The sequence below is a fragment of the Sorghum bicolor genome, chromosome 6, assembly GCF_000003195.3.
Source record: "Sorghum bicolor cultivar BTx623 chromosome 6, Sorghum_bicolor_NCBIv3, whole genome shotgun sequence".
Taxonomy (NCBI): Eukaryota; Viridiplantae; Streptophyta; class Magnoliopsida; order Poales; family Poaceae; genus Sorghum; species Sorghum bicolor.
This window is the reverse complement of record NC_012875.2, coordinates 15,083,067-15,155,155: the sequence shown is the minus strand read 5'-3', so window position 1 is coordinate 15,155,155 and position 72,089 is coordinate 15,083,067. Positions and strand designations below refer to the sequence as shown.

Here is a 72,089-nt window from a genome sequence, read left to right as displayed (position 1 = left end):
CGACGTTAAAAGGGGATGCCGACCATGACCAATCATAGTCCGCACCCCCTCGGGGGCTACCAGGGGGACGACCCCCCCCCCAAGTGTCGAAAAGGCCAAGAAATTTTCTTTTCTTACTTAGTAAACCTTGCACGGTTCGAGTAGCTAAGGCGCCTCGAGCCCCTCAAAGGCCGAGGGATAACGAGCCGGAGAACTCCCACGCCCCCGGGCTACGGAAACTCTACTCACTTCCTCACCTTTGAGGTAATCGAGGTTGTTTTTGACGAAAGATCGAGCAAGGGATACAAACGTAGGAACAAAGAGAAACAAAAGAACCTCGAACGGAAAGACAAATAAGCATTTAACAATCACAAAAAGATACTGTATCACCTAACAGCAGAATTAATAAAGTATCATACAAGGGGCCCCAGGCGCCCTGAGCAGGCTCGCAGGCCTCAGTCCGCGGTACGATCCTCACCGCCCTCGCCTCCGCCCGAGCTAGCCTCGGGAGGGAGCACCTCAGGCTCGAAGAGCTTGGCCAACCTTTCCCCAGGAGCCTCCGCGTCGTCGATCAAGGCATGAAGCCTCTCCTCGTTCTCCGCGTCGGTCTTGGAGATGTCGGTGACGAAGCCATGGGACACCACCTCCATGTCGTAGGAGAAGCCCGAGCAGACAACCGCCATCGCCCGCTTCACCCCGATGTGGAGGGCGTCCCGCACCCGATCTCGCAGCGTCGCGCCTATGTAGCACAACTGATCGATCAGGGCGTCGCCTCGAGCGTCCTCCCTCAACTCATCCATAGGCTCGATCTCCCAAGAGGTCGAGAGATCGCTTATCGCCGTCCGCACTCGACGGTTCAAAGCAACCTCAGCCTCGAGCTGAGCCTTGGCGTTGCGAGCCTCGGCTTGGGCGGCCAGGAGTTCGTCCTTGAGCCCTGTAAATGCCAATACAAAGAAGCTTTAGGAAAAACTCAAGCACACCTCGAAAAGGAAATTCGACAAAGGAAACGTACCTTTGATGCTCTCCTCTAGGGCCGTGTTCTCGCCGACCAATCTGGTGTTGGCACGCTCGATCTCTCTGTTGGAGCGCGCCAGCTCAGTATTGGCGACGCGGAGATCTTCGATCACCCTGCCAGCCTGAGCGACGGCTCCACTCTTCTCCAGCAATTCTCCCTTCAGACGCTCGACGTCGTCAGAGAGACTGCGGGATCGAGCTCGCTCCATCTCGAGGTCTTCAAGGGCCTTCTTCTTTGCGTCCTCGGCGGCACCCCTGGCGACCTCATTGTCCACGCACGCCACTTTCATCTTCTGGAAGGAATCGCGGAGGGAATCCAGGTCGGTTTGGAGAAGGCCCTTCTCCTTGTCCAGGTCCGCAATGACGCTCTTGTAGGACAGGGCCTCCTCCCGGGCTCTGGACGCGGCCTCCTCGACCGTAAGAGCCCGCTCCCGTAGCTGCATCGCCTCCTCCTCCGCCTTCTTCGAGACCTCTCGGGCCTCGGCCAAAGCAGCCTCCCTCGCCTTCTTCTCCTCCTCGAGTGCTATGAGATCTTTGTAAGCTTTAAGCAGCTTTTCCTGCGACTCGAGGAGTTGATCCTTGAGGAGGGGAAGCTGCTCCCATCCGCCCCTCGTGGCATGTATGAAGCTGGACTTGATGCGAGAGGTCTCTTTCATATCCTGCGAATCAGGGGTCGGATGGATTAGAATACAGAAATCAGAAAGCACCATAAAGATTGGAGTTCAAGAAACACTTACAAAATAAGCTGGCCCGAGCCCGTTGTTGATGACGTCCGATAGGAGCCCCACCACGTGTTTCATCCAAAGGCGGAGCTCCTCGACATGCTCCCACTTCTCGACCTCCTTCTTGTCGTCGAGGAAGATATTGGGCTCGGACGGGTCGGTGGAAGCTCGGATACGAATCCGATCGGGACACCAGTTCTCCATCTCCCGATCAGCCCGCGCCTTGACGCCGCGGATAAAGTTCTCGACGGTCTCGAGAGAACCCCCGTGGCGCAAGAACAGGTCGGCGAGGCAAGGGAACCGCCCGTCGTCGTCCACCGTCTTCCACGTGCCGTCCTTGCTCCCTGACGACCCAATCTCGTCCTCCTCAGAGGGAAAGTGGTCCTCCCATGCTCGACGCTCCCGGAGGAACCCCGAGGCGATCCCGTCCATGCCGTAGATCGTCCTCTTAATCTCGGACTCGGGGTCGGTGGGGGTGCGCATCATACAGGCGAGCGCCACCACTCCGTCCGCTCGCCCCGACTCTGCCCGGATCGCGGCAGGCGCCCCCGGGAGGAGCCACGCTGGGGTGGGAGGTCCGTACACCGGCAAATTCTCCTCCTGATCGCCGGGCTCTTGCGACGCCAGTGGCGCCGGTTCGGCCAAATCTTGAGGCGGGGGCTCGAGTGGCTCGTCCTCTTGACCCCCAAGCTGCTGCTGCTGTTGCTGCCCCAGCTGCTGCTGCTGCTCCTCCTGCTGATGCTGCAGCTGCTCCTCCGGCTGGGGTGGCTGCTGCTGCTGCTCCAGTGACGGTGGCGTCGCCTCGCGCTCCCGCTCCTCCTCCCCCTCCATCTTCCTTTGCGCCTCGAGAGCTCGAAGGCCTGCAGGCCAGGGAGTCCGTCCCGCGACGTTGGGGGTCGACGCTTCTTCCTCCATAGGGCGAGCGCCCCCAGACGTTTCGTTGCCATCAGACGTATCGCTGATGGTGATGGGTTCCCCCTCGACCCCCAATCGAGGGGGCTCGGGGGCTCCCTCTGACGCTCGCGTCTGGGGGGCCGCATCATGAGTCGGCGGCGACGGAGTAGGCGCGGGACGAGATGAAGCCCTCTCGACGCCGGCTGGAGGTTGAGGGCTGGATGAGCCTACAAAACAAAGGGTAAGGGTCAGACGTTATGATAACCAACACAAGAACATCGCGACGCCCGGGAATTAACTACGAACCTGGTTCCTTGGAGGCGGCACCCGTTCTGAGCCTCTTGGCCATAGACGGTTGGGCCTGCTCAAGGGTCCGCTTCAGCCTGAGAAAAGGTCGGCATATGAGGAAAGGTGGAAGAATGGGAAGACAGAAACCGCAACATCAAAAAGGCTTACCCCACAGGGAGAACGGCTCGCCTTACGCCACCCCGACCAGCGGGCCTCGAGCCACCCCGCGTCGGGGCTCCAGGCCCCTCGAGGGCACGAACCGGCTTAGGTACGTCGGTCCCCGCCTGGCGGACGCCGGGACCCGCGCTCCTACGGCCGGCGTCTCCTTTCTCAGAGGCCGCGGCGCGACCACGAGTTAGCGGCCCCGACGCCTGGGACCTAGCCGGACCGCTCTCCCTGGGCACCGGGGGAGGGCGCGGTGCGTCTTGGCCCGCCTTGGGCGCGGGAGGGGTGTCGGCCCGGGGACGACGAGATCCGCTCGGACCCTCCTCTGGCGCCTCCGTCCGGGGGGCGTCGACGTCACCTCGAGGCGGGCCCTCGAGAATCCGATCGAGGCGCGACGCCATCCCCTCGGAGTCGTCGCTGTCCTCGTCGTCATCGTCATCATCGTTGGGGGATTCTTCCTCAGGCTCCCCCCTCTGCCTGGATTTGGCTCGACGCGCCTCTAATGCTTGGCGGTCGAGGTTCTTCTTCTTCTCCCCCTTCTTCGCAGAGTCCTTGGCAGACTTCAGCTTTTCGGCGGATTGGCGCCGTTTGTCGCGATCGACCTCGTCCTCCTTTACCGGAGGCCTCGAGGACCGGACATCAATCCGACCCTGCCAAAACTACAGTAGACTTGGAAAAAAGAGAGGGGAGAAAGGAAACCCAGAGTCGGGGATGCGTGCAAGAAGAAAGCGTACCAGATCGATCGAGCCTGCGTCAGGTCTCATGGGGAAGCCGTTGACATGCTCCGGCTGAAAATCACCGGCAATGGCAGCTCTGACTCGGGCCGCGACTTCGTCGTCCGCCGGAGCCTCGTTGGACATCCGACACGCCTCGAGGTCCCGAGATGAGGCGCCAGGGCCCATCTCATCCATCCTCAACGGTCGTGACATCAGAGGGAGAACTCTCCGGTGATGGACGGCCGAGAGGACGAGGGCGGCGGTCAAACCTTCCTGGCGAAGCTTCTTCAGGGCGTCGAGGAGGGGGTCGAGCCGAGACTGATGAGCTTGGACGACGCCGTACGTCCAGTCCGCTGGACGCTCCAAGATCAGACGGCCCGAGTAGGAAGGCAGGAGGTTGTCGTCATTCCGCAGGTAGAACCACTGGGAGTCCCAGCCGGCGTGGTTGGTCGATAACCCTACCGGGATGTACTCCCGCGGCCGGTCCGTCTTCCCCGTCTTCTGCACCAGATTGAGGCAACCCGCCCGCACGGGCTTCCTCACGCCCGTAGTTCCGGTGGGGGCGTGAAACAGCTCGCCCCTGTAGAGGTGGAGCCACAGCTCCCAGTGCGGCATCATCCCCAGGAAGCCCTCACACACGGCGGCGAAGACCGCCGCTACGGTGATGGCGTTCGGAGAGAAGTGCTGGAGCTCCACCCCATAATGGAAGCAGAGGGCCCGCATGAAGCGGCTTGGGGGCGCGCCCAGACCGTGGCGGTGGAACTTGGCGAACGACACCACGTAGCCCTCGGGCGGCTGAGGCCCCCTGTGACTTGCCGGCGGCGCGATCCACTCTGGCGACGACAGCGAGGTGCGGCGGCGCAGCAGTCCCTCCCTCTCAAGCTCTAACAGCCGGCGCTCCGTCATCGACGACGGGCGCCAGTCGTCGGCGGCGACGAGTCTTACAGGCATCTCGGCTGAAGGGACGGTGGGTTTACTACAGCTCGAGGGGGCTTGTGCGCGTGAGACGGCGAAGGAATAAGAGCGAGAAGGCGGAAGGGAGAGGAACGGCGGCGACGCCACGACGTACTTATAGGCAGCAGTCCGCCAACGGACAAATCCGAAAAATAAGGTAACTCCCTCCCTTAAATGCGCCACCTAATCGTCCTCTCACTCCTCACAGGTCGGACTCTCCGAATTCCCCGCCGATACAGTGTCGTAACGTCATCCGCCTAAAAAGGCACGCCCAACGGGCAGAAAGGCGAACCGCCACGGCCGCTTCCTTCCCTCGTAAGCCAAGGGACGTAACCACAAAAGTCTCGAGAGGTCGATGGCTGGCCCGCCGAAAGGGTTCGACAGCCGATCTCGAGCGCCAGAGTCAGGGATCCCCAGCGAGCGGTCGAAGATCGAGGCCCGCCTCGAGGTCTCGCTGGCGATGTTCAAGGTAGGGTCGAGACAGTCGAGAGGAATCCCCCCGACGGGAGGCATCGAGCCGCCAGTCTCTATCGAATGAGACTGGTATCCCCGACCACGTCGACCCTGCTTTATGAGGACGCCTCCGGGCTACAGCTGACCCCCTCGAAAGGGGCACGGGTTCTCACTTGGACTACCCGCTAGGAACTCAATTTGGGGTGGAAGACGCTCGCTCTATCGAGAGTACGTCGAAACCCCCGGGCAAAAACGAGCCAGTCAGAACCTTCCACCACTGGTGTCGAAAGCGTTTCTGCGAATTAGACAACGTAACCCTCGAAGGAGTCAAAAACTCCTCCGAGGGCTCGGGGGCTACCCCCGCGGGGTCGCTCGCGCGCCCCCACGGAAATTTGACCGCAAAACAAAGCCTCCACTCGAGCGCCTACGCTCGAATGAAGACTCGGGGGCTACTGTCGAGGATACCAACAAGGGGTACCCTCACCAATGCGTATAAGGACACCATCCGTGCGCACGGGCGACCATCGACGGCCGTAGCCTCGAAGACGGAAATACCGTCGAGCGAATCGGCCAGGGCTCGAGCAGCAACTGCCGTCGAATACGGAAGCGGGCTCGAGCGAACCGAGGGGCGTCGAGCGCAAGGACACTGTCCGCCGCCTGACGCGCGCACGCGGGTCGGAGCATTTAATGCACCTGACGCTTCCCCACCTAACACATGGGCCACGGGAGGCTTCCGTCCCATCGTTCTTTTTGCAGCCTTCCCACCGAACGGCCCCGGGCGTGCCAGGGCACGGGAAACAAGGATGGAACGTCTAATCGGGACCCCCTCGAGGCCACCAAGGTCAGCGCTCCAGATATCAGCGTATTAAATGGCGTCCGACCCTCGACCGAACAGTGTCCCTTCCTAGGGACAAGTTGGGCGTCGACCGACAACACCACAACTACCCCGCCGAATCTGCCGCCATACCGTACAAGCGTGCGACCTCAGAACTAGCGCAAGGCGGCGGGCAAGGTAGGACGCAGAAGCACGCGTAATCATCACCGGGCTATCAAGATGGGACGGCTCGAGGCCGTGACGTACGGAAGCCTCGAGTAGGTCGGCGCTCCATGCGGCTATCGACCCCTACTCTAACATCTACGCATGTACCCTAGGTCTCTCCTTGGAGCTATAAAAGGAGAGACTCAGGAATAGAAAGGGGAGGACAACACAAGACCACGCTCATACGCAGTAGAGTTCCACACTTCATACCACGCTTGTATTCGCCCCTGTACAAGCACTTAGGTGCAAGATAATACAAACTCTCTCCCCCCGCTGGACGTAGGACCTTCTCTTGCCCGAACCAGGATAAATCTTTGTGTCTTCTTGCATCACCATCCGGAAAAGGGAGCACGCACACAAATTTACTCGTTGGTGTGACCCCCCGGGGGAAAAACACCGACAGATACCATAACTTACACCGTCGTGCAAGCACAGATCCATCAAAGTCATTACCCTCCATAGCTAAGTAATGGCGCTCACCACGGGAACACTAAGGCCACATCTCATGATACCACAATAATTCACAAAGCTCTTTTCATATATTTCCACAATTTCACATACATCACTTAGTGTCCCGTTGCACACCTGCCTCCAGGTGATTGCCATACTAACTAGAGGGATTCAGACTAAGCCTTTTCCAGGCAAGGCGAGTGGTTGTACGATAAATGAGTTAGGCAAGATGAATCATCAACTCAGTCCTTAATCGAGACAAGGCGGATATCTTCACGCTTAACCCCGCAAGGTATAAGCCACAACACCAGGGCATCCCCAAAAGAGATCCCATCCGCCCCATCTCCATAGTAATCACATCTATAACTTGTTCATTAACCCTTTCATAATACCCATAATTTATTTTCACCACTCACACCTTTTACTTTTAAAATCATTATATTTGAAAAATATAGCGATGAGTATCCAGGATGAGTAACAAGTTCTAAACATACTAAATAATAATATTTCTGTCATAGCATATTATTTGTTTCTAGGTTTGAACAAGACAATTACCGGGTAATATCAATTCAAGGATGGCTATTCAACAGGTTTTAACTAGGCAGCGGAAATACTTCGTACATATATCGTACATGCAATATTTAAAACGGCTTCTACGGGTTGTGTTTAAAAATAGGATCAATATGCATCAAAGTGGATCGGTTGGACTTGCCTCCGTCGGCGTCCTCAGCAAACTCTTGCTGACAGTCCGGGTCTTCGGCGTCAAACTCGCGGTACTCGTTTCCAACGTTCTCGTTTTCCGGCTCGTTCACTCCGTCAACTAAAATACGCGACGAACGACACAGACAACAGACACAGATAAATAATCATATAAATTCAAATGAGCTCCAAAAATCATGAAATTAATATGAAAGGTAGATCATGATTTTAGATGAATTTAGAAAAAAGAATTATTGAAATCAGAGTTAGCATGTGGCATTTGTGAAATGGCCGGAATTTAATCATGCGAAAAAGGCTAACGATGATTAAGAAATACATGCTTCACGAGATGAATTTTGGCTGGTAGTGCATGTTGCATGCATGCATGTACTATTTGAAGTTAATGCTTATGGCCCACACATACATGGTTAGAGAGAAATTAGCAGGGGTCATTAGAGCTCTTCTGTATGTCATGGTTCTATTCGTGGAGTTCTTAGCAGTGAATCGGTACAGATAAATACAAGAAAAAAAATACAGGAAAAATACTACAGAAAGACAGAGAAGAGCAAGGAGATGCTCATGAGCTGCTCACCTCGTCTTGCGACGACAGTCGAGCTCGGCTTGTGCGTATGGCCGTATACGGTATACGCGAAGTGAGAGTGAGTGAGCGAGTGAGTGAACGTGCTTCTCGGGTGGTGAGAGTGAGCACCCGAGAGTGCCTTTTTATAGGCCAGAGTGCTCAGGTCGTTGCCATTAAAAATGCTACTGTAGCGCATGGACGGTGCCTAATCACCGTGTCCTTGCATGCAGGTGTATGCAAATGGATGGTGGCATGTCCTGCATGCATGCATAAGATATATATTCGTGTAGGTGCACTGCTATGTTTTCTTGCATGTAAGCTTGCTGGTACTCGCTGTTATTTATGCACGAAAAAAATATGGATAGATTAGATGGAGATACTATAGAGCTCAAATTATTTTATAGTTTTTGAAATATATTTTGAAAATAATTTTTAATGCGAGTGATTTTTGAATGTGAATTTTTGGGATGTTACAGGGGGCCTATAGGAGGTCCTATCTCACTATATGGGTGATAATAGATTTCTTACTTATTTTTCTAAAATATGCAACTTTTTGATAAATGATCCTATGAATGAGAATGGATATGACAAATGGATAGGAATGCATTTCATTTGATTTATTATATGCTTGTTGAGTACTTTGTACTCACTCTTGCTATAACCCTCCCCCTTCAGATGAGAAGAGATAATATATGATGATGAGATAGGCCAAGAATTTGATCAAAAGGGAGCCACTGGAGGAATACATGATACAAATATTTTTCAAATATAATGTGAAGGTTTGCTATTATTTTGTTTAGATAATGTTTATTAATTGTTTTTAGTTAAATGTGACAATTTTTTTTGTAAGGTCCTAACTATCGTCCTGTTGCATCACTTTGATTAGGGTCATTATTCGAGAAGACATCACTCTGTCGGGTAATAATCCTTAAACTAGCATTTTTACCTTGGTAGTGAAAATGCGGGGCGTTACAATCAACTACATATTTTGGTATAAAAAGAGCTGAAATCTACAATGCACATACTTCTCCATCTGCAATCTGTCTACCAAGAACAAAAGATAGGCATGTGCTAAACTGAAATTTGAACTCTAAACAGTCAGATTGTAAATCAATGGACTAAGAATTGATATTGTTGCTTATCACCATTGCAGCGATGTATTCATATGGTCCTTCAACAATCCCGAGCTACTGAGCAGGGATGCTCCCTCTTTTCTGACCTGCTCTGAGAAGGAACCACATGGACTGAATATTATTCATCGGAGCCATCTTAGGAAATGGACGTAGAGGGCCTGGACCGGGAAATGTTGTGAGCACATTGTATACCAACTTTTTTATTATCTGACTTGAATTTAGTCTGTCTGATCAAGATTTTCTATGGATGTTCTTCTGTCGTCAGAACTTCTTGTAATCCTATGGATGTTTAGTATTTTGAACCATCATAGCAAGCAGTGTTAATTGGATGTGCCATCTAATTCTTATATGTTGTTGCTAATTGATCGTTTTTTCTGAGAACCTAAACAGTAATGGAACCATAATATTATACAGATTTTGTTGTCTGCAAATTCAAAGACCATAATGTTAATTTATTCTTGCCATTTGCTATGTCAATGGTTTGTTGCTAGCAGTTTTTGTGGCAGCGTAATGGTGCAGGTGCAGCTTAAAACAACTGCTACAGAACGGCTGCTTGGCACACAACATGCTGTTGGTGGCTGCAGCTCCTATAGCTGCTTCTGCAATGCTACACCCATAGCCAGCACTATATAGCTTCCTTTTTTAATTGTCTCCAGTCTTCAGGTATACGAATGTTGTGTTATCTGTTATAGATTGTATACGCTTAAAAATACAAATAGTTTTGTTCTTTTTTGAAGCGAGAAAATCTTTGTTATAATTTTGGCCATATGGTTTAATAGTTATAAGTTTGTCAAATAATCATGGTAGGACGTCCGAAGGGCACCTGATGTTCTAGTAGGAAACAAGACCTAGCAAAGTGCTCTCTAGAGATTAGACTCAGGGTAAGACCAAAATAAGGTCTAGCCGGAGTGAAGGCCATCCTTGAAGGGAATGCCTCCAGAGTAAGTTTAAAGTTTAATAAGGAAGACTCACATCATAATAATACATGTCTTTTTTCTCTTAATCGTCAAGGTCGTGGATTTATATCAATTTCGGTTTTATGGGCTTCATACATTGTGAAGAAAAGTACTCAACAAGGTTTACCGACCGCAAGGACATACAGCTCGGCATGTCACCCAGTGATAGTTCAGTGTACATTCACTATGGGTGTGTTTGGTTCGTTTCTTAGATAAGCCTGGCTAGCAAAACTAAGACAGGCTAGCTCTGGCCAGCTTTAACTAATGCAAGTAGCACATGTTTGGTTGCATATACTAGCTAAGCTTGGCTAAGAATCGGTGTGTTTGGTTGCCTGGTTTAGTTTGAATAGACTCACCTCTTCCTTCACCTGGTAATTTTACCTCATTTCAGAACTTTAGTCGAACATGTTGTCAGCACGAAAACGCCTGGGGCTAGGGCTGGGGAGGCGGCGCCTGCAGACCAGCGTGGCAGTGGTGGAGGCGGAGTGCGTCCACATAGTCGATGGAGGCCCGCATCCCCGAGCAGGGCACGGAGCTGGTCGACGGTTCCCTGGTGGAGGACGGAGCCGGCGGCTAGCAGGAGGACAGAGTCGAACATCTTGACGATGCGCGCTCTTGGCTGGTGGATGCTGAGCAGCACGGTGCGTCCACGCGTCTCGGCCATGGCGCAGAGCGCGCCGACGATCTGGAGCGCAGAGGCACTGTCGAGGCCGGAGGTGGGCTCGTCTCGGCCATGGCACAACCTCGATGCCGATGGAGACACGCCTCCACTCTCCACGTGGGGGAGGAGGTGAGCGCCGTCAGATCTGCGCCACCAACGAATCCGGAATGCACCGTCGGATCCATCGGCCTCTGCACCGTCGGATGCACTCGCCCTCCGGCCATGGCGTCAAGGAGCTCCCTCCTTCCGCTCCTGCTCCTCTGCACCGCCGCCGCTGCATCCTGCTCCACACCCTCGCGGAATGCCGAGCTGGACGCGCTGATGGAGCTGAAGGCGGCGCTAGACCCGTCGAGGCGCGCGACAGCGACCCCTGAGGCCGAGGGGACTACTTCGAGGGGGTGACCTGCGACGCCCGCAGCAGGGTCGCCACCATCTCGCTCCAGGGGAAGGGGCTCTCCGGCGGCCTTCCTGACCTCGCATCGGGGTGGGAACTGGTGCGAAGGGGTGAGCGAACCAACGAGAGGGGGCGCGCAAGGCCGGGCCAAGCCTGGCTCTGCGGAGAAGGCCGAATCGGGCGTTCTCAGGAAGTCAGAAAATCCATACAAGTTAGGCTTCTGCAAGCCTGGCTAAGAGGCCGACCAGGCAACCAAATAGGCCCAACTTGTATTGTGGAAGCCTGGCTAGGGAATTATGCAGGAACCAGGCTCTATGATTACACGGACCTGAAAAAATTCATGTAAAGCGAATTGTTTACAAAAATCTATGATCGTACATGGTCTCACCTAATGTTGTCATCATAGTTAAGATATATTAGAGGTCGTTAATATTGCAATTATAGGATCCTAACCCTAAAAAACGTATAAATGCAGATTCCATTGGCTAGAATAGTAGAATCAAGTCCATTAATCCAGATTGTAAAGTGTAAAACCATGCCATGGAGTTGAAATTTGAAAACCATACCTCAGCTGGTCGCACTAGCATCTTACACCATGCACCCGCGGTCGCCGCCTCATGCCCCCACCCGCACCACATCCAACCCCCACCCACAGCGCCGCTGCCTCCTGCGGTCCTGCACCCATCCGCGGCGCCGCCTCCGGTCGCCGGCTCCTGCCGCTTTCCCCTCCCCCAGCGCCGCTAGATCATCCCCACTTGCCGCGCCGGTGGAGCTTGCTGCAGGGCTCCGCTTGAAACTGTGGAGGCAAGTGCCTCAATCTCAAGCTCCTCCAGTCCTTCACTCCGCCGACGATGTAGGTGCCCGCCACCTCTGAGACGGAAGGACAACAGCACGTGGAGCGACTGACAGGAAACACTTACAGGTGGGTCCAGCGCTATTCGGGTGGGCTCCGCTCTGTTGGCCAGTGCTTCCCGGATTTTCTTTTTCGCCTAGGGCTTTGTTCTTTTGGGACGCCGCCGCCACCCTCCAAAGGTTCCCCCCACATGGCCGCCTCCTGCCTCCGCCGCCTCCGCCGCATCCCTCATCTCCTCCTCCAGCCCGCCGCAGCCACTCACTGCCTCTTCCCAACCCCCGCTGCCAAGGCTGCTCTGGTCACGGAGTCGTGCCCATCCGCCGAAGGACTGCTCAGCACCCTCCGCCCCGGTGAGTGTCGATTCCATCCCGTCGAGAACACGGAACCCTGTTGCTAATGGCGATTTGCTTAAGCACGGTCAGCTGTTTCATTACCGTTCAATGCTGTGTGTACTGTTCTTAAATTGAAATGAGAGGTTCATAGTTGTAGTTGGCTAGCTTGTGCCCATGATTAGGGGTGATATGCTGTTGACGTTTATCCCCCAAACTCAGGATTTTTGCTTGCTTTGAGATGGCAGTTGTTTTCTCAGCTAGATAGTTTTGACATCGGACCATAAAAAAAAAACATCTTTGGTTTCTGTGATGTCATATAGCATTTTCAATTTCATGGACTGTGTTCTCAAATCAAACATAGCTATTTCTTGTTCTTTGCAAATTCATAACTGGGCTGCTGGAAGCAGAAATGAATCAAACTTATCCCCTACCACTTCTGAACAATGCCCTGGCTGTTCTAAATTTTCCAGTGCAATTAAGAGTGATACTGCTTCAGTTTCCCATTACAAGTTGCTCATAAGAAGTGTATGGTTTTGCCTTAGGTTTTGCGAGTAATGGTAACTTCAAACATCAATGGCATCACAAGCTGGATTCATCAGTTGGTGCTGTATTGATTGGACATGCAGGTATATTTTCTGTACTACTTCTGGTTACACATTTTATTATTTTGTATGCAGCCTATAAATATGTACCCCAACTCCTCAGGTTGGTATGGCATTGTGTGAGAAATAAAGCAGAAAATTGTCCCAACTCCTAGTGTCATCCTCTCCCTCAATGAGAGTTAGAATTCTGCTACTACCAAGAGTAAGAATTCAGCGACTAACAACTTGGACGTATCAACAAGCGCTCACATGTCATCCATTAACAATATTGATGGCGATGTCCCAGAGGTGGCAGTAGTGTGCACGGACTCAGATTGGTTAGTTAGCTTGACGAGTGCCGGTAGCATGGTAGGCGCCATCCCAGAAAGCCGGCCACTGGAAAGATTCTTTGATCATGAGTGTTGCCATTAATGCCTAGGAGGGCACACAACGTCAACCTCGTCCATGGGAGAGTCAACGATCGAGTGTCGAGGGATCGGTAGATAGGGCAACACAATCTTGATCTCCGATTGGAAAGAAAGAAAACACAGCAGCAGATCTGATGATGGCCATGTGCCTGAGTGACTGTGCAATAGTCCGGCATCCACCGGCGATGGCGTGATGACTGGCCGCGCCCTACAACGATATCCTAGTGTCCCCAACGGCCTCCTTCTTGGCCAGTGGCAGCAGCAGCACTAGGGAGAGGGGAGGTGGATCGATGAGTAATGCAGCAGTCCATCAATGCCCACGGCGAGCCACCCTGATGATCTATCGCTGCTCGACACTAGGGCCAAAACCATCTTACAAGGGTGCTGGCCCTAGTGATCTCCCTGGGGGCAGCGCGGCGGTGGCAGCACAAGCCTCGGCTTAGGCTCAAAACCATAAACTCGTGATGCCATGAAGGCAGGAAGGATTGTGTATAATGTGTGGGATGTATTGCATTGAGCCTTTTGGATGGTATATATATAATATATATAGAGACTTGGGCGGGCAAGACACCTCCATGGATACATTAATACCGGATTACAATCCTAACTACCAATACAAAATATACTAACAGCCCCTCCAGACCAGCTTTGGGCTTTTAGAACAAACATAACTTTTTGCAGCCAGCCTTCGTGGCCTCCAGAAGCCAACTAAAGGATAAAACAAACAGGAGTGAACTAGGAATTTCAACGTGAATTTGGCACCCAGTCGACATAACCAAACTAAGGTACATCTTGTACCTTTGCTAGGACACCAAAATCTTGCTTGGATTAATCAATGAAACTATATGATGCCCTTCATCAAGCTATATTCACCATACTAAGCTTCACAGCTTCTCCAGTTATTATTCTTTTTCTTTTTGTTGTTGCTTTATAAAACTTGTTTGACCATTGGGTCAGTCCTTACCATTTGTTAGCTCTCTTATTACCTATGTACATGTATGACAACCTTACACTTCCATAAGTTGACTTACCTGCATACATTCCGCTTGGTGTTTTGATGTTTGAAAGAACAATATTATTTTAGTGTAAGGATATTATAAAGTTAATTTCATATCATTGTTTGCAGTACTAAATTAATCTTATTGCAGTCTTTTTTCTTGGTTTGAGCAACGGCTCTGCATTTGCCCAGGAAGACTCAGTTAGCCCAGCTGCAGCTAGTGAGCATGCTGAGGGAAATGCTCCTGGTTTACAACGGATTGAAGATGGATCAGTGGTCTCAAACGAACACACAGTCAAATGGAGAATTTACACAGATAATGGGAGGGAGTTTTTCCAGAAAGCAAGTAACACATTATCCCTAGTTTGATTTCAGATAAATTTTGGGATCTGTGACGTTTCTGAGAGAACCTACTTTTCTATAGGTTGTGTTTTTTTGTTCTGAAATTGTTTTACATATGAACAATGCAGAAGTCAAACTATTGAACACTACCCTAGTTTTCCTGTACTCGTCTGGTTTTCTGAACCTTGTCAGTGCATGTTTTGTGTTGGGAACTGAGGGTATAAGCCTTCAGTTTCACCATTAGGTCATCTGCTGTTATGTGATATTACTGTAATATCAAGTCATCTACCATATTGCTATGGACAATTATTTATACAAAGCATCAGTTTAGTAATTTTTATTAATTCGTACTTACCTTTCTATCTGTGCAAATGAACTCCAAATTTGGCTTGCTATACTTGCTACAGATTTCATAGGGTCAGCGCGACATGTTTAAGACCGTTCCATTGAAAGAACTGTTATGAACTGCATTTCCCTTGTTTCACTACCTTTTTTTTTCCCAGACCAGTAACTGAATTTCATTACCAAAGCAAAGAAATTACAGAATTTTAGCAAATAGCAGGAACGTAAACGAAAGCGTGAAACAAAACCCAGCACGTCCATGAAACTGATCACTGAGGGATCAATCCCATGAACGAAGACTACCGCCACAAATAAGACGAAACACAACGACAACCAAAACTTGATGTTATTATATTGTCCATAGCAATATAATAACAGCAAGTTCGTAGTTCACTACCTACATAGTTATTATATTGGAATTGATCTATGAAATAAAACGTGGGCTATATTTCTGTAATCAAATACCTCATGAGAGGCTGAGGAAATTAAAGTTATGATTTTGATGTTCACATTGTCTGTCTATTTTGTAGAGACAATTGGATGAGGCTGAGAAATTATTCCAGGCAGCCCTACTAGAAGCTAAGGAAGGATTTGGACTTAGAGATCCACATGTCGCGTCAGCCCTAAACAATCTGGTAATTGTTAGTTTTGTTACGTTCTGAAAACGGAAGTGCACTGTGCTGTTTTTAATCTTTCAGGCCGATCTGCAGTATTTATGTTGAATCCTTAATGAAGATGTCTGATATTATATTATTGATCATTTACCTGACAGATATGACTCTGTTGTAAAGTAAAAACATGATTCAGCTGATTTTGATAATTTTTCTGAGTTTATATGCTTTACCATAGTTCTGTTTTTTCAATTTGCATAACGAGTTTCAATTTTCTTTTTCTCTCATCTGCTGTTCTATGTTCAATCAAGCCCTTGAAGTACTGTTCTATTCTGCCAGCCTTTATTTTACCCACTGCATCATATGGGTCACACAATTGGGCAAGCTTACAAGTTTGAACTATGAGTTTAACTGGATTTTTTGCTGGTCATAAACTGCTCTTATCACTAGTCTCGGTTAAATGAATTGACTCATTTAACCTTTTTTCTTCCTGACCTTTACAGGCAGAGTTTTATAGGTTAAAGAAAGAGTATGAGAAAGCTGAACTACTATATTTGGAAGCAATTGAGATCCTGGAGGAATCATTTGGATCTGATGATATACGGTACATTAAAGACTTCATTTATTTCCTGCGACATCATGCTGAGTGTCAATTCATTGTAGATAAGCAGTATTTGTTTCGAGTTGTAAGTGTCAATTTTTCTGGATTCAGAGTTAGTTTACACCACTGTAGTCAGAGTTTAACAACTGCTGTAGTACTACTCGATTGCAAGCAATAATCTGGTCTGATCAGCGAGAATATTTGATTTGGTTACCACTTGGATATGTTTGAGCTATCAACTATCATGGACTATTATGTTATTTGGTTACTGGTACCTGGTAAAAATTGAGGAACCCAAGAGGAATTAGACTGGGATTAGCAAGGAATTGAGGGGAGGCAAGCAGAAACATGGAAGCAGGAAGATGAATCCTGAATGTTCTGTTTGATGATTTGCTCTGATCCTGCTTGATGCTTTTCTAGCTTTTCCCTTCTCCGGAGGGGTACATGGCAGCCTGCCCCAGGGACATTATATGCATGCACCCTACCTAAAAGGGTACTAAGTTTGGTTAAAGAAAATATAGTGTGTTTGATTACAGAAATAGAGTCCAGACATAGAAATTGTAGGGGTACAATTTGTTAGCCGTAGAGTAGGTTCAAGTTCAATACATACTTACAAAAGTGTACTGGAGCATAGTGCTATTACAGTTGTAGGCCTGTCGCACACACAAGTGGACTGGAGCACAGTGCCATAGAAGTTATAGGTTTGACAAACTTATAACATTTTAGCACAATAGCCATCACATTCCAAATGCAAAGTTTCAGGGATAAAGCAGCACATGTAAGGCGTTGTCTACGGCCTACAGGAAGAATGCTTGTTTCTAAATCAATTTCCTATCTATCTCAATGTGTTTCTATGCTTGATCATGTGTTGAAACACCAAATACATGGTATCCTAAATTTGGCCATTCATCAGATTTATATATTTTTTAATGTAGGGTTGGAACAGCTGTGCATAGTCTTGGAATATGCTATCATCTTCAACTCAAGCTTGCTCAAGCCCAGACATGTTATGAGGTAACCTTTTGTTGCCTCATGAGTTGTTCTTTTTTAAGCTTTTCTTCTTTTTTCAGCTTTTATAGTTTCTTCTGTAGTTTTGCTATGCAAGTATGTGTCAGTCGCTGGATCTTTGCTCTAGGTGTGAGTAGGATCCTTACTCTCATCGAGAGGATAGCACACAGAGTTGAGGCAATTTTCTAGGTTTATTTCTCACACCATGCTATGCCAACCTGAGGGGTTGGGGATACATATTTATAGGGCTGCTAACCAGCCAGCATATGCCAAGATGCTAATCTAAGATGCTAGTCTAAGATGCTGTCCTATAGATGCTAACTGCTGTCCTAAAAGTAGTCAAGGATGTTGTCCTAAAAGCAGTCAAGGATGCTGTTTACAAAGGACACAAGGACCATGTGCTGCGTACTGCAGCCCACAACCACCAGCCAACACAGAGACTTATCCATTAGTATGCAACACAGTTTGAAGAGTTTGTTTTTGTCTTTTTTGGTGAATATTGTTAGAATTAGGGTTTCATTACTTGGGCCAACCCTAACCAGAGTGGCAATATAGTTGCTATACATGGGCCTCATGGGCCTAGCCACATGGGCCTGCATTACACATACTCTAACACCCCCCGCAGTCTGAACTACCGGCGCAGCGGAGTTTGCAGACTGAACACGAAAAGAAGTACAACACACGGGCCGCCCACAGACGCAACTAGTCACTGGTGATGTTGAGGCCGGAGCGGAACTCAGTGAAGGTCGAGGACGGGAGATGTCGGCGAACTGGGAGGTAGTCGGGACATGTAGGACCCGAACAGCACCGACGGCGACCCAATCTCGGACGAAGTGTAGATCGATCTCCACATGCTTGGTCCTCTGGTGCTGTACTGGGTTGGTGGAGAGGTACACCGCACTGACGTTGTCGCAGCAGACCAGCACGCTCCGGAAGAGAGGGCTATGGAGCTTGGCGAGGAGCTGCTGGAGCCAGGAAGCCTCAGCCACGCCGTTAGCAACAGCGTGGTACTCCGCCTCAGCACTGGAGCGGGAGACGACCGACTGACGCTTGGACGACCAGGACACCAGGTTGCCGCCTAGGAAGACGGCGTAGCCGGGGGTGGAGCGGCGAGTGTCCGGACACCCGGCCAAGTCGGCGTCAGAGTAGACGACGTGCTCGGTGGAGGCCGACCATCGGTGAAGGAGACCGAAGTCGACGGTGCCACGGAGGTAGCGAAGGATCCGCTTGAGAGTGGTGAGGTATGGCTCCCGGGGATCATGCATATGGAGACATCTGCTGAACTGCATAGGTGATGTCAGGCCGGGTGAAGGTGAGGTACTGAAGTGCACCGGCAAGACTTCGATATGTAGTGGGATCTGTCACTGGGGTACCCTTAGCCTCTGATAGCTTGCCCTGTGTGTTAACCGGAGTGGAGCATATCAAGAGTGTACTGCCGCTGGTGAAGGAGTAACTCGGCAGGATGAGGCTCAACAGTGACCCCGAGGAAGTGGTGGAGCCGACCTAGATCCTTTATAGCAAGCTCTTGCTGAAGTGAGGCATGATTCGACGAAGGAGGGAGTCACTGGAGGCTGTGAGGACAATGTCATCAACATAGAGCAGCAGGTACGCAGTCTCAGCGCTAGTGAGAGATGAACAGAGAAGTGTCTGACTTGGCCTCCACAAACCCCGGGGGGCCTGCTTGAGGCCGTAGAGAGATTTGTTGAGCCGACACACCATGTCGGGACGAGAAGAGTCAACAAACCCCGTCGGTTAGCTGCAGTAGACTGTCTCAGTGAGAACGCCATGCAGGAAGGCATTCTTAACGTCCAGCTGATGCACGGGCCACCCGTGAGAGAGCCAGCGAGAGGACCGTGTGGATGGTAGCCGACTTCACCACTGGGCTGAAAGTCTCGTCGTAGTCGACACCGGGGCGCTGAGTGAAGCCCTGGAGAACCCAGCGAGCCTTGTATCGCTCGAGAGTGCCGTCAGCCCGGCGCTTGTGAGTCCAGATCCACTTGCTGGTGACGATGCTGGAGCTCGGCGGACGGGGCACGAGATCCCACGTCTGGTTGGCGAGGAGCGCCGCGTACTCCTCTTCCATCGCGCGTCGCCAATGAGGGTCTAGCAAAGCCTCGCGGACGGAAGAGGATACCGGGGAGACCTCCGAGTCCCTGGGCATCGTCGTAAGAGCCCGAGGCAGCAGTGTACCAGCCGCCTGTTGCGTCACCATAGGGTGAACATGACGCGGGTGTCGGTGAAGAAGCGGTGAGTGGTACACCGGCATCGCGACATGAGCAACTGGGGGCCTCGGCGGCGATGTCGGTGTCGCCGGCGGGGAAGACCCCGCCGGTGGCGTAGGCGACCCTGGCGATGAGGGGGCCACCACCTGTGCCGACGGCGATAGCGGCTCCAGCCGGACATGTCGCTGGTAGACGCGTACCGGCTGGATGAAGCGTGCCGGAGGGGCCGGAGTCGGACCCGTGTCGTGCGCAGGGACCGGTCCGGAAGGTGACCCCTTGAGGCCCGGGCAGGGTACCGGCCCTGGGGTGTCACGGGGGACCGGCGAGCTGTGGCACAGCGTAGCAGTACCTGCAGGAAACACCGACAAAGGTGGCTTGACCATCGAGTCAGTGGGAAACACAGAGGAGAGGTCAAGCTTCGAGGTGGAAGCGGGAGTGGTGGTGGTGGAAAAAGGAAAAACAGGCTCATCGAACACCACATGGCGAGAAATGAGGACTCGACAAGAGGTAAGGTCATAGCATCGGTACCCCTTGTGATCCGGGGAGTACACAAGGAAGACATAGAGAGTCGAACGTGGAGCCAGCTTGTGAGGAGCCGTGGCGGTGGTGTTCGGGTAACACGCACACCCAAAGACTCAAAGGTGATCGTAGCGAGGAGGGGTACCGAAGAGAGCGTGGTGTGGTATGGGAGCTGGGCAGGCAGTGAAAGTAAGGCGGTTAACGAGGTAGGTGGAGGTGTGCAAGCTCTCAGCCCAGAAGCGAGCAGGAAGCGAGGCCTGAAGTAGAAGAGTGCGCACGGTGTCGTTGGTGGCGCGAATCATGCGCTCAGCCTTGCCGTTTTCTGAGAGGAGGTATACGGGCAAGACATGCGCAACTGGACACCGTGAGAGAGAAAGAAGGCACGAGAAGTGGAGTTATCGAACTCTCGACCATTGTCACACTGGACAACCTTGACGGTGAGGCTGAACTGTGTGGACACCCAAGCGAAAAAGTGGAGGAGCGCGGGGAAAGCATCAGACTTCGCACGTAAAGGAAAAGTCCAGGAATAATGCGAATAATCATCAACCACCTCAAGATAGTATTTGTATCTTGAAATACTGATGACGAGAGATGTCCATAAGTCGCAATGTACAAGGTCAAAAATGCGGGCCGCATGAGAACAACTATGAAAAGGAAGATGAACATGACGGTCCAGTTGGCACGCATGACACAAATGCTCATCGTGAGCCCGAGTACATCGAATATCGGAACTACGACTAAGCTGCACCAGGGCATCACGTCCAGGATGGCCGAGGCGCCGGTGCCAAGTAGTGGAAGTAGTAGTGGCGAAGGCAGCTGACAAAACAGGCGAAGAAGGTGAGGCAGATGCCAGAAAGTGAAGAGTGTAAAGGGGGCTCGTACTGTCACATCGAAGCAGAGGACGCCGGGAAGCCAAATCCTTCACAGTAAGACCAGAAGAGTCAAATTCCACAGAACAAGAATTGTTAGCTGTAAAACGACGAATTGAGAGAAGGTTGTGAACCATAGAAGGTGCAACAAGAACATCAGGAAGACGAAAGGAGCCATGGGGGCTTGCGGCACCCACAGATCTGACAGGAAGACACGACCCATTGGCGACCATAATGGACGAAGGAAGAGAGGAAGACGGAGGGTGAACAGAAGAAAGTATACCAGGGTTAGGAGTGGTGTGGTAAGTAGCCCTAGAATCGACGACCCACTCCGGCCCAACAGGAGGTGTCAGGCCATGGCGCTGAAGGAGTTGGCCAAGGCCGCCTGGTCCCAACCGGTAGGCCCGGGCCACGTAGATGCGGGAGGTGCCGCCCATGGGGTCGCTGAGGGAAATCCTGGGGAAGCACCAGTGAGCATGGCCGCCGGTGGGCGAGGCTCACCACCGGGAGCCTGGAATGGCCACATGGAGATGCGCCCTGACCATGGGTTGTGGAAGGATGGCCAGGGTGCACCCCGTGGAGGTGGCAGCGCCGTGTTGCCCCCACGACCCGCACCACGTCCCCAGCCACGGCGAGGGCGGCCGCCACGACCCCCCCACCCCCGCTCGGCCCGGGGGGGAGAGGACCAAGAAGTGACGACTGTGGTGGCGGGGCCGGACGGGACGGAGGAGTAGCTGCGAGAGCAGTCAAGGAGGACAAGGACCTCGACGTGGAGGTGGACCTAGGCTGGAGGCCCTGAGTAAGCTCCATGACAAGGTCGTCACGGACCTGCAGGAAGGTGGGGAAGGGTCGCTGCCGGGTGATCCATGACCGGAGGTAGGAGTAGCGGTCACTGAGCTCGCAGAGGACGTTGAGGACCAAAGATACGGTCCTTCACGGGCCCGCCAAGGTCGCCGAGAGAGTCTGCCATGCCCTTTATCTGGCGGCAGAACTCGCTGACAGAGATGTTGCCCTGGACGAAGGTATGGAAGCTCGCGTCGAGTCGCAGAGCCCGGGCGTCGGCGTTGCCCAGAAACTGGCCCTCGAGCGCCAGCCAGGCCCCTCGAGCGTGCGGAGTGTTGCAGATGAGGTTGTGGAGGTCGAGGGAGATCGTCCCGAGGATCCAGGAGAGGACGATGCTGTCGAGGCGCAACCACGCGGGGGTCTGGACCGCGATCGAAACGTCGTTGAGGACGTGGTCGTCGAGGGCGTAGCGGCGGAGCGTGAGGAGGACCAGGTCCCGCCACCGGGCGTAGAAAGGCGACCCGGCTCGAGGACGACCGGGACAGGGAGCCGGATGTTCTGGACACCCCCGGCCTGGTAGTGGAGCTACGTCACGAGCGGGTCGGCCGGATCGTGCCAAAGAACCGCGGCGGGACACGCGGGGATCGGCCGATCCAGCGGACGTGGTCCTGACCTCGGCTGAGGCACGGAGGCCGAGGAGGTGCTCCGCGTCGGCGATCTGGCAGGCATCGGCCGCATCTCGCTCGTGCTCCCAGGCGATGGTGGCCTCACGTACGCGTACCAGGCCCTCCGCAGCAGCGGCCCAGGCAGCAACAAGGGCGGCGGCGAGGTCGGGGTTGGGCGCTGCTGCGTGGTGTGAAGTGGATGGCGGAGGTGTGGCGGGGAAGATCGAGGTGCGTAGGAGAGCGTCGTGGGCGATGCCCGGCTGCCATGGCGGCAGCGGGTCCTGCAGCCATGGCTGCGGCATCGGCGCCAGACAGGGCACCTGCGACGTCCGCAACGGCGACCTCTGCCGCAGGCAGGGCACCAATTTCGTTGCCCGCACCCACAGCCATGGCGGCGACAGCAGCGGGCGGCCCCTGCGGACCGAGCTGACTGATGGTGGGCGTGGCTGCGTGCTGGCCGGGCGGGCGAGCCCCAGGCATGGCGCCCTGCGGACACGCAGGCGTAGCCACCCGCGCGAGCTCGGCACCAGACGCGGGCGTGCCCTGCGCGAGCGGGTCCGGCGCGAGCGCGCCCCGCACGAGTGTGGCTTCAGGCGCGGGCGGACGGGCGGCTGCAGCAGTTATCTGGGCCTAGCATGAGGAGGGCGGCCAGCCATGGCTGGCGGCGTGCCGGCCGGCCGGCTAGAGGCAGGCGGCGACTGGGGCTGGAGGAGGGAGCAGAGCCCTATTTGATACCATGTTAGAATTAGGGTTTCATTACTTGGGCCAACCCTAACCAGGGTGGCAATATAGTTGCCATACATGGGCCTAGCCACATGGGCCTGCATTACACATACTCTAACAAATATCATTAAGGGTGTGTTTGGTTCGTTTCTTAGATAAGCCTGGCTAGCAAAACTAAGACAGGCTAGCTCTGGCTAGCTTTAACTAATCCAAGTAGCACATGTTTGGTTGCCTGTACTAGCTAAGCTTGGCTAAGAGTCGGTGTGTTGGGTTGTCTGGTTTAGTTTGAATAGACTCACATCTAAATTCATCCGGTAATTTTACCATCTTCTAGAACTTTAGTCGAACATGTTGTGGGCATGGTGGACGAGCAGGCCGTGGCCTAGGTCGTCGGGGTTGGAGACGAAGGACGAGCAAGAAAAAAGCTGAGCTGAGCCTGAGGAGCTAGTCCCCCCGTCCCACCGCCGGCGGCCACCCGGCCCCGGCGTCCACCAGCACCGGCCGCCGGGCTCCCCGGCGCCCGCCACTCAACGCAGCCCCACCATCCCCAGCCCACCTCTCCCCTCGCTCCGTCCCCTGCTCCGCATCTCAGCTTCGGTGACCGCGCCATGGAACGGGGGTCTTCGTCTCGCCGCGCCTGGGAGGGCATGGCCGAGGATGAAGACGAAGTTGCTCTGGTCGCACGCCTGCCGCCGCTCCGAGGGCATGGCGTCCATGGCCGGGGGCCCTGCAAGCAGCATCGTAGGCGTCGCCGTGGGGGCTCCAGGGGCGCCATCCGTCGCCGCTCGGGAGCCGATCCGGTGCAAACCGCGACGCCCTTCCTCATCGCCGCCGTCTTTGTTCCCGTGGAGGCGTGGATCCGAGGACGGCTGCCACAGACCCAAGGACGAAGGACGGACGAACGGAGGGAGCTCGCTGCCAACACGGGATGGCGAGCGGAGGTGAGGGGAGGGATGGCGTATGGGGCCGCCGGGGCCGTCGCCTGGAGGCAGCGAGGGCGCCAGCCAAGTCCGAGTCGGGAAGTGGAGGTGAGGGAAGCGAGGTGCACGAGGCATCCGGCGGAGGTGAGTGGAGCGCGGGGTATGACACGAGACGGAGCCAGGCTTGCGGGGAACGGCCAAATCGGTCGTTTCCAGGAAGCCACCCAAATCGTTCGATTTGGGCTTGCTGGAGCCTGGCTAACAGGCCATCCAGTCATCCAAACAGGCCCAAGTTGCATTCCGTAAGCCTGGCTAGGCACTAATGCAGGCAACCAAACACACTCTAAACAGATTGCAGGCGATAGTTTGTAGAAATGGCAATATCTGATACCTTTGATGGGAATCAGGCATATAAATTATAAACTATGAAATTTGTAAATCTATGCAAAATTTTCCATGCTAATACTCTGTTTAAGCTGCAGGTGAGTGTACGAAATATTTGAATGGACATTTTTGTATGTAACTTATTGTTTGAGCCATGCTAGTCCTGACTATATGCATCATTATCATGATACACAAAGAATAAAATTTAGTAACAAAGTCACTGTAGGGGAGACCCACATTATATTTTCCTCACGAAGTTGTGAAAGGCTAAATGAACTGTTTTCATTGTACCTTTTTTTTTATCGAACACGCAGGAGAGCTGCGTATCATTATATTAATAGAATAAGAGAAAAAGTCTTACAGGGGCTAAACCCATACGGAGGCAAAACCCCACAAACACACACACTCACAGCCTCAAAACATTCATTGTACCTTTTGTGTCAACTTCTGCTATGCTTTCCGCACTTATTTTTTCATTCGAAGTTTTGAGCTTACTTCTTATACCCTTTTCTGTCTCTGTTGTCTTCCCCCCTTTGCAGCGTGCTTTGAAGGTACCACACCTCAACCTTTTGTGCTCTTGCTTATTTATGTTTAACATTTATTCTCAAAATTTTGTACCTCTGTGTCATAAATTGATGCCAATATGATGCTCCACAATTACAATATTTGAGTTATGATCATCCTACTTGACCATACTTATAATTGTCCATTTTTGATTGATCGAATACATATAGGCTACATACAATCTATCAGAACTATATGACTATATGTTATCTTTCATCTTTTGTCACTGTGCTGCCTACACCTGTACCCATTCAGTGAAAGCATCAAAGCATGATAGCAAAACAATGGGAATGTAAATATGCTCGTGATTCCCTTCTTTGAAGTATGCAATTTATCCTTAATTAATTGCCATCTGTAGATAGAAGGACGTGTTATGGGGATTGGTCACCCAGAGTATGCTGGTACAATGTACCTTCTAGCCAAGGTACTATTGCTGTTTTGCTCTTAAACTTACTGTTGTGTTTTTTTAGATTAATGATTCTTGTGTGATATATCTGTTAGATGTATATGTTGTATAGCATGATTTCCTCTTTGTGTAAGGCCTAGATCCATATATGCCCGGCTCATGTACATGTTTGGACGGTTGTCCCCTGGAATAGATCGAGCTTCACTTCTCCTAACATGGTATCCAGAGCCTAGGTTCTAGGGTTAGGGTTTATCTCGCTCCTTTCCTCGCGCGCTCATCCATTGCGCTCTTCTGCTGCTCTGCTGCGTCGCGAGCCCTGCCGCGACTGGTTGCGGTCACGCCATCGCAAACTCACCGCGGGCGTGGCCCTGCTGCTTTCGTGGTCCACCGGCGGGAACGGCCGTACAGCCCAGCTGCCGGGTGCAGCGCTGCCAGCATCCGCTCGTGGCCCTTCTGCTGCAGCACATGCTGCGTGCTTTGTTTCAGAGTGCTCTGTTCTGTTTCTTTCTGAGTTTGGTAAAAAAAAAAGATGGCAACTCCTGTTCCTCCCTCTGGTGGTGTTCAAATCCCACGTTGTCCAGTGATTTTCAATGGCAGAAATTATCATGACTGGGTTCCACATATGCGGTGGCATATGCGTGGTCTCCGGCTTTGGGAGTTTCTCAGTGGTGATACCTTGACCATCTGTGCTTGCTCTGCTCGTCCAGTGCAGCCTAGGAACATCTGAAGATGAACAAAAGAAGTTGTGTGAAGCTTATGATGATGATATGGCCTCTTATATATCTCATTTTCGGGCATATTGGACTTGGTTGGATGAAGATGCTCATGCTGGGGCTGTTCTTGTTGCTAGTATGCAACCGCATCTGGCTGGAGAGGTTATTCGACTTGATCATGCTTCTTAGATGTGGGCCTTCCTTCGCCAACACTATAAGCCCTCTAGTCAGTCCACTTATATTGTTGCCTTACATCAAGAGCAATTGTTACAGCAGCATGGTGACAGTTCACTTGACGATTCTTTCGGCAGCTATCTGTAGTATGGCATGAGCTTGATGCTCTTAGTCCTTAGTTGCCCCCGGACACTTGTGATTCCTACAGGAAGCAACAAAGCTATTGTTGACGTCGGATATGGTCTGAATCACACACCAGAAAGGGCATTAGACACCCGGGCAGCCACAGACCGAAGAACGCAGCGAGATCTTACTCTTTCGTGGTGAGGAACGAAGAGGTTTACAAGCAAACCTTCAAAGGATAACCAACGTGCTTGCGTGACAAAGAACCAGCTAGTTTTCAGGCAAACTAGCAAAGAAACCGTCGAAGCTCTCATCTCGGAGGGACCCCGTCAGGGCAAGGATGTCGGTGGGTCGCCCTAGGTCGGTCGGCAAGCCTAGGGTGCCTTCCTTGGTCGTGGATCAAGGGATGAACAACATGGAGGTTGGAGAAGAGGAGAAAAGGGGTAAATGTTTGTGTTTTGTCGATTGGATAGATAGGAATTCAATCGGCCATGATCCTCTTATATATATGGAGGTAGGTGGTCTTATCCCAATAGAAAACCTCTAAGTCTTATTTTTCAAGTTTTCCGCGAGTTAGGAACATTTTAGATCGGAATCCAGAAGGCCAGATCCGAACAACCCCTTTTATTTAGTCTGTCGGAAGTTCTGACTTAGGCCGAAACTCCCGACTCGGGCCGGTACTCCTAACTCGAGAGCTGAACTCCCGACAACGGAGCATTTTCTCAGGGGTGTAAATTAGACGTTTCATATATGTTTTTTGATCCTCTCAACGAGAGGAACGCAATGGCGAAGTCCGTTCCACATTTTGACAACTTCACAAAATGGACAATTTTGGTTGTCAACATAATGATGCATGAACCTGAAAACATTTAAAACAAACAAAATTGAACAACCATATCTACCTGACCGGCTACTCAACGACTAAGGGCGATGTATACATTGGACAATATTTGTATTTTCTACCATGTTGATCATGCTAGAGCAGTGCACGTCCTTGATTTGAGTGTTGTTGCTCTTTATCTCCAGAGAATGATCAACAATAGGTGCCAAATCACCCAATGATGCATCAATGGCTGCTGGAGCCGAGAAAGTCGGCTAGGCCGACCAGGGCACTAGCTTGGGTAGTTGGCTTGGCCGACTGGGGAGTCAGCCTAGCTGACTTATGGCAGATGGCAGAGGTAGTTGGCTTAGCCGACTGGGGAGTCAGTTTAGCGGACTTAGAGCAGACAGGAGTCGGTTTAGTCGATTCTGAAAAGCCATGCAGCCCTCCTTTGTTGCTTGTAGGTGCTTGATCTCCAATTCTCTGTGAATGTTGTGGTAATCATTAGATAAATGTATAACCCCTTGGGCTGATGAAAAATCAAGTCTAGTTGTTTTCTTATGCTTCTCATGCTTTTTTGTAGCAAGACTTGTTCTTTGAGATATGATTGATTTGGAAGGAATAGCTTCTTTTTTCATACTCATGGCCGATGACTTAGATATGATCGGCCTCCTGCTAGTACTCTCGAAGTATTTATTTATAAGATCTTTGTTTTGCTTCTCAAGCATTCTTCCAAATTCTAGCATTCAATTTTTTAAATCAAAGTCTGGTTGAGAATACCGTGCTAAGTTCTCATTGATTTGGTTTGAGTTACTAGCAACATATGAAGTTGAATCATGAGTATGACTATTTACCCACCTTTCATTGATTCGGCTGGAGTTAGGAGCAACATATGAAGCCGAATCATGAGTATTACCACACACTTTGCTGAATTTTCATTAATTCGATTTGAGTTAAGAGTAACATATGAAGTCGAATTATTAATAGGAGCATTGGCATATGGTGCTGAATTCTGATAGCAATTGGCTAAATAATTAGCATTGTCATAGCCAATTTTTTTTGTTCATCGGCATGTCTTGTGGTGAAACCACATATTGTGAACTTATAGCCGATAAACCAGGATTTACATGTTTGTTGCTAGTAGTATCAAAATTCAAAGAATTTACAATTGACATCGGCTCTTGACCACAATATTCAAAATTATGATGTGTATGATGAGGTGCATTATCAAAAATATTAGCTGATGCAACATATCTAGTATGATTATGACTACAACATCAACATGAGAGTTCATGGAACTTGCAAAATAACCACTAGAATCATAAGATGTATTTGCAAGTCGTACCTCAGCGTAATTGGAGTAGTTTTGTGATGAACGACCTTGGTACTCTATGATTTAGAGCTTGACCGTCTTGTTGAATTTTCCAATAAGCAGCGCAACTTGTTGCAAAATTTCAAACGAGATCACAAGGGGTCAAAAACCAGATCGAATCGGCCTTTTGGGCCAGATTGAACGGCAATGGCGAGCTCAAGAAGATTGATTTGCGAGGAATAGGGCTAGGGTAAGAAGAATCGACTACAAAATTGAGCCGAAGCAAATTCTTCCCTAGCGGAGTCGGTAAAAAGTGTGTTGATGTTGGATGTGGTCCGAATCACACACGAGAAAGGGCATTGGACGCCCGGGCCTCTACGGACCGAAGAACACAGCGAGGATGTCACGCTTTCGCGGTGAAGAACAGAGAGGTTTATAAGCAAACCACCAAAGGAAACCCAACGTACTTACGTGACGAAGAACCGACTAGTTTTCAGGCAAACTAGCAAATAAACCGGCAAAGCTCTCGCTCGGGAGGGACCCGTCAGGGCAAGGACGTCGGTGGGTTGCCCTAGGTCGGCCGGCAAGCCTAGGGCGTCATCCTTGGTCGTCAGATCAAGGGATGAACAACATGGAGGTTGGAGGAGAGGAGGAAAGGGGTAAAAGGAGTAGATTGGTTTGTGTTTTGTCAATTGGATAGATGGGAACTCAATCGTCTATGATCTTCTCACATATACAGAGGGGGATGGTCTTATCGCAGTAGTAAACCTCTCTAAGTCTTATTTTCCAAGTTTCCCACGAGTTCAGAACAGTTCAGATCGTAATCCAGAAGGCCAGAGCCGAATAGCACTTTTTATTAGGTCTGCCGGAAGTTTTGACTCGGACCGGAACTCCCGACCCGAGCTGGAACTCCTGACTCAGGCCAGAACTCCCGACTCGCGCCGAAACTCCAGACAATGGAGCATCTTCTCTGGGGCATAACTCCTTCATTCGGACTCCAAATTAGACGTTTCATATATGTTTTTTTGATCATTTCAATGAGAGGAACACAATGGTGAAGTCCGTTCCACATTTTGACAGCTTCACAAAATGGACAACTTTGGTTGTCAACAGCCACCTTGAGCTTCGTCGCACCTATGACTTCCTGACTCGTCTGCGTGCCAAGTTTGAGCCTCTTCGTGCTCAGTTACTTGCTCGTGAGCCGTGTGTGTCCTTGATGGAGGCTCTTGCTGCTGTTTGTAATGAGGGGACTCATCTTCATTCTGCTGGTCTACTTCAGTCGGCGTCCTCAGTCCTGACTGCTCGGTCTAGAATTCTTGGTTCTGCTAAAGTGCCTGGTTCAGTGGCCTTTGGCGGCTCTGAGACTTGCAGTTCAGGTGGCCTTTATTGTAATCATTGTGACAGAGAAGGACATGATGAGGATCATTGTTGTAAGAAGTGACAAGCTCAGTCGCCGAGGTGGGTGTCCCTTAGAGGCTCAGTCTCAGCATCCTGATACACATCAGGAGATACTCATGTTACTTCGTCGTCCTACTGGAACTTCCTGGAGCTGCTGGTTCTGTCACTCCTGCCCCAGCACTCTCTCTGCTACTACTTATCAGTCTTCTATTGAGAGACCACCATCCTCTTCAGGTATCTTGTCATGGATTCTTGACTCTGGTGCTTCTTTTGATGTGACGCCGGATAATACCCGTCTTCTATTTGCTCTCCTTTCATTCCTCTCACTATTCAAACTGTTAATGGCTCACCTCTTTTGGTTGTTGGTCGTGGCACTCTTTCATCTTCTTCATTTTATGTTCCCAATGTTTCTTATGTTCCTGATTTGACCATGCAACTTATTTCTGTAGGCCAGCACACTGATCATGGTTGTCGTGTTATTCTTGATTCTGACTTTTGTCGTGTTTAGGATCTCAGCACGGTTCTCGTAGTTGGTATTGGTCCTCGCCTCCGTGATTCTTAGCGTCTCTAGGAGCTCGATTTGCTTTGTCTTCCTTCCGATGCATTTGCCGGTCTTGTGAGCTCTGCTTCTCCTGCATCGGCTTCTTCCTTGTTTGCTCAGTGGCATCATCGCTTGGTACATCTATGTGGTTACCGGTTATCCACCCTTGTCCGTTGTGTTGTTATGGGAAATGTCTCTGGTGATGTTTCTTTACATCAATGTCAGGTCTATAAGCTTGGCAAATAGATCCAACTTCCATATCCCTCTCGTGGGTCTGTCACAACGTCCTTTTGATCTTGTTCATTCAGATGTATGGGGTCCTGCACCTTTTGTCTCGTGCGACAGGCGACGTAGCAGTACCTGCAGGAAACACCGGGAAAGGTGGCTCGACCACCGGGTCAGTAGGAAACACAGAGGAGAGGTCAAGCTCCGAGGTGGAAGCAGGAGTGGTAGTGGTGGAAAAGGGGAAGATCGACTCGTCGAACACCACATGGCGAGATATGAGGACTCGACGAGAGGTAAGGTCGTAGCATCGGTACCCCTTGTGATCCGGGGAGTACCTAAGGAAGACACAGAGAGTCGAACGGGGTGCCAGCTTGTGAGGAGCGGTGGCGGTGGTGTTGGGGTAACACGCACACCCAAAAACTCGAAGGTGATCATAGCGAGTAGGGGTACCAAAGAGAGCGTGGTGTGGTGTGGGAGCTGGACAAGCAGCGGAAGGAAGGCGGTTAAGGAGATAAGTGGAGGTGTGCAAGCTCTCGGCCCAGAAGCGAGCTGGAAGAGAGGCCTGGAGCAGGAGAGTGCGCACGGTGTCGTTGGTGGTGCGAATCATGCGCTCAGCCTTGCCGTTTTGAGAGGAGGTATACGGGCAAGACATGCGCAACTGGACACCGTGAGAGAAAGAATGCGCGGGAGGTGGAGTTGTCGAACTCCCGACCATTGTCACACTGGACAACCTTGATAGTGAGGCCGAACTGTGTGGACACTCAAGCGAAAAAGTGGACAAGCGCGGGGAAAGCATCAGACTTTGCACGTAAAGGAAAAGTCCAGGAATAATGAGAATAATCATCCACCACCACAAGATAGTACTTGTATCCAGAAATACTGATGACAGGAGAGGTCCATAAGTCACAATGTACAAGGTCAAAAATGCAGGCCGCATGAGAAGAACTCGAAAAAGGAAGACGAACATGATGGCCCAGTTGGCACGCAAGACACAAATGCTCATCGTGAGCCCGAGTACATCGAATATCGGAACTACGACTAAGCTGCATCAAAGCATCACGTCCAGGATGGCCGAGACGCCGGTGCCAAGTAGTGGAGGTAGTGGTGGCGAAGGCAGCTGACAAAACTGGCGAAGGAGGCGAGACAGATGCGCCCTGACCATGGGTTGTTGTAGGATGGCCAGGGTGCACCCCGTGGAGGTGGCGGTGTCGTGGGGCCCCCACGACCTGCTCCACGTCCCCCACCACGACGATGGTGGCCGCCACGACCCCCCCACCCCCGCTCGGCCCGGGGGGAAGAGGACCCAGAAGTGACGACTGTGGTGGTGTGGCGGAACGGGGCGGAGGAGTGGCAGCAAGAGCAGTCGAGGAGGACGAGGACCCCGGAGCGGAGGCGGACCCAGGCTGTAGGCCCTGAGTAAGCTCCTCCATGACTAGATCGTCACGGACCTGCAGGAAGGTGGGGAAGGGCCGCTACCGGGCGATCCACGTCCGGAGGTAGGAGTAACGATCACTGAGCCCGGGGAGAACGTTGAGGACCAAGATGCGGTCCTCCACGGGCCAGCCGAGGTCACCGAGAGAGTCCGCCATACCCTTCATCTGGCGGCAGTACTCGCTGACGGAGAGGTCGCCCTGGACGAAGGTGCGGAAGCTCGCGTCGAGTCGCAGAGCCTGGGCTTCGGCGTTGCCCAGGAGCTGGCCCTCGAGTGCCAGCCAGGCCCCGCGCGCACTCGGGGTGTTGCGGATGAGGTCGTGGAGGTTCAGGGAGATCGTCCCCAGAATCCAGGAGAGGACGACGCTGTCAAGGCGTAGCCACGAGGGGGTCGGGACCACCGCCGCGGTGTCGAGGAGGACGTGGTCGTCGAGGGCGTAGCGGCGGAGGGTGAGGAGGACCAAGTCCCTCCAGCGAGCGTAGGAGGGCGACTCGGGCTCGAGAACGACCGGGACGAGGAGGCGTATGTTTTGGACGCCCCCTGCCTGGTAGTGGAGCTGCACCACATGGGGTCGGCCGTATCGTGCCAGACGACCGGAGCCGATCCCGAGGACGTGGTCCCGACGTCAGGCGAGGCCGGAAGGCCGAGGAACTGTTCGGCGTCGGCGATCTGGCGGGCCAATGCGTCGGCCGCGTCACGCTCGCGCTCCCAAGCGAGAGCGGCCTCACGCACGCGGGCCCGGCCCTCCTCAGCCGCAGCACGAGCAGTGGCGAGAGCGGCGATGAGGGTGGAGTCCGGACGATGCATCACGGGCGGCGGAGGCGGTGCAGGGAAGGGGGCTCCGCCCGCAGCTGCACGCGGGCCGGCAGCAAGCCCCCTGGACAGGGCGCCCCCGGCTGTGAGCAGCGCCCTGGGCAGAGTGTCCGTGTCCAGGGGCATGCCAAGGCCTACAGCAATGGCAGCAGCAGCTCCCCGAGTGTAGGCTGCTGCGGTGGCTTCGTCGTTTGCGCCCAGGTTGAGTGTAGGTGCGTACGCGACGTCCGCCGCGGGATCTGCGCGCATCCTGTCCGCGTCGCCCGCAGGTGCTCGGTCCCCGCGCGCCGTACGCGCTGCAGCCGCGCGCTCCGCCGCGTCCGCGCGCGCTGCTGCATCCGCAGCGTCCGCCGGCGCCGCGCCCGCGACGACCGCCAGGAGGAGAGGGCGGGCCACGACAGGATCTCGGGGCTGGCCACCTGCGGTGGCGGCGGCGGCTTGGGCCCAGGATGGGTAGGGAAGCGTCGGGAACTGTTGGAAATAGGGAGGAGGAGGAGGGGGAGGAGGATCCCGGCCTGCCATGGCGGCGGCTTGCCTGCCTGGAGGCGGCTCGGAGGAGGAGACTAGGCTGATACCATGTTAGAATTAGGGTTTCTCATTACTAGGGCTAACCCTAACCAGGGTGCCATATAATTAGGGATACATGGGCCTCATGGGCCTAGCCACATGGGCCTGCATTACACAAACTCCAACAGGAGTAACATGCAAAGTCTCCCCCTTCTTGAACAAATTGATTGGGTTTTGACCACTCCCAACTCGACTTGTGATTTCCCAAACACCCTCCTTCCTATGGCCAGGCTCACTTCTGACCATATCCCTTGCAAGATTCAGATGGGCACCTCGATTCCCAAAGCTCAGAATTTTCAGGTTTCAAAATTTTTGGGCTGAACATCAAGGCTTTTATGACTTAGTAAAATATGTTTGGAGCACCAATAACTCGGGTGCTAATAGTGCAACCAGAATCACTACCAAACTTAAACTCCTAAGAGCTGCTTTAAAAAAGTGGAGTAAAAGTCTATAATCTCAAACGTTTGATAAAAGATTCTAACTCCACTCTGGAAGTCTTGGATTCACTGGAAGAACAAAGGCCTTTGTTTGTTCAAGAATACAACTTCAGGAAGATCCTGAAGGATCATATACTCATGCTTCTTAAACATCAAAAGGAATACTAGAAAAAATGATATACTATCAGATGGACTCAATTCGGTGATGAAAGCACAAATTTTTTTCATGCCATTGCTACAGAAAGATACAGGCTCAACACCATCATCTCACTTGAAATTTTAGAAGGCAGATCAGTCTATGAACACAGTGAAAAGGCTTCTTTGCTTCTTGAATCATAGGATGGGATGCACCACCAACCCTACCATGCCCTTTGACCTAACCCAGTTTCTTCAAACTAGTGAGAGCGTTGATGAAATGTCCAGGCCTTTCAGCATCGAGGATATTGATTCTGTCATCAAGCAAATGGCCGCAGATAAAGCTCCAGGACCTGATGGTTTTAATGGGGTTTTCCTGAAAAGTTGCTCGGAGATAGTGAAAACAGACTTCTATAACCTGTGCTTTGATTTCTTTAATGGCTACTTGGATCTGCAGTCCATAAATAATTCCCACATTACCCTGATCCCCAAGACAAACAACCCTACTAATGACTAGGCAGTTTATGTATTTAATGACTATGAATTAAAATTGGTCTCTTCTAACTTTGAATTTGGGTTTGGTCCCATAATTGAACGCATTTTATGCTTTTAGGTGCTCAGTCTACAAGGAAAAAGAAAAAATGCAGAATGCCTTGCTGAAGAGTCTATTAGAATACTTGAGGTATGTTTACCATTTCAGTTTGTAGGTTTGAATCCACCAATTGTGCATGCAAGTGTTTCATGAAGATGTCATTGTAGGAAGCTGGGCTTGGCGATTCACCAACATGTATACAAAGAATGAAGTATCTCTCTAGAGTAAGCACCTATTCCGAAATTTGGCACGAGAAGTTATGTATTTATATTTTTTGGCATCATTAAGTGTTCATGTGTAGAAACTATCTGCCATATTTAGATTCAAACTATCAAATGCTTGACATTTTACAACTGAAGTGTCACTAAAATATTATATATGTTGCAGAAATAGTTTCAACATAGTGGAAACTCAATCTGATAGGTTTTATGCATCCAAACAGGATGCTTGAGCCCCCAAAATAATAGGTCTATACTTATCTTTGTATCTTTTTATGGTTCACATGGAAGCCTTCGTTCAATAGATTTAGCCTGTTTATGGATGATTAATTTAAAGGAAATGTTTTTTTTTTCTGGAGGCAGTGATTTGGAACTGGAAAACTGAATGCAGTGCCTAAATGTGAGCTCACAAATTTATAGGCAGCTGGGAATCTATGAATGTCAATGGATTTGGCATGTTTTGAAATCTTGTTTTGGACTTAAATTAAGGGGTATTTGAAAGCATTCTTAACAAATGATAACTAGTTTTATAGAGATAATAGAAATAATTGACACAAACACCCTTGTGTTTTTAGTTGCCATGGTATAGAAAAATCCAATGCCTATTGAACAATAATAAAAAAATACTCTCTGACAAACATTTGTTTTCTCTGAATTGATATGGTATGATCTGTCTCACTTAAAGGATTGTCGATGTTAATGTTTGGTGGTCCTAGCAGGTTAGTGCAGACCAGCTGCAGTAGGCCTTGTTTACTTCCAAAAAAATTTCGGATTTCGGCAATGTAGCATTTTCGTTTTTATTTGACAAATATTATCTAATTATGGACTAACTAGGCTCAAAAGATTCATCTCGTGATTTACAGGCAAATTATGCAATTAGTTTTTATTTTTGTCTATACCTAATGCTTCATGCATGTACTCCAAGATTTGATGTGATGGGGAATCTTGAAAAGTTTTTGGTTTTCAGAGTGAACTAAACAAGGCCTTAGTTTTCTTTTATTTATGTTTGAGGAATTATGTTTGTAATTTGATATTTTTTCTTGATCTGAATTGTGGTTTGTTACTTCATTGCAGGAGTTAATAAAATCAAAACGATTTGCTGATGCTGAAATCTGGCAAAGGAAGATATTACATGTTCTGGAGCTTTCAAAGGCATGGCAACACTCCCCTTGTGACATTACCATTTAGTATGACGATGATTTAAACTGTTGCTTGAGCTCATCTATGTGCTGATTTTTCTGGCTTTTGCACTATCCATGCTTCTGAACACAATATTTTCACTTTGTTTTGTCCATTTGTTAATGTCTGAGGGGGGGCAAGATTAATCTAAATTCTTCAAAGCCTATGCTTGCATGCACATCACCCATCTGTTATATCTATTCTAGTGCCTTGAATTTTGAGGTCCAAGTCTTACTTCAGCTCTTACCCTTCTATTTGCCTATCCAGCATGATAACAATGTAGTTATGAGAACCAAAGGGGTCATTGAACTTCCCAAATGCTTTACCAACTCACTTGTCGAACTGAATGATCTCTGCTTGGCCAGTGGGTGGTATTAATATAATATTTGTTCCTAAACTTAAATGCGCACTCTATTTTCCATACCAGAACAGCATAATCATAATTCAGCTTGCTGTACCATAAGGATTCTAACTTCAGCAGTTAAATTCTGGGCTTTTGTGAAACACATGCTAGTCCATCACATTCCTTTTGGCTTTTGCGAAGAAGTTTACTGCAAAAATGAGCCTTGTACAGAATTCTGTTACATGGATGCATGTTAATTGTTAACTTCTGATTCTCATTAACTTGCGCTAACCCTAGAAGGGTAGTAATATAGTAACATACATGGGCCTCATGAGCCTAGCCTCATGGGCCTAATGTACTCATACTCTAACACCCCCCGCAGTCTGAACTACCGTCACGACACGAAAAGAAGTACATCACACGAGCCCCCCACAAACGCAACTAGCCTCTAGCGATGTTGAGGCTGGAGCGGAACTCGGTGAAGGTCGAGGACGGGAGACCCTTGGTGAAGATGTCGGCGAACTGGGAGGTGTTCGGGACGTGGATGACCCAAATATCGCCGATGGCGACCCGATCACGGATGAAGTGTAGATCGATCTCCACATGCTTGGTCCTCTGGTGCTGGACCGGGTTGGTGGAGAGGTCAGAGACCGGAGACGTGTCTCTTCAGCAAGCAATTCTAATAGTACCTTTGTCATTTTTAGAGCGGAAGAATCATGAAGCAACCGAGTACGGATGGAATCAAATTCCGCTCTTACACCCATGACAAAACGATAAGTAAGAAACTTTTCAATAAACTTGTGGGCTGGACAATCCTCAGCTGTACAGTCAGGCACCATAGAGGTGAAGGATCCCATTAGACGCCCAAAAGCTGAGTAGTACTCATCAACAGACATGTCTTGCTGCTCAATACTATGAGTTTGCTGCATAAGAGTGTGCAAGAGAGCACCACTGTCCTGAACATAGCGCGCCTTCAAGGATGACCAGATAGCCTTGGCTGTTTTACACTTTGATAGACTCATAATCATAGATTGCTTAGTACTGTTGATCATGGCAGCCATCACCTTGCCATCATTCTTTTGCCAAGTTTTGACATCAGCAGCATTACTCCGATCCTGCTGAAGCTTAGGAGGATCATCAGCTAGATGATCAAGGAGCTCATGACCCCTTAAAGCAGTTTCCACACAAAAAGCCCACCCTGGGTAATTCTGACCATCAAGGGTAATGTTGATAACAATAGTGTTGAGCTGCGATGACATGACTGAAGACTTGTAGCAGACAAACAAGGGGAAGAAAAACTGTTACCACCGTGACTGGAAGTAGCCTGAGATTGTCTCTGCAGAAACAGAGGAAGAAGCTCCAAATCTCCACGGGGCAGAGAACCACCGGATGACCACGTGCAGCGTGCAGGGATGAAGCAGGTGAACATGAACAGCCACGGGCGGAAGAGGACAGGGCACACGGGAAGACGACTCCCGCGGGCGCTCCAAATCTCCACGAGCAGGGCACGCGCGAAGACAACTCCCGCGGGCGGACGCAAGTCGTACCCGCGCGTGAAGAAAAGCCTGCGACGCGTGTCGGATGCTTGCGCGGACGATGACCCCGCGCGCGATGCGACCCCACGAGAGCGGACAGCTCCGCGACAACCAGTCGCGAAGGCGCGAAGGTGAAGACGAGACGCGAAGGCGCGAAGGTGAAGACAACGGCGGCGATGTGCTGACCCCCGTGAAAACAGAGGAGCCTCCGTAAAGAAAACAAAGGAAACGCGATGGGCGTGCGACGACCGGGAAAAAATGGATCTTGGGGGTGATTAGGGATCAGATTAGCCCTAATTCGACCCCTAAACCATGCTTTGGTACCATGTTACTAACCTTTGTAATTAGGGAAGATAATGACTCCATTAGTGGAGATAGTCATATATAGACAACCGGATGGGCCATATAGGCCTATACTAGATGGGTCTTCATATACTTAACAGCAGGGAGGCCGAGGAGCTGCTCTGCTTCGGCGATCTGGCGGGATCAGCTGCATCTCGCTTGCGCTCCCAAGCGAGGGCGGCCTCACGCACGCGGGCCCTGCCCTCCCCAGCCGCAGCACGAGCAGTGACGAGAGCGGCGGCGAGGGCGGAGTCAGGATGACCGTCGTAGAGGTGGGACAGATGCGGCGGAGGCGGGGCGGGGAATGGAGCCGCAGCCGGGAGCATGCCACCCGCAGGCAAAGCAGCCGTAGTCGGGAGTAGGCCACCTATGCCCATGGCTAGAGCAGGGGCCGCCCCCCTGGGCAGGGCAGCCGCGCCCGCGGCCAAAGTAGGGGCTGCCCCCTTTGGTAGAGCAGCTGCGCTCGCGGGCAGAGCAGGGGCCGCCCCCTTGGCAGAGCAGCCGCGTCCGCGGGCATGCCTAGGCCAACCGCGACTGCGGCGGCGGCAGTCCTGGCGTAGGCGGCGGCGGCTGGATCCCCGACGGGCGCGCACACGACGCCCTCTGCGCTCGCGCCGGGCTCAACACCCGCTGGCGCATCCTCGGCGCCTGTAGCCGCCACTGCGCCGGGCACGGCTCATGCTGGAGCATCTACCGCGCCCGCACCCGTAGGTCCGGCAGCCGTGGCCAGAGCGGCAGCCGCGCCAGCGGCCAGAGCGGCAGCGGTGCTGGGAGGACTTGAAGGGGCGGCGGGGGGCCTGGGCTGCTGGGAACGCGCGATTGCGCCCAAGTCGAGGTGGGGAGGGAAGGGAATTAATGGGAGTGGGAGGGAGGAGGAGGTGGTGGCCGGCCGGCGGCGGCGCCTGGTTGGGCAGGGAAGGTAACCCTAGGCTCTGATACCATGTTAACTTCTGATTCTCATTAACTTCGGCTAATCCTGGAAGGGTAGCAATATAGTAACATACATGGGCCTCATGGGCCTAGCCTCATGGGCCTAATGTACTCATACTCTAACATTAATAACTGCGCTTCATTTACTTGACAATGTAAAACAAAATTGTGCTGCATTTTACTCAGTAACAATGTCACGTGCATAGTCCCATAAATAAACTTTATTTAGCTAGCCAAATTTAAATAAGTTCTGTAGTTGTTTTGTTGAGAATTTTTAGTGCATACATAATACATTGCTACAGAAAACATGAAAGGTGATTCAACTTGGAAGTTTATACTTGTATGTTCATAAAAACTTTAAATTGGGGATTTATGCCATGTCACCTTTTCATGTGGAAGGGGGAAGAAAAAAAAGAGATCATTTCATCAGCTTTGGTGATGCCTATTCCAACTTCAGCTCAGAATTATGAACCACTAGAATCTCTAAAAGAAAATTCTTTTCTGGTCTTAGACAGGATATTTCTTACTCAATGTTTTCACGTGGAATATGGAGATGAACTTCAAGAGTGTTCTGCCCTACTGGTTCTAGTTGTGGTTTATTTCTTGATGAAAGAACTAACATAGAACCAAATAAGTTGAATAAGAAAAGATAGAGCACTAAGTGCAGGCAATATTGACTTTAGTTGTCAAAGTTCTCTTGATGTCCTCTCTGATTCATGAATCATTCCTGGAAAGCCTACTGAAGTTCCATTTGCATGCTTCATAGGGATGGGATTCATTGGACACTGCAATTGCAGCTGAACTCCTAAGTTTAAATCTTGAAGCCATGGATAAGTTGAAGGAATCAGAAGAGCTATTGGAACGGTGATACTTGTCAGCAACAGCTGTCTTATGTCCATTTTGATCTTTTTAGTGCAGTTACTTAATCTTTCTAATGGTTAATTTTCTAGATGCCTTGCAGTCAAGAAAAAGGTTCTACCTGAAGATCATCTTCAGGTTTGTTCTTCCCCTCATATTGAGCTCTTGAGATTATCTTAGTTGAAAAAATTGTAAGCTATATTCTTGAGTTATCAAATGTAAGTACTGTAACAAGCTCCCTTGCATGGTGATTCTTTCTTTGGCTTTGAAATTGTTTTTTTAGAAATGATCTTAAGATCAATTGTATTTTGAGTTTTGCACCTTAGAGCATGTACCATTGGTTTGTCTATTTGGCCTCCACATAATCTTCAGATGACTTGATACACAATTCCTGCATGGTTTTTTTTTTTTTTGTAGTTGACTAGTTGCCTTTATTACTAACCTGGGGACTTGAGAAGATGAATACACTCTCCAGTAAATGGAGATAACTATATATAGGCCTCATGGTAGATGGGCCTTAACACCCCCCTTCAAACTCAAAGGTGGAATGTTGGTATATGCTCCGAATTCCTAAGGACGCATGCACCTGCCATTGGACGATATCTGAAATAGCATGTCCTAAATTGTATGGCTGCATGTTATCTTTCTGAAGACGCATGATATCTTTCTTTTTGTCCGTACGTAGTGTGTGGTTGCATGAATGGCTACTACACCTATATATATATTTGCGATGTCATGTGGTGAATATAGAACACAATAGCAGAGCGCTTCTGCGTTTAAATTTCTGTTCTTCTTGTAATCAATTAAGATTGAGTTACCACTCATGTAACTCATTGAGTTTGTATGCCTCCAGATATATTAGTGAAGATTACCTTTGTGTATCCGTGTCTTGATCTCAGAGGAGTTTCAACATCAATTGGTGTCTCCAGTGATTATTATCATACTTGTTTTGTTGATTATTGACCAACAAGTGGTATCAGAGCTTGGTTTATTGCCTGTTCAATCAGGATTCTTTGACATGACGTCGTTGAAGTATGATATTTCACCATTGGATTGAAACACTTGGTATTCTCTATGGCAAGTCAAGATGCGGGCAATTCTAAAGCATGCTGAATGGGATGATGCGCTAGATGGTTTTGGTGGCAAGAATATCGCTGATTGGTCTGATGCTGAAAGGCGAAAAGACCACAAGGCTTTATGTCATATTCAGCTCCATTTGTCCAGGGAGCGTGTCGCTGCCACTGCCACCTTTGCCGAGGCGAAGTCTTCAAGCGCCGCTGCGGCGCCCACCGACCTCCACTCCTCCATTTTTGCTTCATGAGATGTTGGCCCTCTTGAACCTGCATGCCCAGGCTGTCGCCGTCAACAACATCGGACTCATGTCACCATCGTCCTTGACGTCGACTCTAGTTACGTCAACCGATGGCGCGACCTGTTCCTGTCGGCAAGTTTTCCCTCCAGGATCATGTCTGCCTTGGCCCTCTAGTCCCTGTCTCCTCGGACTAGGCTCGAATGGACTACGTCAAGTCCTAGATCGTCGGCACGCTCACCAATGACCTCGCTAATGTCATCTCTGCCCAGGGCTCCATTGCATGCCACGCCTTGCTCGCCGTCGAGTCTCAGTTCCTCAGCAACCAAGAGTCATGCGCCATCCACCTTGAGACAGTTTTGCAACTTCGTCTAAGGGGTCTCTCCATCACTGACTACTATCACCACCTGAAGAAAGATGGCTAACGATCTCACGACCCTTGGCGAGGTCATCATCGATTGTACCCTTGTCCTCAACATGATCCGTGGCCTCAAGGAGCGCTTTAGCCATGTCGCGGCCCTTATTGATCATGCTCGACCTTTTCCCTCCTTCCTAGAGGCACGTGGCGACCTCATCCTCGAGGAACTTACCCTGGAGAACCGGAAGGACGCCCCTAGCACCGCGCTCGTTGTCTCCACGTCGAGCTCTCCAAACCATGCCCCACCATTATCCAACAGTCATTGCATCAAGCGCGGTGGCGGTGGCAAGGGTCGTAGTGGCAGTGGCAGTGCTGGAGGGCAGGCTCCACGCCCTCATGCTGGTGCATAGCAGCATGCCGGCGGCGCACAGTAGCATGCCGGCGGCGTTCAACTCGCTGTCGGCACCCGGAATTGACCCACCGTCTACAACCCCTAGATAGTGTCCATCCCGATGTGCTCGGGGGAGCGGGGCTCGTCCTCCGCTGGCACCCCTCTCGCTGCATCCACAGCAGTAGGCCCTCCTCGCCCAGCAGCAACCTGCTGCCACTGATGGAACTGGCCAGTGGGTTGCGCCAAGCTACTACAGCCCTGTGGCTGGTCTCCCTTCCTGGGATCCATTGGCCCTAGAAGGCCTTCAGCACGGCGTCGCTAACTCCATCTCCGACCAACGAGTGGTATTTCTGACTCAGGTGCTACTTTACACATGACCTCTTAGTCTGCTTCTCTTTCACTTGTCCTTTTCCCTCGGTATCCTACTCCTTCATCTGTTATTGTCGGTTATGGCTCTATTCTTCCTGTCACTGCCACTGGCTCCACTTGTCCCATGCTTTACGTCTTAAGAATGTTCTTGTTTCTCCACAAATTATTAAGAACCTCATCTCTATTCGCCAATTTACTACCGATAATAATTGCTTTATTGAGGTTGACCCTGCTGGACTAATAATAATTGCTCAGTTGGGTTTGACCCTGCTGGTTGTTCTGTGAATGCTCTTCCGTCTCGGACCGAGATCGTTAGGTGCAATAGCTCTGGACCATTACACCCTCTGCGCCTCCCTCCAGCACACTCCCTTGTTGCTCGAGCTGCCTCCCCACTGTGTCATCGGCGTCTCGGCCATCCTGTTCATGAGGCATTGTCAAAGCTTGCATCTAGTGTTTCTTATCAGATTGAGAATTGTTCAAATTTGTGTCATGCTTGTCAGCTAGGGCATCATGTTCGTCTGCCCTTTCATGTGTCCACCTCTCGTGCATCCAACAAGTTTGATCTTATTCCTTGTGACATGTGGACCTCTCTAGCTGTCAGTATTTTCGGTTACAAATATTATTTGGTTATACTTGATTGCACTCACTACTTGCGGACTTCTCCTCTGCGATTCAAATCTGACACTTCTAGCACGCTCACTCACTTCATCGCTTATGCCTCCACTCAATTTGGCTCCCACATCAAGGCTGTATAGTGCGATAACAGGAAAGATAACTCTAGCGCTGTAACTTTTTCCTCACCCAGGGCATTCACCTTTGCATGTCCTGCCCCTACACTTCGCCTCAAAATGGTAAAGTCAAACACATTATTGCTCTGTTAATAATTTCATTCGCTCCATGCTCTTTCGGGTGTCCATGCCTCCCTCCTATTAGGTTGAGACCCTCTCCATGGCAAGCTCCTTGCTCAACATCTTGCCCACCAAAACTCCACCCCACACCTTGCTTTTTGTGGCACGTATCCCGCGTACGACAATCTGCAAGTCTTCGGATGCAAATGTTACCCAAAGCTGTCTGCCACCACTCCTCATAAACACATCCCTAGGTCCGTCCTCTACGTCTTCCTTGGCTACTCCTCTCATCACAAAGGATACTGCTGTTAGACTACTCTATTATCCAGTGCTAGTATCTCTTTGGTTATTGTGCTAGTCATTTACTGCCACTTTACTTAGCTATGTGCCACCCTATGTGGCTTTGTGATCTGGCCCCTTGGGCCTCTATACATTGTAATCCTATGTGTAAACACTCAATCAATTCAATCTAAACCTGTTGGCATTCTGCCTTCATGGTATCACATGCCTAGGTTGGGTCCTGTGACCGACCTCTCCCTCTCCTCTGCATCCGCTTCCTCTGCTTTTTCCTCTCGGCAGTCGCGCCTATGGCCACCAACGGCGACTCCAGCGCCAGCGCTTCCGCACAGGCTGCCCTCACCGCTGCCACCGCTGCCCAGCGGCGCGACGACGCCATCTCCGCCGCCAAGCGCCTCGAGGCGGAAGCCGCCGTTGCTCGCGCCGCCAATGACGCCCGCGCCGAACAACTCCAGGCGGAGGTGGCTCTCCTCCAGTCCGCCGCCGACGCCCAAGAACGCGTCCGCGCTGCCGCTGCCACCCTGTCCAAGGAGCCGGCGCAGGCCGACGCCCTGGAGGCGCAGGCAGCCGCCATCCGCGAGCGGCTGCACTTGGAAGCCGCCCGCGATGACGAACCTGAAGATGGCGACACCGATTCCATCTCCTCTGAGGCCGCCGCCGTCACCCACCTACACAGCCAGGCCTACGCGGTTCAGAACATCAAAAACTTGATCCCCATCGTCCTCGACCTCAAGTCCTTCCACTACTCCAAGTGGCGCGGCTACCATCTCCTCGCCCTCGGACGGTACTCCCTGAAAGATCATGTCCTCAGTGATGAGTCCTGCTCCTCTGACCCGGCCTGGAACCGCATGGACTGCGTTGTGGTCTCTTGGATTTTCACCACCATCTCCACCGAGCTCCTCGACATCATTCATGCTCACGATGGCGCTGCTCCTCGATGCGGAATTTCGCAATCTCAACCAGGGCGATCTTTCTGCCGCAAGATGAAGGGCATGGCTGATTCCCTCGCTGACCTTGGTGAACCAGTCAGCGATCGCACCCTGGTACTTAACGTACTGCGGGGTCTCAATGAACGGTTCCAATTCATGGTGCAGCTCATCACGCGACAAAAGCCGTTCCCTTCGTTTGGTGATGTTCGTGCTGATCTTCGTCTCGCTGACCTCAACATGGGTCAGTCCTCGGGGACTCCTACTGCCTTCCTCGCCTCTTCGTCCAGCAAGTCGCCCCCTGCTGCACCAGCACCCAGCCCTGCCCCTCCAAAGCTGCCCACCACGCCATCCTTTGGTGGAAGTCACTCTGGCAGTGGCTCGGGCGCTGGCCGTGGCCGGCGTCGCCGCGGCGGACGCAATCAGGGCACCCTAGGCGGCCAGCAGTGGCCGTCCCTCTACAACCCGTGGTCTAGGTCCATTCACATGTGGCCTGGACCCACGGCTGGCGGCCCTCGTCCTTCCCCAGCTCGTGCCGGCGTTCCTCATCATCAGCAGCAGCACGCCATGATGGCTGCCACGCCTTCCCCAGGCTACCTCGCCCCGGGCTCCTACTCCTCGGCTCTGCTCCCTGCTCCGACGCAACCTTCGACTTGGGCCCCCTGGGACCCTCAGTCTCTTGCCCAGGCTTTCAGTACCGTTTCACTCACCCCGCCAAGCAGCAACGACTGGGTATTCGACTTCGGCGCCTCCACCCACATCGCCTCCAACCCCGGTATTGTTACCCCCACATTCTCCTCCTTTCCCTCCTCCATCGTGGTCGGTAACGGTGCCACACTTCCTGTTGTTGGCACCGGATACTTGGTCATTCTCAGTCCCTTTCATCTTAATAATGTTCTTCTTGCTCCTGGCATTATTAAAAACCTTTTATCAGTTCGCCAATTCACTACTGACAATCATGTTTCTATTGAGTTTGACTCTTCTGGCATCTCTGTGAAGGACCTTAGTACCAGGAACGTCCTCCTTCGATGTAACAGCTCCGGGCCACTCTACACCCTACAGCTTCCATCGACACCTACTGCTCCATGCGTTCTGATTGCCACCCCTTCATCGTCCACCTGGCACCGACGTCTTGGCCACCCCGGCAAGGAGACTCTCCAACATCTCGCTCATTCTTCGTCGATTGTCTGCCATCAACCTGCAGATGATCACCTATGTCATGCCTGTCAGCTCGGTCGCCACGTGCGCCTCCCATTTTCTAGCTCCCTGTCCAGGGCCTCCAAACCTTTTGATTTAATACATTGTGATCTATGGACATCACCTGTTCCCAGTGTATCCGGTTTCAAATATTATTTAGTAATTCTCGATGATTTCACTCATTTTCTATGGACTTTTCCACTGCGTCTTAAGTCTGACACGTTTGCCACCATTTCCAACTTCTTTGCTTATGTGCGCACTCAGCTCGGGTGCCCCATAAAATCTATTCAATGTGACAACGGTCGCGAATTTGACAATTCTGTCTCTCGCAACTTCTTCCTCACTCACGGTGTCTCTCTTCGCATGTCATGTCCCTACACCTCGCAGCAAAATGGCAAGTCTGAACGCATTCTCCGCACCACCAATAATATTATACGCACACTCTACTCCTCTTTCAGGCGTCCATGCCCCCCTCCTACTGGGCGGACGCCCTCTCCACTGCTACCTGTGTCCTTAACCGACTCTCCACCAAAACTCTCAACATGTCTACTCCCTTCTTTGCTCTTCATGGTAAACTACCCTCTTACCATGATCTTCGAGTGTTTGGGTGCACCTGCTATCCCAACCTCACTGCCACCACACCTCACAAACTTGCTCCTCGCTCCACTCTATGTGCCTTCCTCGGGTACTCCTCCGATCATAAAGGCTACCGGTGTCTCGATCTTTCTTCTAATCGTGTCATCATTTCCCGTCATGTCATCTTTGATGAGACGACTTTTCCCTTTTCTCGACACCGGACCACAGCCCCCCACGAACTTCATTTTTTAACTAACGACGAGCTCCTGCCAACTCCTTCTTCTTCTGCAGATACACCCATGTCAACCACTGGTGCCCCTGCTTAGTTTCCACTGCAGGCTGCACCGGAGTTACCTAACGGCGCTCCGGTTCCGCTTTGGCCCCCCATTCTAGCCGGGCCAGCAACCCGGCGCCCTCCACCAGGCTTCCACGCACCTACAGCAGCACCCTCAGCACCGGTGCCGTCTCAGGCTGCAGCCCCGGCATCCACAGCACCCTCCGTATTGCCACTGGTTGCTGACCCACCATCCACTGCTCCCCATGTGCTGCCCATGACAGCAGTTCCTCAGAAGCCGCCGGTCACCCAAGTGTACACTCGGCGTCGTCCTCCTCCTGCAGCTCCTATGGCAACAACTTTCCAGAAGCCACCGATCACCCAAGTATACACTCGACGTCCTCCACCAGCTGCAGCCCCTCCACCACCATCATCACCGCCCGCTGCTCCTCCTCGCCGCTCCAGCATCATCCCTTCCCCCCCACGGTTTGTCAAAAATGCTCCTCCGGTTAGTGCTGTACCCATTGCACCTATTGACAACAACCATGGCATGATGACTCGTGGGAAATCTGGATACATTCAGCCAAGAATTCTGCAAACTGAGGCTCTGTCTCCAATTCCCCGGTCCTGCCGCGACGCCCATGCTGATCCTCACTGGCGTCGCGCCATGGAAGATGAATATACTGCTCTCATGGACAATGCAACTTGGGACCTCGTTCCTCGCCCAACCAAGGCCAACGTGGTCACCGGAAAATGGATTTTCAAACATAAATTTCATGCTGATGGCTCTCTGGACCGTTACAAGGCTCGTTGGGTCCTTCGCGGCTTCACTCAACGTCCCGGTATCGACTACGATGAAACTTTCAGTCCCGTTGTCAAGCCGGCCACTGTACGCACAGTCCTCACCATAGCTCATTCCCGGGATTGGCCGATTCATCAACTTGATGTCAAGAACGCTTTTCTCCATGGGACTCTCTCAGAAACTGTGTACTGCTCCCAGCCAACAGGGTTCACCAACTCTGCTTTCCCTCAGCATGTTTGTAGACTCAACAAATCACTTTATGGCTTGAAGCAAGCCCCACGTGCTCGTTCCTATTGGACCGCCACACAAGTTTTTGCCTGCAGGAAACTCCCTCAGCACCTTTGGCGCCACCAGTGCCCCTGCCGGTCCTACTGTGGTTGTGCCTGGGATGACGTCACCGGCCCTGCTTGATGATCCTCTGGCACCCGCGCTCTACAACCCGCCTACAATGCGCACACCAGGGATCTAGGCAGGCTCCCCCACCGCGTCACGCGCGGCCCATGACAGGGGCAAATGTCTCATCATAATCTTGACCTTGATTCTGCTGAAAACCTCTAGCAACAAGACGGGCCTTATATCTCTCTATAGAGCCATCTGACTTAGTCTTAACTTTGAATACCCACTTAGATGTAATAGGTACCGTATGCGATGGCAATGGAACAAGATCCAAAGTGCCTTGATGATCAAGGGCAGCAAGTTCCTCACATAGCTAGCTGTCATGGGTGAATTAGAGAAGTCTAATCCTAACCCTAATCCATGGCTTTGGCACCATGTTACTAACCTTAGGGATTTGAGAAGATGAATACACTCTCGAGTAAATGGAGATAACTACATATAAGCCTCATAGTTGATGGGCCTTAACAGCCTTTAAGTAAATTCACAAGCCCTTAATTTATTCATCCGTGGAAGAAGGAAATGCCTTCATTGCAATGTTAGGGAGGGTCCAATGTCTGATTCCAATTCAAATGCAGAGATGAACTACACGATCCGCGTACTATCTATGGTTTGGGTGCTCCCGTGCTGTAGTCAGTTGTTGGGGCCCACAACCGAATACAAAAAAAAGGAAAAAATATGCAGTTTCTTTGCCCTTCTCTCTCCACGCCACAGCAGGAAAGACGGCAGGAGTTGGGCTCGTCGGTTCTTTGTTCCATCTGTTCAAACAAAACTGGAGTTGAGTGGAGCAATCTTTTTGCTGTTTGTTGGCTCTAGTGTTGAAATCAAAGCATACTCCTCTCTCATGGTTCGGTTTCACAGCACGTTGGAGCTGCTCTTATATGGTACATGGTGTGCCTCTAGTTTCATAGCACTACGTTTTGCTTATAGGGCACTTGGTTTGTGAGATAAGGGTCTCTTTTTCTCACATGTCCACCATGTCACCTACAATGCATGAAGCAACCTATAAGGTGGCTGGCATCGACATTGTAAGTGCCCTCTGGCATCTTCATTTGTGGCAGGTGTAATGAATGGGGCCCAGCATCACTGGTTTCTGTACCATTCACCTGCAGCAATAGCCTCATCTCCAATAATTCTGTTCCTTCATAATTTTTTATTGGGTAGAGATCTCAAGATCTGTGATGCCTCTTGTCCATCTCTGTCTGTTAGCGTTTCCTTGTCAAATGCTCACTGGCATGACAAGCATGCATATATTCATTGTCACTACACACTTAGTTACTGCCATTGGCAACACTCACATTCTCATCAAAGGATCAGGTAGAACAGAGCCTTTATCAAGTTGGGGGTAGGCTAAAGTTAAAATGATGGATCAAATAAAGATGATTTAAAAAGTAAAAAAAAAGTATTAGTAGTAGTAGTATATTAATAGTAACTATGAAGTAACTGTGAATAAATTGATGATCTAAACAAAAGGTGCGCAACAAGATCTAAAACGGGAAAATCTCATCTGAGAAAAATGACTTCTGGCCATGTTGGGCTCCATCAACCAGCATGTGATCTCCTGAATTTGATTTCCTGCTCCCACCATTGTGCTTACATTATTTCTTCCTCAGTGATTATTCCATCTTCAGGCTGCTGCAATACTGTGATAAATTTAATGTTTCAAATTGTGCTTTATAGAGAAAGATCAAGAACCACAGTACTGTGATCAATTTAATGTTTCTAATGTGCTTTATAGATGATGCCAACCAGTCTGCAGGGATAGGAACTGAACTATGTTTTAGTAACACTGTTTTACATTGTAAGTAATTAGTTTTTACATTGACCAACTGCTGTTTTCTTGTTTCCAATGCAGGTAGCTCTTACATTGGTACACTTGGCAAGGATAACATTGCACAAAGTATTAAATGATCTGGAGAATGCAAACAGCGATGTAACTGCATATTACCTCGCCAAGGCAAAACAGCTCAGCAATGATTCAATCAGGTTTTTCATTCATCTATTTTTTTTTTTTTTGAAAACTTATTCTTCTATTTTCTTCTCTTTCACTGTTTTGAATTAATGGTCTCTGATTCTCGATGACTTGATTTGCAAAGCACTTGTATTTTGGCATTTTGGTTGTATTAAGTCAAATGACTGCTGTTAGTTCAGCACTATAGCCAATAATTTGCAGTATCCTAGTTTCGATGAGGTTCTACTAGGAACACACCTGCTAAGCTATGGACACAAATTCAATTGGTCAGGTGAGTAAAGATGCTATGAAACAAAATGTGTGTATGTGGTGACAACTGATGCTTTACAACATACTAGAGGCAACTTGATTGTATTCAGTTAATTAATTTGAAATAATGAAAGTTGTTTATACTATTTTGCATGCATACGTAAAGGCTGATGACTGGAAGTGTCAAGTGCCTTGGAACCTAACAACGGAGGACCGTGACTCTGTAACTCGTTGCGCTCCAGTCCGCACCGCGAGGTTTTGCCCCTCTGCTGGCGGCTTACGAGAATAGATGGAGAAGATAGATTGATAATTGTTCTTGCTTGATTATATCAATAGAGTCTACAGATATTTATGTTCCTTCTACTTCACCTCTTTTGCTAAACAACCTATGGACTAATATAAATTGCAAATACAAAGATAACTAAACTTATAAAGATAACTGGGCTGAACTATCAGCTCGTCGGCCATAACAATTTAGCCACTAGCCGGTTGGGCATCCTCCTCCTGCGCCAGATGGGCCCTTGCCTCGGCTTGCTCGGCTGCCCTGCGCACATCGCGGGCGCGCCGCCTTCTTGTGTAGGGGATGCCGCACATGACAGGAAGCATAGGAATGCATGTGTTGAGGGGGCTTCTCCTTCGCTTAAAATGATTTGGAGTGAGCTGAAGAATGAGCACAGCCTCTGGTGCATGGCTGGGGTGAGAAAATTACAGGTGTTAGGTCTCGCGCTTGCAGACTAGGTCTTTTTGCAATAAGGTTGAGTCATATTGTCCACTATGTGTTTAAACCATAAGGCTGTGTAATTACCTCACTCATATTTGGTCCCCGTATGAGTGAGGTTGTTGGGGACCCCCCCCCCCCCCCCCTTTTTTTTCATCTCTATAATACAGTGAAACGCAGCTCTCCTGCGTTTTCAACAAAAAAAAGAGAGCTGTTTTCAGTGTTCACTTCAATGTTCTTAATGTTTTTCTGTATTGGTATTTCATTTCCTGTCTCAAACTGGAATCTGGTTACTTCAAGATTTCAAATCCTTGTCCTCATGTCTATTGGATTGATGATCGGCTAATTAACTGTAATATTGTTGTCCACTAGTGGTCTTTTCTTTTCTTATGTATCATCATTATTTTAGGATTTCCTATAAAACCAAATTGTTATGTACTAAATGCCAAGTTGGATTGCTGATAACTGATGGGCCTTGAATATTTTTTATTGTAGGATTGCAGAAGGAAAATTAAATTGTTCAAGAAAAGATCAGAATAAAATCAACAGCACATCAACTACAGATACAGATAAGATTGCAGCAACAGCTATTCTTGTATGTCTCTACTCATCTTAAGGAGTTTGAGATCTGAACTCTTTTTTTTGCCATTTTCTTCTCCAGCTCCTCACAACACTTGAGTATAACCAAATATTTAGGCTTTAGGCTCCTGCCATAGGCCATATCACCACCACCCCCCCCCTCCAACAAAAAAAAAACACTCCCTCACGCACATGTACACCAATAATAAATTAAGGAGATGCTGAATAGAATTTGGCAGCCTTTAGGTCTGGGTCTAGCTGGAGACTACCCAAAAAAAAGGTTTGAGGACCATGGTTGGTCTTTGCATGACCTTAGTAATAAGGTTTGATAGGAGCCAATGTTTTTATACCGAGAAACATGGCAATCAGACAAGGTTGCTGTGCTATTACTTGCCTCTCCATACTGTACATATGTAGCACTGAAGACGTGTCTGTTATGCTTATTACCTTACAATGGACACTGGCCACACACCTACACACATTAATTAAAACAATTGTGCCATGGATATGAGAGAGGCGACCTCTAATACTATGTATACTTGGTGTTGGCCAGGTAACACTAAGTGGATCTCATATTTAGGGTAAGGCTCGAGGGAAGGGATCGAAATGAAAATGCAATAGTTAAGTACAAAGTGGTCTATGCCACTGCTTTTATAGAGCAGATGGCTACTCTCCCCCTCACCTGCTCCAGCACTATCCTAACCACTAAAGTGGATGTTGGGAAAAGTAAGATACAAGCACTAGGCTTAAATATCAATCTCCCCCTAAGCCTTGTGCTGATAAGTGATCTGCGAGCCCAATCCTCTCCCTCATCTCTTGGAACTTGATCTTGCTCAGCGACTTGGTGAGGATGTGTGGCAATGTGGTCGGCCCTGATGAAGTGGTATTTGATTCGGATGTGCTTGCTCCTTTCATGGAAGACTGGATTCTTGGCCAGAGCTAGATCAGACTTGCTATCCACCTTCAGCTCCACCACATCGACCTTTCTGCCAAGGAGCTCTCCGAGCAACCTTGGCAGCCACAGAGCTTGTGTCGCCACAGCGGTAGTGGCAATGTACTCGTCCTCGCAGCTTGACAGTGCCACCACCTTATGCTTGATGGATTGCCAGCTCACCAAGCTGTCACTGAAGAAAAACATGGTTCCACTGGTGCTCTTGCTTGTGTCAATATCGTCGGTGAGGTCGCTGTCACAGTAGTCGACGAAGCACACCGTGCCCAGGGCCCTTGTGTAGTGCAAACCATAGTCAAGGGAGCCCGCCACGTATCAGAGTATGTGCTTCACAGCTTCCAGGTGCACCGTGGGCTACTCCACGAACCGGCTCATGAACCCGAACGCAAACGCCATGTCTAGCCGGGTGTGCACTAGGTAGTGAAGGCTGTCGACAAGCCGCCAGTAGTGCATGCTATGACGGTTGAGCCTGAGCCTCTCCTCTATCGCGGTGTGTGCTGGGTTGCATCCGGCCATGCCTCTGAGCTCGAGGATGCGCTTGACATAGTTGGTTTGACAAGGGTGATGTTGTTGGCATCCTGGTGCACCTCGACGCTGAGGTAGAAGCTAAGGAGGCGAGGTCACTGTTGCCAAACATCTCCTTCATCCGCGCCTTGGACTTCTCCACCTCTCCTTCAGCATCAGTTATGATGAGGTCGTCGACGAAGACGTTGACGAGCACAACAGTGCGCCCATTGCCCCATCAGTACACCATCGTCTCGTATGTGCTCTGCTGGAAGCCCATCTCCTTGAGCGTGGCGTCCGGCTTTGCGTTCTGGGGGCGCGTGGCCTGCGGTAGGCTATGCGGTACACCTTCCCTAATCTGGTGACGGCGAAGCCTAGTGGCTAACCCACGTACACCTCCTTGAGGTCGTTGTTGAGAAATGTGGACTTGACGTCCATGTGATGGACTCGCCATCCCTCCTGGGCAGGCAGCGTGAGGAAGACACAGACTAACTCCATGTGCGCCACCAAAGCAAACGCATCATCGTAGTCGATGCCTTCCTGCTGAACGAAGTCGCGTGCCAACAACCTCGCCTTGTGCTTGGTCATTGTGCCCATCTCGTCCTTCTTGAGTTTGAACACCCATTTAAGGTTAATGGGGCGGTGACCAATACGCAAGTCGACCAGCTCTTTGGTCTTGTTCTTCTCAATGTACTTGAGCTCCTGCTCCATCATTGTCCACCATGCTAGATCACCTTGTGCCTCAACATAGGTGGTTGGCTCACCGGCGTGCATCGAGTGTAGTTGGGCGAAGAGTCGTTGCGCCTGGCCTGGTGGAGTCCAGTTGCTGATGATGTTAGTCACCGTGCGTTAGCGAAGAGGTTCATCGTTGAAGAAGGCATCTAGACGGTCCTCATCATCCTCCAGGGGCATGGCGTACTCGATCAGAGCTTGATCGGCGGGCGGTGGTGTAGCAGTTGGCGAAGCAAGGGATGCAGCAGTCGAGGATGCCAGTGGTGATCCTGTCTGAGGCACGGTGGAGCTGGTGATGTAGTCGGCAACGGTGATGATTATCTAGCCATTGATAGGGACACACCCAGTGCTCCCTCAGCTCCTCCAATCCGCACGTACTCGATAGTGGACTCCACCGGTGCCGTGTCTCCTCCAGCTTTGGACCGGTCCTAGCCATTTCCTTCGTCGAAGATGACGTCACGCCGCTCGCACGAGCTGGGACACCGGATGCAGGACGTGGTATGCCTTGGGGCCCTCTACATACCTGATGAAGACCACGCCGTTCTGCTGCAGCGAGTAGGGGGTAGAGAAGTGGCGTTGGATGCCTTCATCGTGTAGTAGGCGGTGAACTCTGCCGTTAGTGTGCCAGAGCTTGCGACCACTCTCCTCCGCTGTAGCCTGCACTTGCTTGATGGCGTCTACAACTTCTCCCTTAGTCGGCAGAAGAACCACCCACATGAAGCTTGAGGCGTTGTCGACAAGCAGGAAGAAGAAACACTGCCCACCTGGAGTCACCGGCGTCACGGGCCTGCAAAGGTCGTCATGGACGAGCTCGAGCTGCTCCTGCGCACGGTACAAAGCCTAGTGAGGAAAGGGGTGCCTCTGCTTCGCAATGATGCAAGTGTCGCAAAATTGCTCGCCGTGCTTGATCACCGGCAGCCCGCGCACCAAGGCCTGCTTGCCGAGGTGGTGCAGCATCTCGAAGTGGAGGTGCCCGACCCACTCATGTTAACGCCACGCTTCATCATCCTTGCGTGCAGTGAAGTGATGTAGAGAGGCTGAGCCATCTCGAGATGGAAAACATAGAGGTGCTTCGCGTCGCACCGGACCTTGATGAGAAGAAGTTGGCCGCACCGATCCCAAATCCTCATGACTCTTGTTGATCTCCACCTTTGAACCGCCCTCGTCCAACTGTCCGAGACTCACGATTGAGTTGCGTAGCGCCGTGATGTAGTAGGCGCCACACCCGGTGCACGCCCATATTGGCCTAGATGACGATTGACGCAGCACGATTGTCGGCTCCATCTCCTACCGCAGCACCAGCGGTGGCGGCAGCAGCGCCCTCTCTGGCTGGAGGTGGACATGGCTGCTCACTCAAGAACCTAGAGCTTTAGATACCAATTGTTGGCCATGTAACACAAAGTGGATCTCAGATTTAGTGTAAGGCCAGATAGCAGCTTGTCCCTTTGCCGCTTGGATTGAACTGAAATGCAATACCTGAATTACAAAGTGTATGCCAGCAGCTGGCTACTCTCTCTTTCTCCCCCCCCCCCCCCCCCACCACCCCACCCACCTGCTCCAGCACTTCTGTAACCACTAAAGTTGATGCTGAGCATATTTGTAATACTAGGCTATTAGCAACCAAAAGTAAATTACAAGAAGTAAGATACAAGAACAAGCTTAACTATGACCTCCCAGGTCGATGTCGAAGCAGGCGATAGAAAAATCCTCCTTGACGATGCACATGGCCACGTTGCGAGCCATGCAGGAGCAGACCACATGGTCGCCATTGGCCACTATGACCCACATGTTCCTGTTGCCAGTCGCCATTGGCCACGAGGCGGCTCATGACCCTAGGCTTAGTGAAGTTGTGATTCGAGCCACTGTCGAGGTGGGCGAGGAGCTTGTAGTCGTGGATGTAGACGTGGAGGTGCATGGTCTCCTCCATACGGATGATGGTGGGGGCGTAGAGGGAGACAACCGAGGCGACAGGTGGTTCCTTGCCTGGAGGTGCCTCGTCCGCCTCCTCAGCAGCCCCGTCATTGGCGGGGTCGTCAACCAGGAAGTCGGCGGCCTCAAGGAACAGGCGCTGGCACCGATGGCCCCACACTTAGGGCTCATCACAGTTGAAGCACAACCCAGGTGGCGGAACGACCGCTGTGGTGCAGAGAGCACTAAGTCCTCCTGCTGCTGGGCAGTCGCGGCTGCTCAAGGCAGGCCGAGGTGTACGGGGTCCGGGAAGGGGGCCAGTGCTAGCTGGGGGCGCGCTAGATGCTGCACTGGAGCCAGCAGGATGATATGCCCGGGCCAGGTGCATCGCCATGTGCAATTCTTGGGCTGCCCGGAGTTCGGTGTTTTTTCATGGATGTGCTCCGAAAGTCCACCCACGAACAAGTCCGTCTTTTGGCGTGGCTCTAGGTTGGGGTTGTGCCACACCAGGGCGTTGAAATGCTCTAGGTAATCTTCGAGGGCCACTTGTTCATGGGCATTAAAAAAGCAAGACAATAATCTTTGCCTAGCCTCAAGTGCCACTTGAAAAAGAGTCAAGGGGTATTTATCCCCTCCACCTTACAAGAAAAACAATCGCAATCCTATAATTATGGAAATAGTATCTGAAGATAGCTTTTTTCTAGCAACGTCTAAAGATAGCTAATCTGGGCACCTAGGGCCCTTTTTCGCTGGCATGGCCTAGCCACTGGCCGGGCCTGACATTGGTATAACATCAACAATGACACATGGTGGGCAGTTGTGTTTTGGTTTTTCGTCGGTTTTCCTTAATTAACCATGCAGTTTTATGATTTTTGGGCCTAGTTTGTCTGATAAACAAGGTCAATTCTTCCTTAAGTGAACTATAGGAACTCCCTGCCCTTTTTTGAAGGTTCTTTGATAACAATTATTTAAAAAAAACTTTGGTGAAAATAAGGCTTATGTTGGTTTTTGTTGCCATTAACTATTTTCACCTAACTCTGTATTATATTGGTTTTTAATTGATAAAACTGTGTATTACGTGTGCAGTTGCAAGCACTTAATGTTTTCGGATTCATTGATGTTACAGCGAAGCGTTTGCTAGGGCAAGGGGTAATTTCCTTTTTGGAAACTTTATTTATGCATTGGCAACTGCTGAATTATGTTATATGCAATTTATTTTCTTTCTAATATACCATGTTCTCTTTAGTAGTTGGTACTCTTGCTAAGGCTTCCACTGGAACATTTGAAGCATGGATTCTTCAAAATTGATGCTGTACATATACCAGGCACACCTCGGCCATTTATATGGACCGGCCCAAATATCATATATGTTGGATATAGCACACTGCAAATCCATTTTAAAACTAAGTTTGGAAAGGTCTGGTACACTATATTTTTTTTTGTAAATTGACTAGATATTTGTTTTCTTGATTTAATTATTGCTGTATAATAGATGTCACAATCGATAACATAATTGTTCGAAAGGTATTGTTGTGCTCCATGAGATGGATCACAATTTTTTGGCATTTTTTTCAATGGCTGTAATTAAGCACTTAAAACCTCATTTTGGAGGGAATTGCTAGTGAAGCTTGCAACTTGACCATTTGTTCCCTTCGATTTCAGGAGCAAGATTATAAATCTATTGAAGATGTTCTGCGTAAGTGTATTTCACTTTACAAAGAGGTATGAATTAGACCCTCATCCATGCATGTATTGACCAGCACGGTTTCCTCATTAAATGGCTGCTTTAACGCGTCATTTGCTTTTGTAGCCTCATACACGAAGGTTAGTGAAAAAGGCTGTCAAGCAGGACTACATGATGTGCCTGAGGAAGCTCATCGTTCTGGTTCAACGCATACATCCGTTTCCACAGATGACGGGGTTGCAGGAGTTGCTTGTTGAGGCCGGACAAATTATAGAAGAGTTAGCAGAAGAGAGTACTAGGAACAAGTAATGATACGTAGGAACACTCGTGTAACTATTGAAAGCTGGCATCTATACATCCGTTTCCACAAGGTATTCGTACAACCCGATAAATCTTCATATGTACAAGACTACAAGTTGTGTTGCCAATAACGGTGGTTAGTTTTTTTTTAAAAAAAAAAAAAACTTAACACTGGCTCTACGGCCTTGTATCAAGAACAAGTTCAGCTGAATCCTGAGCTACAACGTCATTTACAAGGTTTGGAAACGTATCCGTCATGCCATGGCCTAGCAGATTGAGCTATCACATGCACAGCCAAATTACAAGAGCGTGGTACATGTACAAAATCTGAACTAGCAAAGTGATCAGAAGGCAAATCTCGAACGGCCTTGAAGAGCATGTTACGAACTAGATAATACGGTCACGAACACAGGTAGTTCTCATGGAATTCTAGGAAAGTAGCAGTGGAATCGGAGTTTGGGAAGGAAAAGCAAAGCAACAGGCAAGGATTGGAAGAAGGCTTGCAGAAGGCAAGTTAATGGTTACAATGCTCGTCCATGAATCCCCTCCTCTCTGTCTACATATTACATATAGGATGTGTTTGGTTTCCTGTCTAAATCCTAGCTTGATTAGAGCCAGGTTAGTCTGGGCCTGGGTTCACCAAGCCAATCCCCATTTGTTTGGTTGTCTGAGCCTGGCTATCGAATGAATGTGTTTGATTGTCTAGTTTGCTTTTGCATAGAATCACCTCTTTCTTGTGCTGGTAAGTTCACGTTGTCGACACATTTCCTCGAGTAGGTGGTGAATGTGTATATCGGTGCCACTAGCGCTCCTTTGCCTACCATGTAGTTCGTCAGGGCAGCGGGTTAATGCCATGAAGCAGCATGGCGGCCATTGTGCGTGCAGTCGAGTGTAGGTCGGTGATTGAGGGTAGCAAAGGCGCCTAGGCAAGCTCCATCCTTGCGCAGCCCTACTGCGGGCGAGCTTCCTCTTTGGGCGGACCTGTTGCCATGGGTCAGCTTCGACGTGGATGGAGTTTCTGACCGCCTCGGTATTTACCTCGGCTGTGATGCCAAGATGCTTGACATCCTCAACGCCGCCTCCCTCACGCTTGCCTCGCTCCGGGTCGTGCAACGCGCCGCGCTCGCCGCTGCGTCCTACCTCCTTCCCATGGTACGACACACGACAATTGGCACTTCAGCCACCAACTCTGATCGTGGGCTGCCACCTCGGAGATCCTGTAGGCCCGTGGCCCAAAATAGACGTGTCTTCGTCCCAGAATGGAAGACCACCTGAGCCAGCAACAACACATCGAGCTTCTATGGGTGGCCAACCCTGCCTTGGCTCCACAGAGCCAATTTTGTCGTGTTTGGTTGCCTGAAAGTGGGTTGAAGCCTGGCTAGGAGTGGCCATCCGTACAGAGATAGCCAGGGCTAGGATTGAACGACTAGATCGGCCGTTCAATCGGAGCCAGTCCCGAGCTAGCCACTGCTCATGTTCCCGTCACCGCCTCCCTATCGGTTCTCTTCTGCCTCCCCCACCGGCAATCCTTCTCCGCCCACGATGGCCCTGCGTGTGAGCTCCGCCGGTCCCACATGGCTCCGTGTGAGCGCCGCTGAGAAACACCTTGCTGATCTTGCGCCGAAGCACCTCGTCGTGGAGGCCATGCTGGAGCCTGAGCTCATGGCCCGGAGCACACCTCACCGCGGAGGCCTTGCCGGAGGTGGAGCCGTGGCCGAGTGGAGGCCTCGCCGGAGCACCTTCTCCTTTGCTGCAGATCTAGCCGTGATCCTGCTTCTCCACGGCGATGGTGTCACTCAAGTCCACTGCGGTGGGCACATGTAGAACTTGACTTGTTCCCCGATTGATCCTCTCCCTCTTGTGCATCAGGCCAGTTCCAGACAGAGCCATGAGGAAACTGCTGCCGAAGAAACTCCAGATCCTCCAAAGTAGCAAGTGAAATTGGAAGATTAGACAACTTAATCAAACCCTAAGCAATAGGATGCACACCCTTATATATAGTGCAACATTGCCGAATCTGTTTAAGAACGCCCTAGAGCACATTTTCAGTTGGGGGCGCCAATGTAACTGAATGGCGAGCACCCACTCATTTCTTGAGTTGTGATACATAGAAAATTGGGTAAACCGACAACGAAGCTGGTAGTTAGAGCCGATAGACCACAAAACCATTGCGCTCTAATACACGATAAGGGCTAAAGAATTTGAATGAAAGCTTCTGATTGATATGCTGAGCGTGTGGAACGCCGTCTTGAATTCCTCGCCAAGGAATCATATAACCCTGTGTGGGTTTGGAAGGCCGTCTTGAATTCCTCGCCTGACTTGAGACGAATTTGATGGTAGCAAGCAGTTAAGTCAAGGCAGGAAAACCAAGATGCATGAGTAAGTTCATCCAATAGTTCCTCAATCACCGGGACTAGATATTTTGTCTTGCCTATCAGGGCATTGAGCTACCGAAAGTCGATGCAAAATCTGAAACCGTCCTTCTTCTTGACTAGAAGCATTGATGAAGAAAAAGGGCTTGAACTTGGTCTGATGATACCAAACTGTAGCATGTCCTGAATTTGCTGCTCAATTTCATCCTTAATAGCTGGAGGATAACGATAGGGACAAACTAAAAATGGTGTTGCCCCTGGTAGCAGAGGAATGGCATGATCACAGTCAGGCTCAGGTGGATAGCTAGTTGGTGGCGCGAACACAGATTCAAATTCACTCAGGATAGTGGCAACCTCCGGTAACAATGGTGCCGACCGAACATTAGAGTCATCGGGCACCAGTTCAGTAACTTTTTTAAGAGAAACCAACAGGTTAAACTGCTAGTCTATGTATTGATAAAGGAGTAAACAAGTACAAGATAAAATCAAAACTGTCTGCACAACACCACCACCGAGAACCAACATGTAACAGAACCACCTAAATTATAAGAGATTATGTCTAATAGTGACCATTCCCACAGTCAAACTATTGAACTTAAGCTCATATAATTCCGATTGTCTGTGAAATCTTGAGAGATTTCAAACTTTTCCACATTGCACAGCCAAGATCGTAATAAGTTCAGTGGTCGCCGTCCATAAGTTACATAAAGTTCACAACATTTCAGAATTACATCAGAGTTCAAATACAATTATTACCGACCAAGTTCAACGGTAGCGGAAGCATTGTTGTTTCTGAGACCACACACACTTAGTTTGTTACAGTGCTAGAATCTGATCATTCCCACAAAAGCAAAAGGTGAGAAGAGTGACCACGCCCTTTGGTCTAGTCATCCCCCATAGCTGGGTATAGACAATTGATGCAATACCCATAATACATCTGCCCATCTGCAAAATAACATGGAAACAGAGCCCTGAGTACGAAGGCAAGTATGTAAAGAGAAGAGAGTGATTGCTATACCGACGTTGTAGAGACGAGATATATCCAATCAATCACATACACAATCACAAGAGAGACCTCGGCAAGAGATGACATAAGATTTTTTACCGAGGTTCACTTGCTCTCCGGCAAGCTACTCCTCGTTGTGGCAATACACCCATTTGATGGATCATGAGCTAATTGGCAATCCAAAGCCAAACCCTCAGCGGGTGCCGCACATCCACTCCAAGATGGGGATCCTCCAAGCCAAGTGCAATCCACTAGAGTAGCCAATTGCGATCACCCGTGGGGAAGGCTCAAGAACCCCTCACAAATCACTTGGTGAGGCTCGAAACAATCTCCAATCACGAGCTCAACGCCACCGCTGCTCCAAGCCGTCTAGGGCGTTGGTAAACACCCAAGAGTAACAAGAAATCCGTAGCAAACTCAAGAATCAAGTGCAACTAGATGCAACTCTCAATGCAATGCACTTGAATCTCACTCAATCTCACTAAGATTAGCAATCAAGCAAGGAGATGAGTGGAGGGAGTGTTTTCTAGCTCAAAGAATGCCTTAAGTAATCAAATGTGCAAGAGAGAAACCCCCAACGCCGGCCACCTTCTATTTATAAGCCCCTCAAATACATAGAGCCGTTGGCTCTGTCACTGGGCTGAAATTGGAGGCACCGGACGCTCAGCAAGGAGCCACCGGACACTTGACCCCCTGCATCCGGTGCTCTAGAGTTAGCCACGTGTCCACCTTTGAATCTCGCGCATCAATCTTTAGCGGTCATCTGCGGACCACTAGACGCAACCAAGTGAGCACCGGACGCGTCCTGTAGTCACCGGTCACGCGCAGAGAGTTCTGCAAACTCACGACCTCACCGGACTTGGAGCACCGGACGCATCCGCTGCTCATCGGACTCGTGCACAAAGAGGTCTGCAAATTGCACTAACACTGGATGCTGAGCACCGGACTCACTCCGGTGCGTCCGATACCTTGTTAGAAAACCTCACAGACTTGCTCTCAGATCCCAACAAGCACCGGAGGCGCGAACAGCAGATCCCCTGTGTCTGGTGCTGAGCGTCTGGTGCGCTCTGTTGGCTCTGGCCAAACTCGACAGTGCACCAGAATTGTGCACTGCGTCCGGTGAGAGAAACACTCCCACGACTTCCCAAAGTCTTTCACCGGCGCAATAGAAAATATATACTTAATTTTCTCAAAAGCGTCAAATCCCACCGAGCTTGGAACCTAAACCCTTCTCAACCTTAGGAATTCCACCTCCTTTATAAATGTGCTAACACCACCAAGTGTCCATCACCAAAGTGCATGTGTGTTAGCTTTTCACAAACATTTTCATCAAAGGAGTTAGGTTAGCACTTTACTAGATCCTAATGCATATGCTCAAGATATGGACCAAGTAGCACATGATTCGAGAGATGACCGTGATTTCTCCTCTTGATAGTCGGCTATCTATCCTAAATCCGGTCAATCACTTCTCTACTCAACTTAGACCGGCAAAAGTAAAACCCTATGTTTATACCTTTGCCTTGATCACTCTACTCCATGTCTATCACCATGATCTCCACTTCATGCTTCATCTCTTAGTGATCATGTGGTCACCTTTCCATGCCACCTTGCACCTTCATCACATGTGTTGCTATGCCTAACTCAAATCACTTAAACACAAGGCATTAGCAACTTGGTGTCATTAATTACCAAAACCAAACTTGGGCTTTCAATCTCCCCCTTTTTGGTAATTGTTGACAACCATCACAAAGATATGAAATGAAATCGTAATGAACTTGAATTGCTTGTCCAAAGCATTTTGATTATGAGACAAGATTGGACAAACACTTCAATTCGGTTTTGGTAGTACTAGCTCCCCCTACATATGTGCTTCCATAAGTTTGGTTCTAGTTTGTACATATGCATGAATTGGAGTTTTGGGAGATTTATTACTACCAAAATGATGCTAAGGTATGTAGAATGAACCTTTGAAGCGTGATACCAATCGGAGTTGCCAATATACCATCCTTAGCACCAATGTAGCTAGACATACATAAAAACTCAAGATACCTCATGAGATCATATTATATGTCTAGATACCACAAGTAAATAAAACTCTATACTAGAATTTAAAACATCATTCAAGTTTTATTTCTAGCAAGCACCAATCAAACAAGAGTAGTGAATTTAAACTTGCAATGCAACACCTTATTATGTTAGTGCACATTCAAATGCAACAAATGATTCATGAGCTTGCTCCCCCTATTTGTGTGCTCAAGTTTAAAAAGTTTTCTCTTTCTTTTCTCTCCCTATCTTTGTTTCTCTCCCCCCTTTTTTTGTTTCTCACCCTCTTTGTCATCAATGACCACAAAGGTTCAACTTTTAGTGAGAATTAATTCAATCAATGTGAGGGTCAAATTATGGTTCAATCTAGATCACTTGCCTAGAACATGTAATTCGGTTTGATCCAAGGACAAGCTTTTTCACACCTCATAAAGTATAAGAGTTATCTTGACCATGTTGAATTGCACATCATAAGCTCATATTCTAGATCCAACATTAGGCTTACAAGCTCACAAACATGTCATATGCTACCACTAGACCAATCAATCATAGGAACAATAGTGGTACCATACATACATCAAATCCTTTTGATTTTCATGAATGAGCCTATTGTCATACAAACATGTCTATATGCTCTAAACATGCCCTTAGCAAAGTATGAATGCTATGTCAACCATCTTTACCTTGCTTTGTTGGAGGAGAGGAATGTCATATAGAAATATAGGGGTGCACTCATCTCAAGTTGGATAAGTCAAGTATGTTCAATTCATTTCTCAACTTGCAAAATCTCTTCTCATCAAGTGGCTTGTGAAGATGTCGGCCAGTTGATCTTCGGTGCCAATGCTTTCAATGCTAATATCACCCTTTTGTTGATGGTCTCTTATGAAATGGTGCCTTATGTCAATGTGCTTGGTTCTTGAATGTTGAACCGGATTTTGTGTCATCTTGATTGCACTCTCATTTCCACATAGCAAAGGCACATTCTTGAATTTGATTCCAAAGTCATTCAAGGTAGCTTTCATTCAAAGCAATTGTGCACAACAACTACCGACACTAATGTATTCGGCATCGGCGGTTGATAGTACAACACTATTTTGTTTCTTAGAGACTTTCCTAGCAATTGACAAGTGTCACTTGTGCTCATTCTATCAATCTTGCATCCACCATAGTCAGAGTCCGAATATCCAATCAACTCAAAGTTAGACCCCTTGGGATACCATAATCCAACATCATGAGTGCCCTTCAGATACCTCAATATTATTTTGGTTGCCTTCAAGTGACTTTCTCTAGGTGAAGCTTGGTATCTTACACATTTGCACACACTAAACATCACGTCTGACCTTGATGCGGTGACATAGAGCAAACTTCAATCATAGATCGATATAGCTTTTGATCTACCATGTTTCCACTTGCATCACTACCTAGTTGATCATTTGTGCCCATAGGTGTGTTCATTGGCTTAGCTTCTTGCAACCCAAACTGCTTGATCATGTCCTTGATGTACTTGCCTTGACTAACAAAGGTGCCATTCTTCATTTGCTTGATTTGAAGACCAAGGAAGTAACTAAGCTCACCTATCATGGACATCTCAAACTCATTTGCCATCGTTCTTCCAAACTCTTCACAAAAGTCTTGATTGGTTGATCCAAAGATGATATCATCAACATAGATTTGCAACACAAACAAGTTATTGCCTAGTTTCTTGATGAAGAGGGTAGTGTCAACCTTTCCCATCTTGAACCCTTTAGAGAGAAGGAAATCTCTCAATCTCTCATACCATGCTCTAGGTGCTTGCTTCAAACCATACAATGCCTTCTTGAGCTTGTACACATGGTTGGGTTTCTTATCATCTTCAAAATTGGGAGGTTGTTCAACATAGACCAACTCATTGATGTATCCATTGAGAAATGCACTCTTCACATCCATTTGATAGAGCTTGATGTTGTGGGCACACACATAGGCTAATAATATTCTAATTTCCTCCAATCTTGCAACCGGTGCATAAGTTTCTCCAAAGTTAAGACCTTCAACTTGAGTGTAGCCTTGTGCTACTAATCTTGCTTTGTTTCTCACAACTACACTATCTTGATCTTGCTTGTTTCTAAAAACCCACTTGGTACCAATTACATTGTAGTTCTTTGGCCTCTCAACAAGCTCCCACACTTGGTTTCTTGTGAAGTTGTTCAATTCTTCATGCATGACATTTACCCAATCAGAATCCTTCAATGCATCTTCTATTCTCTTTGGTTCTTCAAATGAGACAAATGAATAGTGCTCACAAAAGGATGCTAGCCTTGATCTTGTTTGTACACCACTTTGAATACCAACAATGACGTGATCTAATGGATGATCCCTTGCTATGCTTGTAGGTTGGAGTATTGGGAGGATTGCTTCCACTTGCTTGATTTTGATTTTGATCATCATCATGAGAGCCACTAGTACTTGCTTGATTTGTATCAATTTGCACTTCTTGATTTATCATGTGAATGTCATTATCATCATCAACTTGCCTTGGCCTTATATCACCAACATCCATGTTCTTCATTGCTTTTGCCAATTGATCTCCTCTCACATCATCAAGATTTTGTGCTTCACTTTGAGATCCTTCGATTTCATCAAACTCAACATCATAGACTTCTTCCAATGTGCCACTTGCCAAGTTCCAAACTCTATATGCCTTGCTTGTGGTGGAATAACCAAGTAAGAACCCTTCATCACATTTCTTCTCAAACTTACTCAATCCAGTGCCTTTCTTGAGAATGTAGCATTTGCAACGAAACACTCTAAAGTATGCAATGTTGGGCTTTCTTCCATTCAATAGCTCATATGGTGTCTTCCCAAGCTTCCCATGGCAATAGAGACAGTTGCTACAATAGCAAGCCATGTTGATAGCTTCACTCCAAAATGAATGACTAACATTGTATTCACTAAGCATTGATCTAGCCATGTCAATCAAGGTTCTATTCTTCCTTTCAACTACACCATTGGATTGAGGAGTGTATGTTGGAGAGAATTGATGTCCAATGCCAAGATCATCACACAATTCCTCAATTCTTGTGTTCTTGAATTCACTACCATTGTCCCTTCTAATCTTCTTGATAGTGGTTTCAAACTCATTTTGCACCCTCTTGACAAAAGACTTGAATAGATCACAAACATCACTCTTGTCATAGAGGAAGAACACCCAAGTGTATCTAGTGTAGTCATCAACTATCACAAATCTATACTTGTTGCCACCAATGCTAGTGTATGTTGTTGGACCAAATAAATCCATGTGCAATAGCTCAAATGCCTTTGATGTGCTCATTTCACTTTTCTTAGGATGTGCATTTCCAACTTGCTTTCCGGCTTGACAAGCACTACATGGTTTATCCTTCTCAAAAGTGACATCCTTCAAGCCTCTAACTAAGTCATGCCTCAATAATTTGTTCAATTGTTTCATTCCAACATGACCAAGCCTTCTATGCCACAACCAACCCAAACTTGATTTGCTAAATAGGCAAGATGACAATTGAGTGTCACTATCATTGAAATCAACCAAGTATAAGCTACCATGCCTAAAACCTTTGAATATCAAGTTTGATCCATCAACACTAACCACCTCAACATCATCACTACCAAAGATGCACTTGAAACCAAGGTCACAAAGTTGTGCAATTGACAAGAGATTGAAGTCAAGGCTCTCAACTAGCAACACATTTGATATGCTCATGTCATTTGAGACAGCAATTTTACCAAGCCCTTTGACCTTGCCTTTCTTGTTGTTGCCAAAAGTGATAGAATCAAAGCCACCATTTTGATTCGTATCAATTGATTTGAACATACAAGACTCCCCGGTCATATGTTGAGTGCACCCACTATCAAGCACCCAATGCCTTCCTCCGGCTCTATAATTGACCTACAATACAAGATCAATTCTTTTTGGGTACCCAAACTTTATTGGGTCCTCCAAGGTTAGCAACTAAGCTTTTTGGTACCCAAATGGCTTTCTTCTTTTAGCCCATCCTTGGTGCACCAATGAACTTAGCATGAACACCTTTTGTATCCTTGGTAAGCATGTAGAAAGAATTAAGCTTAATTAAGGATACATTAGCTTTGGGTTTCCTGTTCATGCATTGTTGCTCTAAGTGACCAACTTGCTTGCAAGCTTTGCAATACCGGCCATCGTTCTTCACAAAATGTGTCTTGTGAGGAGCAAAGGCGGCTTTGCCTTTCTTGGGGTTATAGCCCAATCCCTCTTTGTAGAGAGAAGCTCTTTGGCTACCCAAGCACATAAGCAAGCGGTCCTAACCACCATAAGCCTTGGCTAAGGTGTGATTGAGCGCTTTCACCTCCTTAAGAATTTCATTCTCAACTTTTAGTGTGGTGTCACTAGTGAAACCATCACTACTAGATGAGGATGATGTAGATGTGCTACATGAAGGGTTAGTAGAAGCAACAACAATAGGCTTACTTAAGATATCACATGTTAGGCCTATGTTGCAAGTTTTAGCTTTCTCCATTTTAGTTGGCTCATTTTCACATTTGTTAACTAGAGAGGAATGAGCTTCTTCAAGCTTAGTGTGAGTCTTTTGTAGCTTCTCATGGTCTACATTTAGACTCTCATAAGATGCTCTAAGCTTATCAAGTTTTTGCATAAGGGTTTTCTTATCCTTAAGCAAGGCCTTGCACTCCTTTCTAGTTTCTTTATAGTGATGAGTGCAATCTTCTAGCATAGTGATTAGTTCATCTTTAGTTGGTTCATCATCATCACTATCACTATCACTAGCATGATCACTCTCATCATCGGATGATACCTTGGTGGCCTTAGCCACGAAGCATGATGGAGTGTCGAAGATGGAGCTCTTTCCTTGAATTGCAATACTAGCATGCCCCTTCTTCTTGGTGCTCTCATCATCACTTGAGGAATCATCACTATCCCGAGTTGCAACATGGTCATCACCCTTCTTGTATGAGCCTTCCTTCTTTTCTTGCTTCTTCTTTTGCTTCTTTCTTTCCTTCTTGATAGAATCTTCATCATCACTATCATAGGGACACCTGGCGATGAGATGATCCTTGCTATGGCATCTAAAACATCTCATGGAATAGTCATTCTTCTTGGAGGAGCTCTTCTTCCTTCTTGCCCGATCGCCCTTCTTCTTCATGAACTTACAAAATCTCTTGATAAGAAGAGCCATCTCATCGTCATCACTATCACAAGAGCTTGCATCACCTTCACTTGATGATTGTACCTTGGCTTTTCCCTTGTATGTGGAGGCCTTGAATGTCACACTCTTCTTCTTCTCATCATCGTTCTTTTCACCTTCCTTCTTCCTTTTCTTGACCAACTCATCCTTCTCATCATCTTCTCTATAAGCATCATCGGTCATCACTCCTTGGAACACATGTTGGGGTGTTGATTCACTAAGTGTTGTCTTGACTAGCACGGTGATCAATGTGTAAAATCTCTTGGGCAAACTTCTCAAGAACTTCATAGAGAATTGACTATAATTCACTTCTTCCCCAAGTGCCTTGAGCTCAATCACAATGACTTGCAACCGATGGAACATTTCTGGAACACTTTCATCTTCTACCATCTTGAAACTAGAGAACTTCTCTTAGAAAATATAAGCTTTGGCGGTCTTGGTGCCTTTCGTTCCCTCAAATGTTTCTTCTAGCTTTGCCTAAGCATCATGAGCAATCTCAATGTTCTTGATTTGCTCAAAGATCTTGTCATCAAGAGCTTCATGGAGAGCACTAATAGCAATATCATTGCATTGTAGCTTCTTCTCTTCAACAGGTGTTGGTGCATCTTCATTTGCCACCTCAAATTTTGTTTCGGTCACCTTCCAAACTTCTCTATTGATTGACTTGAGATGAGCCTTCTTGGTAAATGGACATCAAATCTTGGACTTCTAATATGCATAATTTGTGCCATCGAAGTAAGGTGCCTTCTTGGTATTGTTGATATGCAAAGAAGGTTGTTAGGCCTCAAATAAATGGTGCCTCGACTCCGATACCACTTGAAAGGTCCAAATGGCTAGGGGGGTGAATAGCCTATTTAAATCTTCTACAAACTTTACTTAAACAAGTGAGTTAGTAAAATAAGTGGCGAAGCTATTCTAGCACTAGCACAACTAAGCTATGCAAGCCACCTACACAAGTCTAGCAAGAAGGCTAAACACTAAACAACAACAACTAGAGAAGGCTACACAACAACTCTACTCTAAACAAGGACTAAGCTACACAAGGTAAACAACTAACAAGATAGGCAAGTATGTAAAGAGAAGAGAGTGATTGTTATACAATGTTGTAGAGATGAGATATATCCAATCAAGAGATGACACAAGATTTTTTACCGAGGTTCACTTGCTTCCTGGCAAGCTACTCCTCGTTGTGGCGATACAACCACTTGATGGATCACGAGCTAATTGGCAATCCAAAGCCAAACCCTCAGTGGGTGCCGCACATCCACTCCAAGATGGGGATCCTCCAAGCCATGAGCAATTGGATAAATTCTATCTCGTCAATTACTATGGTGGTAATTGGATAAATTCTATCTCATCAATTACTCCTAAATCAAATGGTTCTAAATAAAGTTTAAGTCGGTGTCCATTTACCTTGAATAACGTACCTTCGCTTGATTGTAGAGTTATTGCTCCGTGTGGTGATGAATTCATGACGGTGAAGGGTCCTTCCCATTTGCTCCTCAAATTTCCAAGCCCGAATAACTTGAACTTGGAATTAGAAAGTAATACCTTATCTCCTGGTACAAATTCCTTCTTCTTGATCCTCTTGTCATGCCATCTATTTGTTCGTTCTTTATAGATCTTCAAATTGTGATACACCTTTTCTCTCCATTCTTCTAGTTCTGATAATTTCATTTTTCTTTTCTCTCCAGCGGCTTCAAAATCCATATTCCATCTTTTGATAGCCCAATGAGCTTTATGTTCTAGTTCGACTGGCAAGTGACAAGTCTTACCATATACCAATTGATATGGTGACATACCCAAAGGTGTTTTATAAGCTGTCCGGTATGCCCATAGTGCATTTGGTAACTGATCCTTCCATAAAGTTCCCATTTCATTTACTATTTTCTAGAGAATGTTTTTGATTTGTTTATTTGATGTTTCTACCTGGCCACTTGTCTGAGGATGATATGGAGTAGCAACATTATGTCGCATTCCATGAGCTTGTAGGTATAAGTGAAACATTTCATCAGTGAAATGTGTTCCACCATCACTTATAACCATCCTAGGTGTTCCAAACCTTGGAAATATAACCTCTTCAAACATCATCTTTGAGTGTCTTGAGTCAGCCTTCTTGCATGGCATGGCTTCTACCCACTTTGATACATAGTCAACTGCCACCAAAATGTACTCGTAATTCCGTGATTTCACAAATGGTCCCATGTAATCAATTCCCCATACATCAAAGAGCTCTATCTGAAGATTGTTGGTGAGTGGCATAGCATCTCTAGTAGTGATATTTCCATGCCTCTGACATGGCCCACATCTTTGGATAAAATCTTTGGTGTCTTCATACATGGTTGGCAAGAAGAAACCACTCTGCCAAATTTTTGCATGAGTATGGAATACCCCATAATGACCTCCATATGGTGATGAATGACATTTCTAAATGATCTGCATGCCCTCCTCCACTGGTACACATCTTCTAAGTACCCCATTGGAGCATACCCAAAAGTGGTAGGGTGGATCCCATATGTGGAGATGACTTTCATAAATGAGCTTTCTCTTATTTTCTCCTAGTGGTACGTATCCTGCAACCATAAAGTTGACAATATTCACGTACCAAGGATTTGTCTTGGTCGCTTTAAACAGCATGTTATCTCTTAATGAGTCATTAATAGTTAACTCCTGAGGTTCTTTAAAATACATCCTAGACAAATGATCAGCAACATGATTTTCTACACCTTTTCTATCTTTAATTTCCAAATCAAATTCTTGAAGTAATAAGATCCATCTTATTAATCGTGGTTTAGCATCTTTCTTAGTGAGAAAATATTTAAGAGCAGCATGGTAAGAATAAACAATTATTTTAGCTCCAACTAAATAAGACCTAAATTTATCAATAGCAAAAACAACAGCTAAAAGTTCTTTTTTAGTGGTTGCTTCATTTAATTGTGCTTCTGTCATTGTTTTGCTAGCATAAGCAATTGCATGATGCATTTTATCTTTTGTTTGCCCTAAAACTGCGCCTACAGCATAATCACTAGTATCACACAATTTTAAAAGGTAAAGACTAATCAGGGGGTTGAATGATTGGTGCTGATGTGAGTGCTTCTTTAAGAATATTAAATGATTCTAAGCATTCATCATCAAATTCAGAAGGTACATCCTTAGCTAACAATCTAGTCATTGGCCTAGCAATTTGTGAGAAATTTCTTGTATATGTATGATAAAAACCATAATGACCAAGAAAGCTTCGGATTCCTTTTATATTAATAGGTGGAGGTAGCTGTTTGATCACTTCAATTTTAGCTTTATCTACCTCTATACCTCTTTCTGACACTAAGTGTCCTAACACTACTCCCTCTCTAACCATAAAATGACATTTCTCCCAATTGAGGACTAAGTGTCTTTCTTCACATCTTTGCAAAACCTTATCTAAATTTTCTAAACAATCATCAAAAGTTTTCCCATAAACTGAAAAGTCATCCATAAAAACTTCCAGGATCTTTTCTATCATATCAAAAAATATAGACATCATGCATCTTCGGAAAGAAGCCGGTGCATTACATAATCTAAAAGATATTATACGATAACCATAAGTTCCATAGGGACATGTAAATGTGGTTTTGCTTTGATCATCAGGGTGGATAGAGATTTGGTGAAATCCTGAATAACCATCAAGAAAACGAAAGAAAGAATGATTGGCTAAACCCTCTACCATCTCATCAATGAAAGGTAGAGGAAAATGATCTTTTCTTGTTGTCTTGTTGAGTTTTCTATAATCTATGCACATTCGCCATCCAATGACAGTTCTTTGAGGTATTAATTCATTTTTATCATTTTGGACAACTGTCATTCCTCCCTTTTTAGGTACGATTTGCACAGGACTTACCCACTCACTATGCGATACAGGATATATAATCCTTGCATGAAAAAGTTTTAAGACCTCTTTCTTTACTACTTCTCTCATCGTATTCTGGAGTCTACGCTGAGGCTCTCTCAAAGGTGTAATCTCCGGATTGGTTGGTATGCGAAGAGTGCAAAGAACAGGGATAATCTCTTTAGGTCTTGGAGTGAATAACGAAAGGCAGTACGGTGTTTTTCTATAATAGTTATTAGTTTATAGGTCTCCTCATCTGAGATTTTATCACTTATAATCACAGGATATTTTTGATCACTATTTAGAAAAACATATTTAAGTCCAGAAGGTAGTGGTTTGAGCTCAATA

At 48.7% G+C, this 72,089-nt stretch overlaps 1 protein-coding gene across 8 annotated transcripts; it reads left to right on the top strand.

Annotated features, from left to right (window-relative positions):
* Positions 11,699–57,519, top strand: LOC8086458 (nephrocystin-3). Of its 8 annotated transcripts, none has more exons than XM_021463989.1 (19): positions 11,701–12,019; positions 12,825–12,908; positions 14,481–14,634; positions 15,503–15,607; positions 16,087–16,187; positions 17,120–17,198; positions 24,817–24,828; positions 25,200–25,265; positions 34,551–34,619; positions 34,697–34,753; positions 35,822–35,899; positions 39,843–39,940; positions 40,027–40,072; positions 49,530–49,660; positions 51,109–51,208; positions 56,372–56,434; positions 56,535–56,702; positions 56,948–57,007; positions 57,096–57,519. In XM_021463989.1, exons 2-19 carry the CDS (start codon positions 12,856–12,858, stop codon positions 57,276–57,278), a joined length of 1,623 nt encoding a protein of 540 aa, XP_021319664.1. In that variant the 5' UTR covers positions 11,701–12,019; positions 12,825–12,855; the 3' UTR covers positions 57,279–57,519. The 8 variants fall into 8 exon arrangements, 7 of the variants coding, with proteins under 7 accessions (XP_021319664.1, XP_021319661.1, XP_021319667.1 ...); XM_021463986.1 differs by having other exon boundaries at positions 11,701–12,300; positions 14,440–14,630; XM_021463988.1 differs by lacking the exon at positions 11,701–12,019 and adding an exon at positions 12,164–12,300.

Coding starts and splice junctions, on each gene's coding strand:
- LOC8086458 (XM_021463986.1), top strand. CDS start 12,141: ATGGCCGCCTCCTGCCTCCGCCGCCTCCGCCGCATCCCTCATCTCCTC. Junction 39,941..40,026: donor TCAGAAGAGCTATTGGAACG/GTGATACTTGTC, acceptor TTAATTTTCTAG/ATGCCTTGCAGTCAAGAAAA. Junction 51,209..56,371: donor TTGCAGCAACAGCTATTCTT/GTATGTCTCTAC, acceptor TTACGTGTGCAG/TTGCAAGCACTTAATGTTTT.